Genomic DNA, 72,089 nt, shown 5'->3' with positions numbered 1-72,089 from the left:
GTAATTTTAATTAGATACACAGATTTTATTATACTACAGTTTTGTTATTCCTTTTTTTTTTTTCTTTTGCGGTACACGGGCCTCTCACCTTTGTGGCCTCTCCCATTGTGAAGCACAGGTTCCAGACGCGCAAGCTCAGCGGCCATGGCTCACGGGCCTTGCCGCTCCGCGGCATGTGGTATCTTCCCGACCGGGCCACGAACCCGTGTCCCCTGCATCGGCAGGCAGACTCTCAACCACTGCGCCACCAGGGAAGCCCTGTTGTTACTTTTTATTTCTGATTTTATTAAAGCTGTTTCATTCCTTGAGTTACTTAGGAATGTTCATTAATTTCCAAATAACTGAAATGTTGGAATGTTCCTAAATTTTGTGTGTTCTTAATTTTTAAATTAATTAATTTGTGGACAGTGATTTTTGACACTTACCTTAGAGCCTGGAATGAGATAAATTTTTATGAGTGGGCCTTGCATGCTGGGGAAATGGTATATATTTTCTTTGTTATTAACTGCAAAGTTACGTATTTGTCCAGTATATTCAGGTGTTAAGTTTTCAAAATTCTTACTGATGTTTAATGTCTGTTACTAACAGAGAGAGATGAGTTAACTTCTCCCAATAGTAGATCTGTCTCCATTTAATTGTTCAAGTTTTGCTTTATAGCTTTGAGATGATAGTATTGGGTGAGGAAAAGATTAGAATCATATTTTCCAGGTGAACTGAAATACATGTTTTTGGGTTGGTAGGTGACTCTCATTTCAAAGCTTTTATTTTCTCAATTAGTGATTCTTCTGATTTATTTTAAAATATGAATACCAGTGATCTTTTGGTATTACCCTACAGTTTTTGTTTGTTTGTTTTTGCGGTACGCGGGCCTCTCACTGTTGTGGCCTCTCCCGTTGCAGAGCACAGGCTCCGGACGCGCAGGCTCAGCGGCCATGGCTCACGGGCCTAGCCGCTCTGCCATGTGGTATCTTCCCGGACCGGGCATGAACCCGTGTCCCCTGCATCGGCAGGCGGACTCTCAACCACTGCGCCACTAGGGAAGCCCTACCTTACAGTTTTTTTAATCTGCTATTGTTGTATGATTAGTTTATATTGATACTGAAAATACCTGTAATAAGGTGCTTATTGTTTAGTGTGAAATGTAATATTTATATTATTATGTAGATATACTGTATCTGTCTTTTATTATTTTTGGAATATTTCTTTACATCAAACTACACTTGACAATAGTAGGGGAAAACAATTCACTGCTGGGATTCAGATGTGTCTCTCTTGTTCTCTGAGAATTCAGGGTCCTAATTTTGCTAGATAGAGCAAACTACCCAAAGGCATTGCCCTGTCTTTGCCAACAGGTAACAATTGTTATAAATATCGAGAAAAAGTGGGGATTGGAGAGAGAGAGATAGACGGACAGAAAGACACACACACACACACAGAAATTTAAAAGTTTGTCAAACTTCCCAGTTTGTCACTTAAACTGAATTTTCCTTACACAAACAGGGGTCCTGAGAATAATAATTGTATTACAAAACACATGTGATTAAATTTGCCACATCATGGACTTCTAACGAAGTAAATGGATAGTACTTAAACAATTATTATTCTGAGTAGTTGCATCTTATTTTGGAGGGAGAGGTTATCTAATCTGTAAGTGCTTACTAGCTTACTAGAAATTTCTCTAGAAATTTTTTACCTTTGCCAGGTTTTACCCCCAGATTCAGTGATTGCTATCTACTTTTTACATTAACAATACTTGATACCTCATGGAAATGAGATTGGATAAGTATATATCAAGTACTGATATATATTTTAAATATATATGTAATAGTATTTTTAATTTCAACATTTTTATTTTATTATTTTATTATTATTGATGTTTCTGATATGGAATGTGGACCCTAGATTTCTTAAATTTTTTCTACTATTCAGGTAATAAATAAAGGAAAAAAATGGGCTCTTCAACCAACTATATTATCATGCTTATTCACACTTTCAAAATGTGAAATGACATTTTTCAAATGTAATGATATAAACTTTTTAATGATTCACATTAAGTTCAATTTGAATATACGTAGAAGAAATATTTTGTTATTTTATCACCAACTGTAATCTTTTGACAGTTTAATACTTACTGAATAGTATAGTAATGTGAGGTATGGAATATTAAAGTTAAGACTAACAATCAAGTCTAAGTAATATCTGTTTTTTCTCTGCATGACCTAAGTCCTACCAGGAAGCACAAATAAAGTTTAATTTGTACTTGGGTGGATAGGGGGGATTCGTGCATTTATTTTTTTAGGAAATGTGATTGTATATACAATTCAAGAATGGCTGAAAGTATGAGTCAGTCCTTTTCCATTAGTGAAGGATAAATTCTGACAATTGCCTTGTAATAAAATATAGATTTAGTAATATCCTTGATGCTTCTATTTACTCTAGAATATACAGGAAGATATTTATAGGGAAAATGATGTGAATACCTCCTACTATAAATAGTTATATAAATTAATTACAATCATAATGGAAAATATATTAACATTTTCCATGTAAGTTCACTATTTTAAATTCACTTTTGTACAGCTATAATAAGGAATGTTCCTTAATCTATAAAACTGAACTTATGATCATTTAAAGAGATTTTAACTTGTTACAAAAGTAAATGCATAGTTCACAAAGATTGGATGGAGGATGTTTTGATGAGATTTGAATGCCCAGCAGACAAGCATCACATATGAGCTAAGTGATGGTCTCATATACATCATCCCACCATTAAACATTATTAAAATTCAGCAAAATTAAAATTCAGTACATACCATAGACCTTGAATAATAAAACCTTGAAAAGTCTTCATTGCCAAAGTTCTGTTGTACTTCTAGTAGGACCTTTATAAATTTCCTTTTTCTGTGTATCTTTCCTCCTTGGTTTTCTCATGCTCATCTTCTTAATTATCTCTATGCTGGTTAGCATTATCTTTTCTTAGAACATTCTGTAAATGATAAAATAGTGTAGAAACATGATTAATATTTGTGGCTGGGGCTAAACTCATAGCCAGTGTCAATGGAAGAAAAATTTACATTTCCAAAACTACACCTGTATTTCCAAGTTTAGAACTTATACCTGGGGTGTTTACTATTACTTCACTCTTCCTAAATATTGTCTCTACTTTCAAATGTTCTTGATCATAGCAGTGTTTATTTAATACAAACTTCATTTCAATTTATTGAAAAGGAAATAAATTACTGACTGTAGGACTTAAAATTCAAAACCCATTGTATTCCAATAATTATTCTCTATTAAAAAAATATGACATACATAATGAAAGTCAGTGGATTTAGGACATGGACCAGTAAACATACATTTTAAAAAAAAAAATTAATAGCCTTGTCATAGGATACCCATGAGTGGTGAATATTTTATAGATATCTGCAAAAATTCACAAAATATCTTCTTTGGTGAAATGTCTATTTAGGTCTGCTCGTTTAATGCTTTTTATTATTATTATTATTATTGATTTGTATGAGCTGTTTGTATATTTTGGATATTAACCCCTTGTTGGTAACATCATTTGCAAATATTTTCTCCCATTCAGTAGGTTGTCTTTTCATTTTGTTGATGGTTTCCTTTGCTGTGCAAAAGCTTTTGAGTTTGCTTAAGTCCCATTTGTTTATTTTTGCTTTTATTTCTTTTGCCTTGGGAGACTGATCTAAGAAAATACTGCTATGATTTATGTCAGAGAATGTTTTGCCTATGTTCTCATCTGGGAGTTTTATGGTGTCATGACTTATGTTTAGGTGTTTAAGTCATTTTGAGTTTATTTTTTTATGTGGTGTGAGGGAGTGTTCTAATTTCATTTCTTTACATATAGCCGTCCAACTTTCCTAACACCACTTTTTGAAGAGACTGTCTTTTCTTCACTGTATATTCTGCCTCCTTTGTCATAGATTAATTGACCTTAGGTGTGTGTGTTTATTTTGGGGCTCTCTCTTCTGTTCCGTTGATCTATATGTCTATTTTTGTGCCAGTACCATGTGTTTTCATTACTGTACCTTTGTTGTATGGTCTGAAGTCTGGAAGGGTTATGCTTCCATCTTTGTTCTTTTTCTTCAGGATTGCTTTGGCAATTCTGGGCTACTTGTGGCTCCATATAAATTTTATTTTATTATTTTTTTAAAATTTATTTATTTTTGGCAGTGTTGGGTCTTTGTTGCTGTGCGCGTGCTTTCTCTAGTTGCGGCAAGCAGGGGCTACTCTTCGTTGAGGTGCACAGGCTTCTCATTGCTGTGGCTTCCCTTTTTGTGGAGCATGGGCTCTAGGCACACAGGCTTCAGTAGTTGTGGCATGTGAGCTTGGTAGTTGTGGCTCACGGGCTCTAGAGCGCAGGCTCCGTAGTTGTGGTGCATGGGCTTAGTTGCTCCACAGCATGTGGAATCTTCATGGGCCAAGGATTGAACCTGGGTACCCTGCATTGGCAGGCAGATTCTTAACCATTGTGCCACCAGGGAAGTCCTGATATAAAATTCTAAATTTTAGAATTATTTGTTCTAGTTCTGTGAAGAATGTCATGGGTATTTTGATAGGGATTGCCTTAAATCTGTAGATTTCTTTGGGTAGTCTGGCCATTTTAACAATATTAATTCTTCCAATCCAGGAGCATGGGATATCTTGCCATTTCTTTGAATCATCTTCAGTTTCCTTTATCAATGTTTTATAGTTTTCAGCATATACTTCTTGCACCTCCTTGGATAAGTTTATTCCTAGGTATTTTATATTTTTTGACCTGATTTTAAATGGGATTTTTTTTCTTTATCTGATATTTCATTATTAGTATAAAGAAATGCAAAATATTTCTGCATATTAATCTTATATCCTGCTACCTTGCTGAATTCCTTTCTTAGTTCTAATAGCTTTTGTGTGGACATTTTAGGGTTCTTTATATTGAGTTTCATTTCATCAACTGATATATTGTGTCATTTAGAACCTTTGTTACTTTGTTATTATTGTTATAATTTTGTTATTATTTTGTTATTATTGGTATTACTTTGTTACTTTGTTATTATTGATTTTCTATCTGGATGATCTGTCCATTGATCTCAGTGGGATGTTGAAATTTCCTACTACTGTTGTGTTATTTTTAATTTCTCCTTTTATGTCTGTTCACATTTGTTTTCTATATTTAGGAGCTCCTATATTGTGTGCCTGTATGTTAATGTGTGTAAAATCCTCTTTTTATATTGATCCCTTTATCATTATATAGTGTCCTTCTTTGTCTCTCCTTATGGCCTTTGTTTTACAGTCCATTTTGTCTGATATGTGTTTTGCTACCCCTGCTTTTTTGTCATTTCCATTGGCATGAAATATCTTTTTCCATTCCCTTACTTTCAGTCTCTGTGTATCTTTTGCTCTGAAATGAGTCTCTTGTAGGTAGCATATTGTAGGTTCTTGTTTTCTCTGTGTCTTTTGATCAGAACATTTAGTCCATTGACATTTAAAGTAATTATTGATAGGTATGTACTTATTGCCATTTTAAACCCAGTGTTCCCGTTGTTTTTGTGGTTCTTCTTTGTTCATTTCTTCTTGTTTTTGTTTTTCCTTTTGTGGTTTGATGATTTTCTTTTGTAATATAGTTTTCAGTTTCTTTCATTTGGGTTTTTGTGAATCTATAGTATGTTTTTGATTTGTGGATAGATACTATGGCATTCAAGTACGATATGTTGACCCATAACTATATCTACTTGCTTTAAACTGATAGTCATTCAAGTTCAAACAAATTATAAAAGATTTACATTTTTATACTCCCTTTCCCCATATTTTGTTATTTTGATGTTCTATTTTATATCTTACTACTTATCCTTTTACTGTTATAGTTATAATCACTTTTACAATTTTTTATTTTTTTTAATCTATGTACTGACTTATTTAAGTGATCTTCAATCCTTTTACATGCTTGCCTTTCCTATCGTGATTTTCCCTTTCCTATAGATTCTTGCGTCGTTTCTATTTATAGAAGACCTTTCATTATTTCTTTAGGGTGGGTTTGGTATTGCTGGATTCTTTTAGTTTGCCTGTCTTAGAAATTCTTTATCTGTACTTCTATTGTAAATGATAATCTTGCTGGGTAGGGTATCCTAGGTTTCAGGTTTTTCCCTTTCAAGAATTTAACTATATCATTCCATTCCCTTCTGGTCCACAAAGTTTATGCAGAGAAATTAGCTGATAGCCTTATGGGGGTTCCCTTGTAACTGACTTTTTTTTTATCTTGCTGCCTTTAGAATCCTCTCTTTTTCTTTAGCTTTTGCCATTTTAATTATGATATGTCTTGGTGTGAGTCTGTTTAGGTTCATCTTGTTTAGGACCGTCTGTGCTTTCATGTGTCTTTCTATCTGCTGTTCTGATTGGCTGATTTCCATTATTATGTCTTCCAGATCACTTATTCATTTTTGTCTGTTATTAATCTTCTGTTCATTGTTTCTAGATTGGTTTTTATCTCATCTACTGAATTGTCTATTTTTGATTGCTTCATCTTTGTAGTTTCTAATTACTTGTTACAGTGATTTGCATTTCTATCTATAATCTTTTTTAATTTCTTAAGCCTTTTTATAATAATGGGTCTCAATAGTGTCAGGGACAGGTGTCTCTGACATAGCTACCTAAACTCTCCTCTGGGCTGAGGACCAGCTTCTCCAAGAATGGCAACAAGTCACCAAACAGCCTCCTTTAGCATTTTTATTACCTCCTTTTTGAACTCAGGGTCTAGTAGACTGGTGAAGACTGTTTCATTATTTGATATTTCAGGGAATTTTTCTTATTTTTCTTAATTTGGTGTAGTTTCTCTGCCTTTTCATTTTACTTATATTACTTATATTTCTCTTTCTCCATGAATTTAGGAGAAACAATTATCTACTGTGGTCTTGAAGGGGTGTTTTTATGTGATAGCATCCCTGTATAGACTGTGCGTGTCCAATATTTTTGATGCAGGGGCTCATTTTGGTACGGTCACCTGTGTTTCCTCAGGGTGTGCTGTCCATTATCCCCTTGACAGAGGGTGTGGTTGGCGCTGATATACCTAGAGCCTGTGCAGGATATGAGTCAGGGCTTCCTCTCTGCTCCATGTCTGTCATTGCCCTGTTGGGGACAAGGTCTTCTCCCCAGTTGTTGGATTAGAAGCTTTGAGGGTCAAGTTCAATCAGGCTTTGTTGCCCATGCGTGTATACCTTGCCCCAAAGGAGGTGATTGCTAATGTAGATGAGGCCTACGGTCACAGAGGACCTATAAGCCGCCTCTGTAGGTGTCCCTGGTTCTGCTCAGAAGCAGCCCAAGGTCGCATCCATTTCTCTCTTGTTTTCATCCCAGATCTAGTTAGTGCAAAGCTGTCCTGTGTATTAATCTGCAGCTGGGGCTGGAGGTTGGGAGTTGTGGCTGCACAGGAATTGAGGTGACTGCACTGCTGCCTGAGATCTTGGCTGCCTCTGTGGCAGTCTTCTCCCAGGACTTTTCTGCCTCAGATCCAGCACTAAGCTGCAGTGTGTAATGGGCAGAGCTTGGGCACTCTCACTGGGAGACAAACTGCTGTGTACTTCTGAGCGTGCTGACAATGGCCGTCGCCATCCCAGTGGGACCATACCCCAGATCCTCCGGGCTGTCTCTCTGTAGCTAAATGAGTCCTATCCCAGGAACTCTTTGCCCCAGATTTACTGGTTAGCCTTTGCATACTGTTGTGCCACCATCCCCCTCTTTGCACACACTGACAATGGCCAGTTTTGGTTGTATAGGAGTTCTGCCAGTTTCTAGTTAGTTTTCCATGAGAATTGTTCCACATGTATTTATACATATAGATATATGTATCTATATGTATAAATACATATATATATATATTTTTTTTTTTTTTACTGTGATTGCATTGAAATGGAAATAAGTATAGGTAGATTAGCTGTAGTGGTTTAGGCAGAACCTGATGATACTTTTGACTCATATGCATTATTGGAGATGAGAACTGAGGACTACTTAGGAATAACCACAGAACTTGAAATCAATTTGAACTGCAACAGTACAAGTTAAGATATTTAATACTGTACTTATTCTTGGAGTCTGCAGTTCAAATCATGTCCCAGGGTAAATGGTGATATTTTCCTCATTAAGATATTATGACAGATGAATTAAACTTTTTTGCCCACTTGAATTAATGATTCTTTTTTCTCTAAGGCTTTTATTTTCAGTTTTATTGAGGTATAATTGACAAATAAAATTACACATCATGGTGATTTGATGTACACATACATTGTGAAAGGATTCCTCCCATGAGTTAACATATCCACAGTTGTTAACACTGTATTGTTTAATGAAATTTACTAAGAGAACTTAAATATTATCACCACCTCCCCCAAGAAAAATTACTCTTCTCCCAACATTGGCAGTATGACTAAGCATAGTCACATTTGCGGTACGCGGGCCTCTCACTGTTGTGGCCTCTCCCGTTGCAGAGCACAGGTTTCGGACGCGCAGGCTCAGCGACCATGGCTCACGGGCCCAGCCGCTTCTTATCTTTTCAGCTCACCTGAGCTCACAGGCAACTGTGGATGTTTCCAGCAAACTGACAGTCCTGCCTTAAGCATCAGAGTCTCTTATTCTCTGCCTCAGAACTTTCTGTGTCACTACAGGTGCTTCCTAAGCAGGGACAACTCAGAACTGTGGGAGGGTTCTCAGTCTGTATTGCAATACTCAGTGAAGACCAATCCATTTCTTCCAGTGGGAGGGGAGAGTCAGCATAAATGCCCTGGCCTTGCCATTCCACAGTAGGAAGGTTCTGATGTGTGTTCTCTGTGGCTTCTCAGAAGATCCACAGATGGACTGAGTGATTATCTGCTCATTAGTGTTTTGCTCCCCTGATTCACTTTTCTCATTCTTCATTTGTGCTTCCTAGGGTCACTGAAGTCCTTACGTCAGGGTCTGCTTTTAGAACTAAAGCTAAAATGGTGTCTTTTGTCTTCATGTTATGTAAAACATTGATTCACAAACTGCAGTCAGTGAAGTTTCTCCTGATGATCCACGGACTGAGCTGTGAGCTCTGACTCGCCGCTCCACAGCAGATCCAGTAAAGAAAGCCATTTTTCCTTCCTCTATGGAAAGTCCCACAGGAGAACTACCTTAGAGCACTGTAGGTCAGAAATCCAACACGGGTCTCACTGGCTAAAATCAACATGTCAGCACAGCAGCATTCTTTTTCTGGAGCTTCTAGAGGATAATCTGTTTCCTTGCATTTTCCAGTTTCTGGAACTGGCCACTACTTGCCATCTCTATCACTATAGATGTATTTTTGATGTGTTTGTTGTGGAGAGGTGAGCTCCACGTCCTCCTACCCTGCCATATTAATCCCCCTCCTTTTTATTAATGATCTTTATTTCTGTATTAGAATTATTGATAATAGTGGTTTTATTAAAATTAGAGAAAACCAGTAGTATCTAAAATATATAATTTCAGAAAATTAGTGTATATTTTATATGGGGCCTAATGTGATGTTTGCTCTCTCTTACATAAAACATTTCTTACAAAGAATGAAAGTCCATCAGTTATTTCATCTTTAATGACACTCACTTTTAACATTTTTTTCTTACGTGTTCTGTGATGTTGACAATGCTACATTAACATAGATAGGCACACATATGCACACATTCATAGGAGAAAAAAAAACTCAAACCAAAAACATCTTGTAAATATTCATACCACTGCAGGTGCTGAAGCATATTGTGGAGTATTTATAGAATTCTATAATATCAAACATGACTAAATGATGATTTATTGTACTGCCTTACCTTTCCATTTAAGGAGGCCAGAGAACTTACATATTTCTTTCAGGACATATTCATTTCTAAAGACAAGATTTCTTTCTTTTTTTTTTTTAATGGTATTGCTTCTGTGATTTTAGTCACACTGAAAATCTTTGACCATCACTGCAAGCCATTGCAATGATTTAGTCATATATCCACTGATCAACAAGCTTACAAAAGTAGCAATTCTTTAACATCTGTATTTCAGTTTTATAGCTCTGAGCTTTACTCAGGGAAAATTAATCAGTAAAAGGGGGAAAATTAATCAGTAAATGAGGAAAAATATCTTCCACATATAAATTGTGTGATGAAAGGTCTAAATTGAGAATTGAAACATATGGCAAGATTATTGAGTAGAAGGTTGTCCTGTACATGGAGCTCTCCCTTCAAATTGATCTCCCAGACTGTTTCACCTCCTGTTTGGCCTTAGTAGGAGACCAGGCAAATAAGGGTTAGAGAAACAATTTATAGTTAAACAACCAATCATCTCTGCTGCTTATTGTTAGGAATAAAGAAAAAGTTAGCAAATAACTAAAAGTTAGAAAACTGGATATTACCTAGAGACATGTATAATTCTCATTGACTGAATTATTTTCTTAATATTTTATTATAATTTTTTAATTTTAATGACCAAAAGCCTTTTTTTCCATATGAGTTACAGCTTTAAATTTTTTCTTTAATCATTTTCATATATTTCTAACAGTCAGAACTCATAGCCCACATTTGGGTCATAAAATATAGCTTTAGAAAAAACCCAAGAGCCTCTGCCATAGGTCAAAGTCTAAACTGATAAGTAAATTCATTTTTAGGTGATACTAGTAGTCCTTATGGAAGAATTAATAAGTACATAGGTTAGAAATCAGAGCTACATGTAAAGACTGAAAAACTGTGCCTGTATTTTTTTTCCCGCCACTGTATTTGAAGGGGGTAAAATCCTTAATTGCCCTTATGTAGTTCAAACATTTTTTAAAATTCTACTTTGTTGTGCCAGGCTATAAATAGGAAGGGTATGAAGCTAGGTAACATAACTTCTAAGTTAAGCTAACCATTTGAGAGGGAGTATAGTTACATTGAGAGGAATCTTATCAAATGAGATTAAGCCATATCCTTGTGAACAAAATAGCAATTGAAGAATTAGTCTGACTTTGCTAAGATTTGTATGTTTCAGTTTAGGATTTTGGAGAAGCCTACCCCAAGTAAGTCATTTCAGTTAGGTGCTCCAAACTGACATATTCATTTACCTGACATGTGGTTTGAGTGTATACTACATGTCTGAGATAGTTTTTTACACTGAAGATACAGCAGTAAATAAGTCACATAATTTCTTTCCCTTGTGGAGTTTTTATTCTTGTTGGGGAGATAAGCAACATGCAATAAATGATTTTGACTAGAGAGATAGATAAATAGATTAAAGATAAATTAGATTAGAAAACAGATAAGATAGATTGATTGATAGATATAGACAGAAAACAGGTGGTCGTGTATGTTACATAGAAGAATATAGCATGTTAGCGGATAGAAGCAGCTGGGTGATAGGAAAGTGAATGACAAAAGGATGGGCAGAGAAACATGTTTGGATCAAAATGGATCACAGACCTAAATGTAAAATGCAGAACTCTGAAAGTCTTAGAATATAATATGAGAGAAAATCTAAATGATCTTGGGTTTGGTGGTAACTTTTTAGATACAAAACCAAAGAAATTCATGAAAGAATTGATAAGCCAGACTTCATTAAAACAAAATAAAAAATTCTGCTTTGTGTAAACATTGACTAGAGAATAAAAAGACAAGCCACAGACTGGGAGAAAATATTTGAAAAAGACGTATCTGATAAAGGACTTATCCAAAATATTCACGGAACTCTTAAAAATCAACAATAAGTAAACAAACAGTCTGGTTAAAAAATGAGTCAAAACCTTAACAGACACCTCACCAAAGAAGATAAACAGATTGCAAATAAGCATATGAAAGTGTGTGCCACCTATGTGTCTTGGAAGAAATGCAAATCAAAACAAGATACCACACTAATTAGAATGGCCAAAATCCGAAACACTGATAATGCCAAATCTGGGAAGGGTGTAGAGCAACAGGAACTCTCATTCATTGCTGGTGGGACTGCAAAATTGTACAGCCCACGATAAAAGACAGTTTTCAGGTTCCTTTTGTGTGTGTGTGTTTATGAGCAAGTGTGTGTGTAATATCTATATGTGTGTATATATATATATATATGTAATATTTAATACATATATACATATATATATACACACACCTTTTTTGACATGCAAAAAGCTGTACATATTTAATGTATACACGTTGATGACTTCATGAATTTGGAGATAAGTATACACCTGTGAAAGCATCACCACAATCTATGCCATAAACCTATTCATAACCTCCAGAAATTTCCTCCCACTTTCTTTATATATTATTACCATTTTTTATATGATAAAAAACAGATCTACCCTCTTAGCAAATTTCTAAGTATATAATATAGTATTGTTACAAAACTAAACATATTCTTATCATACAAAGCAGCAATTGTGCTCCATGGTATTTACCCGAAGGGGTTGAAAGTTTATCTCCATGAAAATATCTACGTATGAATGTTTATAGTAGCTCTATTCATAATATCCAAAGTTTAGAATCAACTAATATATTTTTCAGTAGGTAAATGGATAAATAAACAGTCTTACATCTAGGTAATGGAATATTTTTCAATGCTATAAAGAAATGAGCCATGAAAAGACATGGAGGAATCTTAAATGCATATTACTAAAGGAAAGAAGCCAGTCTGAAAAGGCTACTAACTATATTATTACAACACAATGATATTCTTGAAAAGGAAAAACTCTGGAGACAGTAAAAAGATCGGTGGTTGCTAGGGGTAGGGGGAAAGGGTGGGATGAATCAGCAGAGCACAGAGGAGTTTTAGCACAGTGAAACTACTATATATGTCATTATGCATTTTTTAAAAAACCCATAAAATGTATACCACTGAGGTGTACCCTGATGTGGGCTTTGGATGATAATGATATATAAATGTAGGTTCATCAGTAGAAACATGTACTACTCTGGTGGTGGATGTTGGCAATGGGGGAAGCTATGCATGTGTGGGTACAGGGCATATATGCGAAATCTCTGTACCTTCTGATTAATTTTTCTGTAAACCTAAAACTCTTCTAAAAAATAAAATCTTTTAAAAAATATCCAGAAAGGTAAAATTTAAGGTGAAAATTTTTAATTTGAAGATGTCAACAATGTGAAGTTCGTGGAGAATTGTACATAGAAAATTTATGCTAAATGTGACTTTGATACACTAGAAAAGAAATGTGACTTTGATACACTAGAAAGTTTAAAGTAATGGAGAAACATCATGATTTTTGTGTTGAGAATGGTTTGTGGCAAAGTGGTGAGAAATTATGTAGGGGGCTTCCCCTGCATTTAGGTAGGGTTTGGGGGGCGTTTCCAATTGAGGTATAATGGCTAACTGGACTTCTCGTGTGGAAATGGTAGAAATGCAGTGAAGTAAACCAATTCAGTTATCTTGGAGGTAGTCAGGAAGGACTTACTGACTGATAAGCAGGGTAAAGAAAAAAGAGTAATTATGCATGACCCATCAATTTTGGATTGAGTCATCAGGTTAGATGTCACTGACATTTACTGAGTTGGTGAAACTTTGGAGAACCATAGATTTTGGTGGAGGGATATCAAGAGTTCTATTTGGGACATGTTAATTTTGAGGTGCCTGGAAGACAGTCATGTAGATGCTTTAATTTAATATTTGGATATATGAATTTGGAGTTGGGTGGAGAAATCAATACTACATTTAAATGTGAGATTCAACAGCATAAGAATGTTGTATAAATCCATGGGAATGGATGGAATAACTCAGGGAAATATATAGATAGAAAAGAGAAGAGGGACCAGGATAAAAAGATACTGCTATTGGATTTGGCTACATGGAGGTTCCTGGTGACCTTGGTGCATTTCAGTAGAATAGTAAAGGCAGACACTCAGTTGTTCTTTCACTGTACATTAAATTTGAATCTAAAATTTGGCTTTTGAATACTGTGTTAGAAAATGATCTTAAAAGCATTTTTAGAGGTAAGAGCGGGATTTAAAATGATTTCCTAAACTAATAAAACATTGTTGTGTTATCAACTATACTCCAATAAAAAACGAAAAAAATAAATGATTTCCTAAATTCCCAGAGTGATGCTAACATTTTCAGAAAAGTTTGAACACCTAAACATAGAATTTTACTCTAAGCAGAGGGAGAATGAGGAGTTTCCTGGAAGGGGGAGAGGAGAACAGTGGGGCAGGATTTGATTCTCTTTGTCATTGCAGCTGATCCAGATCAGCAAGGTAGGACCATCTGGAAGACCATGAATTACAATAGCCATTAATCCTTGAGCAGTTGATGTATGGGGGACAGGGGCCAGTATTTAAAGAACAGGCAAAACAGTTATACTTCACTATTAATAGAAAGTTAGCTCTTGAGGGCATATGGAATAGGAGACTCTTCCTTTAATATCAAGGAGAAGCTTTAACTTGGATCTAGAGTTTATACTGCAAAGAATAAAGGGGAGAGAAAATCACTTGGTGAGTTCTGCAATGATGCTGAGTTTATCTGAGAGAGAATGATTTAAATCAGAAAATATTTAATTGGCACTAATTGGCAGGTCCAAGATTTTACCTTTTGCTTTATATTGCTTTTTATTTTTCTTCACATTAATAAGATTCATGGGTCAAGAGAGAGTTTAATATAGTTATAAAGATATAAATTTGTTTCCACATCAAAATAATATCATATAGGTATTTTCACTCTGTTAGATTCTGTTGAATTCTGGTTAATTTGGTTTTATATATATATTTATCAGATTATCAAGAATCAATATGTCTCATTTAAATTTACTCACATTTGTAGTTTGGACAATTTTGATTTTCATCCTTCCTTAAATGGAGAGAAGTTGGCCACCATTTTCTGTTAAAACAATCAAACGAAACTTTTGTTAAGTAATTGTTAAAATTATTAAAGTTCTATATCATAAGCCAGTCTCTTCTCCTTCACCTTAAATAATTCTACTTCCCTTAACCTTTTCATTGACACTTGTAAAATCTTCATTCATGTGGTGTTTCCCTCCATATTCTTAAATATTTCTTATTATGAAAAAGTCCAAACTTGCTGAAAGTCTAGTAAAACTTTAGTGAGCAGATTACAGAGATTTTATAAGAATGGTAAATTTCAATTCAAACCTTTAAGTCAGCTTAATTGTTTTTAAATCTTATTTGACTTAAAAGAAAACAAAACTAACTTACCAAGTATGTTTATCTTGTCTTGGAAGCAGAGTATTCAAACTCCATCAACCTGCTTGTGGCTGTTTATACTTCAGAGATGGTACAGGCTCACAAAAAAGCAGTAATTTTTTTCCTTTTTCCTTTTTTTTTTTCTTTTGAGGAATGCTACCTTTAATTTGTATTTGTACTTATTTGAAAGTAGACTTTATGAAATCTGTTTGACTTCCTCTCATGACTCCTATGGTTATTTAAATCTGTGGGTGCAATTTCAGGTTGTTTAAATCTATGGTTTCAATATCTGCATCCTTGAATTTTGTTGACGCCTTTGTTGATTTTTTTCTTCTTTGTATCCACAGATTCAACATCATTAACTTCTGAATATTCTTTATGAATCTTTCTAGGGATCTTTCATTGAATTCTTCATATCCCCAAATTTAGCATAAGTATCCTCCAAGTCCTTTTAACGTCTTTCTTATATATTTAATGAAGGTTTTCTGAGCCCATCTTTGTGTTCTTCTTTCCCCCATTTAAAAAATTATTCCATTAATTCTTTGAATCCCCCTTTTCATATATTCAGTTTCAGACTACTAAAATTGTTCCATCAAATACTCTTTTGAATTACCATCCAAGGCCTACTTGCCCTTCTTGGCATATTTCTTTGCATCCTTCTTGGCATCTTTCTTTGACTCAGCAGATTCTGTGTCAGTTTCTTTCTTGGCATCTTTCTTTTCTTTCTTGGCAGCATCTTTTGACTCACTATCTGCCTCACCGGGCTTCTTTTCATCTTTCTTATCTTTTTTACTCTCCTTCTTCTTTGAATCTTTCTTGTCCTTTGATTCATCTCCTTTCTCACCAGGTTTCTTTGAATCCTTGTTCCCTTTCTTATCCTTCTTTCCATCTTTCTTTTCACCTTCTGCTTCTGTAATGGACTCTTTGCCCTTCTTTGAACCTTTCTTATCTTTTTTTGAATCTTTCTTCGCATCTCCTTTTTCACCTTCTAATTCTGTAGCAGACTCCCTGCCCTTCTTTGAATCTTTCTTATCTTTCTTTGACTCTTTCTTTGCATCTCCCTTTTCACCTTCTGTTTCTGTATCAGACTCCTTGCCCTTCTTTGACCCTTTCTTATTTTTTTTAGAGTCTTCCTTGGCATCTCCTTTTTCACCTTCTGATTCTGTAGCTGAGTCGTTGTCCTTCTTTGAACCTTTCTTGAATTTTTTAGAACCTTTTATTGCACCTGCTTTTTCATCTTCAGATTCTGTAACTGACTCCTTGCCCTTCTTTGAACCTTTTTTCTCTATTTTGACATCTTTCTTTGCATCTGCTTTCTCTTCTTTAGCTCCTGGTTCTTTCTTTGAACCTTTCCTAAGTTTTTCCTCTGAAACTGTGGACTCTGCTTCTGAATCTGATTTGTCCTTCTTGTCTTCCTTACTTTTCTTAATTATTGATGGAGATAAAGGTTTTGCTACATCTTTAGCATCCTCCCTGGAGTGTTGAGCTGGTTTCTGTGGAGGCTGCCTCCTAGCAGCTAAATAAACAGATGGTCTCTCAGAAATTCTCATTAATGAATGGTGCATCCATAATGGTGGTTTATGAGCTCCCCTTAATTTGTCTTCATCATATCTCTGAAATATTGGTTAGAATAATAATGAACAACTTGTGTGTGAGTTACACAGCCTTTATTACCAGATATTGAATACATTTAACTTCAACCATGAAAAGATTTTAGATTTTGATAAATAGTGGGTAAATGGTAGATTGCATAGTTTATTATGCTTTTTCAACTTTGTTCCTTTTTTGTATTAAAGGACAGCCATGCCTCATTTAAGGCCTAATTTTAATTTAGAGGATCTTCATAATTCCCTCAAGATTTTATGTTAAAATCCTCACAGAACTTCACTGACTAATGACAAATCAGAACCACTCTTCACAATCATGAGAGATTTAGGTTTTGTTTTGGTTTTTGGTTTTTGGTTTTTTACTCTGTGTTCTTGAGATTTCTTGGAATGTCTTCCCCACCTTCCATTTCTGTGCTAACTCAGAAACTAATTATTCTCTAATATCTAAGAGTTTCATGTTCAGGCATATCCTGGTCTCTATTGTCACATTCAAAGTCTCTGGAATTTAGAATGCTACCTGTGGTTAAAAGTAAAAGCCTAATACTCCTCTGCCTGACAAGATATAATTTGAGTATCAGATAGGAAACTGCAATAATGAAAACTATAACATTCAGTGGACAATAGTTTGAGCAGAATGGTACATTCTGTTTTCAACTCCTAATCCAATATTTTTAAAAGCTTAATTGCAAAAAGCAAATTTTGGAAAGAATGTTAATGGCTGGAAAAATAAATTAAATAAAGAAAGAAAGGAAAATGAAAAAAGGATGAGAAAACAGAAGAAACATAGGTTACTACTGATTAAATATATTCCCTAAAATAAACAAGAGTTGATGATATGTTATTTTGTGAAAACTTTTCTTGGAACATTTTCATATTCCTTGATGATTCCAGAAACATTGGGAAATATTAATCTTCTAATACTCAAAATCTGGAATTCTATATTATAGGAAATGAGAAAGCATTGAAACTTCCTTAGTGTATAATGTAACTCCATGATTCTCCTGAGGGGGTTTCTCCAACTGGGGAATATTTTCTGAATGTTTATACTAACTGTAGCCTTAGGATCTCCAGATTTCTGTGCTTCTTGGATACATATTTTCTATAATGTGGGATTGCTGAGCAAATATTTAATATGAAATAATTTTTATACACTAAAATGCAAATTAAATATATCTACTTTCTCCAAGTAGTAGAATTGAGTTACCTTTAACTGTGCTGTACAATATGACATTTAAAAGCCACTTGTGAACTGAATCAAATTGAATGTAAAATTCAACTGCTCAGTTGCAGTAGCCTCATTTCAAGTGTTCAGTAGCCATATTGGAATTGAAATGCAAAGATATAAAATACTTCCATCATCACAGAAATCCCATTGGTCAATGATGATCTGTAACATATATAGCTATACATGATTTCACAAGATTATTACCAGTAAAATTATGTGATCTTTTCAATACTCACAGGAACTGTTTTGTCTTGTAGTTGGGAAGGTTTTGATCTCTTTCTTGTTCCTGGCCGTGGTGGTTTGGGAAATACCAGGGCAAAATGTTGCTGATTCCATGATTTTTTACTTAATTCACTGACTAAAATAAGAAAACATTAAGCATACACTTCAGAATAAATAGAATTTTATCAGACCTAAAATGGCAGTAAGTTTCTCTTGCCCGTTCTTTCCCATTGCCCAAGTACTGTCAAGAGGTTAATAATTCATAAATAAATTTGGTTTGGTTTAGAAAAAATAAAAAATAAATAAAATGGCAGTAAGTAATCATATGTAAATTAATAAATAAAGGATTCAAATTATGGCTTCATGTATTTGGTAATGTTTGAAATTCTGTACTATTAGTATGAGAAAATAAAATTTGATTTTTTTTAATTTTAACTAGTTTTGTAGTTAATTGTATAGTCATTGTGAAATTAATATAGTCTGTGATATAAATGGAAAAAAACAGTTTTACTGTTTCCTTTTAATCTTTCTGTCTCTTCCAATCTAGATTTTTGCTTTATACTCTTTTGGATAGAATACAATTCTACTGAGAACAGAAATTATGGTAGCTACTTCTGTAGCTCCCAAAGTACTAAGCACAGTTCCTATTTAAAATATTCAGTAAATATATGACTGAATATAAAGGCTAACACTTAAGATCCCCTTAGTTAGTAACCATATTCTAAGCTACAAGAGCAAACGTCATACACCCCAGAACTGCATTGTCATCAGTGGCATACTAATGAAGAAAATCGATAAATAAAGAGTACCTACAGAATTGTGATTGTGAGGGTCGAGTTACATGGAAACTATAATATAAATAGTTAAAAATATTTAGGTTACCAATAAGACCTGTGAGAGAGATATCCTCATCTACTTAAGTATGTACAAAAATGCTGTATGTAAGAGAAAATAGACTTGTCCTGTGAGTCTCCTAAAGATAGAATCAGGATCAATGAGAAAATATGCAGAATGAAAGATATATTTAAGTTTAATATATGAGAGAAAATTGATTACTTGATATAAGAAGTCCTTCACCATCAGATTGACAGGCCTTGTCAAGTAATGAATTATTTTGCCAATTATATGTCCGATATAGAATATCAGCAATGTAGCAGAAGACATTCCTGACACAGGTAAGAAGTTATTTATCCATTTTTTTTTACACTGCCTTTCAACTGTAAGATTATCTAACTGTTTGAGTTCTAACCTGTAAATATGTCCAACTTTATGTTGCTGAACATATTCATTTAATCTTCTGTGGATAGTAAGACAAAATATCTTTAGAAGGTATTCACTGAGCCCATGAGAAAGGTACTTAGGAAAATTAAAAGCTGATTTTTAGTAATACTCCATGACAGCTGTTGTTTATCACTTATCCCTAAAATTAATCATACCTGTTTTAAAAAATTGAACTTTCTTACCTGGGATGTAATTATCATATGTCCCGAAGTTTATTTTTTGGCTATTAAAATAAGAGGGGAAAGTTTTAATTAATTTATACAAAATCACTCTATTTAATGATAATTACTGTACATAAACACTTGCCATGACCAACTAGAGAAATATTTTACATTCTTAGATCTCTATTATTATGTAAGATTACTTCATCCTAGAAAAATAGAAATGAGCAAATATGTGTTTTTAGCACAATTTTCAACATAATTAAAACAAGATGGATAAAAACATTAAAAATAAAAGTCACCAAAATGCATATCTGAAATATGGACATTTATGGGCTTTTTAATGACACCATGATTGAATTTTTCCCCACTTTATGCTCCAAATTCTCTTAAAATTGAACTATAAGACATTGTAAGAATTATAAGGCATCATCTTAAAAACACTATGCCAGGTGAGATCAGATCCTCAAAATAATCTCAGAATTTAACCAAATCCAAATCACTCAATGGCATGCATGTCTGTCTGTGAATGTGTGCATGTGTGTGTGTGTGTGTGTGTGTGTGTGTGTGTCAGTGTATATCACAAGCATTGATATGCATTTTGACTTTTTTTCTTCTCTAGGAAAATATGAGAAATAAAACTATGTTGCAAAGTAGTTTCTATTTATAAATTTCCATTTGTCTTAGTACTATATGAGCATGTTTATTCTCACAAAGGGGAGTTTTATATCTAATTCTTATTTATTTGTAATGGAGGCACATATTAAGATCTGTTAAAGAAATATTACTATACATCATCCCATTATATTACAGAAATAATGTCATTGTTGATCATGCGTGAGTTTGGGGCTTACACACACATGGATACACACATAAAAACACACATGCTCATAGACTGATTTCCTTATTTTAACATTATATAGATATTAAGAATAAAGTGCAGTACAAAAATATCTTGGTACCTTCATTAAAATTTTTGTACCCAGTAAAAAACCTGGCACATTTTTGCCACTCTACAAAAATTTGAATTAATTAATTGAATAAAATTCAGAATGTGTTGACTAATATGTTACCTGGTCTAGTGATTTCTTAACTGAGGGCGTGTATTAAAATTACTCACCCTACTATATCTCTAGGTTTAAACCTAGCCAATCTACATTTATATACTGCTGAAGAAATTTTGATTTTCAACCATGGTTATGAACTTCTCTTTTCTGAATGCTCTGAAAGGGGAACTATGTCATGAAACAATATTATTAAATTTGAGATTTAAAAAGTGGTATATAGGCATGGTCCATTAATTTCTGTGTAATCTCTGAGGAATATTCTTTGATCATAAAGCAATTGAATTAAAAATCAATAACAAAATTACAGTTGACCCTTGAACAGCAAGGGTTTGAACTTCATGGGTCCACTTATATGTGGATATTTTTCAATAATACTACCATACTACAAGATCTGTGGTTGGTTGAATTCCTGAATGTAATACCGCAGATTTGGAGGGCCAACTATTAAGTTCTGTGTGGATTTTTGACTTTGTGGGGATTGGCTCCCCTAGAGCCCATGTTATTCATGGATCAACAGTATATTGAAAGTACATAAACATTTGAAACATAAACATCTCCTTCTAAATAACCAGCGGTCAAACAATTTACAATGCACACTTATGAAAAATAAGCAAATGGACAATAATTTATAACAAAAATTGTGGAATACTGCAGACAGTACATAGAGAGAACTTTATAGCTTTAATGCATTTTATTAGAAAAAAGTTTAAAATCAATGTTGTAAATTTCTGCTTTAAAATTAGGAAAATATCATACTAAAGTCAAAGTTAAAGGGAGAATATAATAAAGCTTAAGCAAGAAAAATCGGTGAAAGAGAAAACAAAATTAGAGCAAATATAACCCCACTTTTATCAGTGGAAAGATCACCCAGACTGAAAATCAATAAGGCAACACGGGCTTTAAGTGACACATTAGACCAGATGCACTTAATTGATATTTTTAGAGCATTCCATCCAAAAGCAGCAGAATATACATTCTTTTCAAATGCCTGTGGAACATTCTCTGGGATTGATCTCATGCTGGGCCCCAAAGTGAGCCTCAGTAAATTTAAGAAAATTGAAAACATATCAAGCATCTTTTCCAACCACAAGGCTATGAGATTAGAAGTCAACTAGCAAGAAAAAAAAAAAAAACTGTAAAAAACACAGATATGTGGAGACTAAATAATGTGGATCATTGAAGAAATGAAATAGGAAATAAAAAAAAAAAAATACCTAGAGACAAATGACAATGATAGCGTGATGACCCAAAACCTACGGGACACAGCAAAAGAAGTTCTAAGAGGGAAGTTGGTAGCAATACAATCTTACCTCAGGAAACAAGGAAAATCTCAAACAATCTAACATTACACCTAAAGCAACTAGAGAAAGAAGAACAAACAAAACCCAAAATGAGCAGAAGGAAAGAAATCATAAAGATCAGAGCAGAAATAAATGAAATAGAGATGAAGAAGACAATAGAAAAGATCAATGAAACTAAAAGCTGGTTCTTTGAGAAGATAAACAAAATTGATAAACCTTTAGTGAAACTCATTAAGAAAAAAAGGAAGAGGGGTCAAGTCAATAAATCTAGAAGTGAAAAATAGGAAGTTACAACTGACAGCACAGAAATACAAAGTATCATAAGAGATTACTACAGCCACTATATTCCAATAAAATGGAAGACCTAGAAGAAATGGACACATTCTTAGAAAGGTGCAGTCTCCCAAGACTAAACTAGGAATAAATAGAAAATATGAATAGACTGATCACAAGTATTGAAATTGAAACTGTGATTTAAAAACTCTCAACAAAGTACAGGACCAGATGGCTTCACAGGCAAGTCTATCAAATATTTAGAGAAGAGCTAAAACCTATCCTTCTCAACTCTTCCAAAAAACTGCAGAGGGAGGAACACACTCAAACTCATTCTATGAAGCCACCATCGCCCTGATACCAAAACCAGACAAAGATACCACACAAAAAAAGAAAAGAAAAGAAAATTACAGGCCATACACTGATGAACATAGACGCAAAAATCCTCAACAAAATACTAGCAAACAGAATCCAACAATGCATTAAAAGAATCATACACCACTACCAAGTGGGATTTATCCCAGGGATGCAAGGATTTTTCAGTATCCTCAAGTCAATCAGTGTGATACACTTCATTAACAAATTGAAGAATAAAAACCATATGATCATCTCAATAGATGCAGAAAAAGCTTTTGACAAAATTCAACACCGATTTATGATAAAAACTCTCCAGAAAGTGGGCAATGAGGGAACACACCTCAATATAATAAAGGCTATATATTACAAACCTACAGCTAACATCATACTCAATGGTGAAAAGCTGAAAGCATCTACTCTAAGATCAGGAACAGGACAAGGATGTCCACTCTTACCATTTTTACTCAACATAGATTTGGAAGTCATAGCCACAGCAATCAGAGGGAAAAAAAAGAAATAAAAGGAATCCAAATTGGAAAAGAAGTAAAACAGTCTCTCTTTGCAGATGACATGGTACTATACATAGAAAACCCTAAAGATGCTACCAGAAAACTACTAGAGCTCATCAATAAATTTGCTAAAGTAGCAGGATATAAAATTAATACACAGAAATCTGTTGCATATCTATACACTAACAATGAAATATCAGAGAAATTAAAGAAACAATCCCATTTACCATAGCATCAAAAGAATAAAATATCTAGGAATAAACCTACATAAGGAGGCCAAAGACCTACACTCTGAAAACTATAAGCTGCTGCTGAAAGAAACTGAAGATGACACAAACAGATGGAAAGATGTTCCACGTTCTTGGACTGGAATAATCAATATTGTCAAAATAACTATATTGCTCAAGGCAATCTGAAGATTTATTGCAATCCCTATCAAATTACCAAATTACCAGTGGCATTTTTCACAGAACTAGAACAAAAAATTTTTTAATTTGTATGGAGATACAAAAGACCCTGAATAGCCAAGTCAATTTTTTTTTTTTTTTTTGGCCACACCACATGGCATGTGGGGTCTTAGTTCCCCCACCAGGGATCAAACCCCTGCCCCCTGCATTGGAAGTGTGGATTATTTTCTTAACCACTGGACTGCCAGGGAAGTCCCAAAATCAATCTTGAGAAAGAAAAACATAGCTGTAGGAATCAGGCTCCCTGACTTCAGACTATACTACTAACCTATGGTAATCAAAACAATATAGTACTGGCACAAAAACAGAAATACAGATCAATGGAACAGAATAGAAAGCCCAGAAATAAACCCACACACCTATGGTCAATTACTCTGTGACAAAGGAGGGCATGACTATACAGTGTAGAAAAGACAGTCTCTTCAATAAATGGTACTGGGAAAACTAGACAGCTACATGTAAAATAATGAAATTAAAACATTCTCTAACACCATACACAATAACAAACTCAAAATGGACTAAAAACCTAAATGTAAGACTGGATACTATAAAACTCTTAAAGGAAAACATAGGCAAAACACTTTTTGACATAAATGGTAGCAATATCTTTTTCAGTGCATCTCCTAGATTAATGGAAATAAAAATAAAAAGAATCAAATGGGACCTAATTAAACTCAAAAGCTTTTGCACAGTAAAGCAAACCATAAGCAAAAAGAAAAGACAACCCACAGAATGGGAGAAATATTTGCAAACATTGTGACCAAGAAGGGATTAATCTCCAAAATTTACAAACAGCACATGCAGCTCAATATCAAAAAAAAAGAAACAACCCAATCAGAAAGTGGGCAGAAGACCTAAATAGACATTTCTCTGAAGAAGACATACAGATGGCCAAGAGGGACATGAAAATATGCTCAACATCACTAATTAGTTGAGAAATGCAAATCAAAACTACAATGGGATATCACCTCACACCAGTCAGAATGGCCATCATCAAAAAGTCTACAAACAATAAATGCTGGATAGAGTGTGGAGAAAAGGGAACCCTCCTACCATGTTGGTGGGAATATAAATTGGTATAGCCACTATGGAGAACAGTATGGAGGTTCCTGAAAAAACTAAAAATAGAGCTACCATATGATCCAGAGTCCTACTCCTGGGCATATATCTGGAGAAAAGCATGGTTCAAAAGGATACATGCACCCCAGTGTTCATTGCAGCACTGTTTATAATAGGCAAGACATGGAAGCAACCTAAATGTCTATTGACAGATGAATGGATAAAGAAGATGTGGTACACATATGCAGTGGAATATTACTCAGCCGTTAAAAAGAATGAAATTATGCCATTTGCAGCAACATGGATGGACCTAGAGATTATCATACTAAGTGAAGTAAGTCAGACAGAAAAAGACAAATGTCATATGATATCACCTATATGTGGAATCTAAAAACAAAAAATGAAAAAAATGAACTTATTTACAAAACAGAAACAGACACACAGACATAGTAAACAAACTTATGGTTACCAAAAAGGAAAGGTGAGGCATATGAATAAATTGGGAGTTTGGAATTGACTTATACACACTGCTATATTTAAAAGTAGATAACCAAGAAGGACCTACTGTATAGCACAGGGAACCATGCTCAATATTCTGTAATAACCTAAATGGGATAAGAATTTGAAAAAGAATAGATATATGTATATGTATAACTGAATCACTTTGCTGTACACCTGAAATTAACACAATGTTGTAAATCAGCTATACTCCAATATAAAATTAAAATTAAAAAAAAACAAATTAGAGCAAATATAAAAATCCAAAATTTGTTTTTGAAAAGATTATTAACGTTTATTAACTTCTAGGCTTCCCTGGTGGCGCAGTGGTTGAGAGTCCGCCTGCTGATGCAGGGGACGTGGGTTCGTGCCCCAGTGTGGGAGGATCCCGCATGCCGCAGAGCGGCTGGGCCCGTGGGCCATGGCTGCTGGGCCTGCGCGTCCGGAGCCTGTGCTCCGCAGCAGGAGAGGCTGAGGCGGTGAGAGAGGCCCGCGTACCGAAGAAAAAAAAAAATTTATTAACTTTTAGAAAAACTGATGAAGAAAAACAGAGAGAACACACAAATTATCAGTATCTGGAGAGATGAAGCCTTTGTAATTATATAGATTTTAAAGGATAATGAGGAATATCAGTAACAATTTTATTATAATAAACTGAGCAACTCAAGTGAAATAGATGAGCTCCTTGTAAAACTCAGTTTATTTACCAATACTGACACAAGATGAAACAACAAAAATGTGAAGAGCCCTATAATTATTAAATAAATTTAATTCACTATCAAAAACCTTCCCAGAAAAGAAGGCACAGGCCCATGGAGTTTTACTGATAAATCAAATTAAAAACTTAAGGGAAAATACTAACAACTCTACACAAGTTTTTCAGAAACAAGAGGAAGCAGGAAGATATTTAGTCATTTTTGAGATCAGTATAAATAACCCTGTCACCGAAATGTCTCAAGGACATTACCAGAAATGTATATTATAGACTAATACCATGCATTAACATAGATGCAAAAATTCTTTAACAATTTATTAATTATTCTTGCTGAACAATATATAAAAAGGCTAACATATCATGATCATTGAGGTTTACTCTCTGCAATGTAAACTAGTTAGTTTAATATATATATGTATAACTGACTCACTCTGTTATAAAGCAGAAACTAACACACCATTGTAAAGCAATTATACCCCAATAAAGATGTTAAAAAAATAAATAAATAAAAAATAAAAAAAAATAAAAAAATAAACTAGTTAGTTTAATATGAATTAATCATTGTAATCACTCCAAATAACATATAAGAAAATTCATCTGATTATCTCAAGATACGCAGAAGTAGTTTTGAAAAAGAGTAACATTCATTCATAATTAAAAACTCTGAGAAAACTAGGAATAGAAGGCATCTTCCTCAAATAGATAAAATGAGTCCTGACAATAGTTATTATTAAAATCAAATTAATTAATGGTGGAATATTGACTGTCTTTCCTCTATAAACTATAAATAAGGCATGGATGCTCACTTCATTCAGCATTGTAATCCAGATGCTGTTTTGTTCCATAAGGCAATAAAAGCATTAAAATGGAAAGGAAGAAATAAAATTGGACTTTATTCACAGAGGGCATTGTTTAGTAAGTAGAATATCCAATGACACCTAAAAAATAATTTAGAGATATTTATTGAACATAATAATATCATATGATACAAGGTCTAATTATATCAAATAATTATATTTCTATAACTAGAAAAGTTGGGCATATAAATTTAAGAAAACAATATAATAGTATAATTTGTAATAACAAAAATTATTTTAAAATAATTTTATTGAAATATATGTGAGATCTGTATAAGAGAACTAAAGAAAAACAAATTCCTCAGGGAAATTAAAGATGAAAGGGAAAAATATATATACACACACACACACATATATCTGATTAGAAGTAAAAGAACCCTTCAAACCCACTAGAATAGCTAAAGTTAAGGATTAATGACACCCGTCATCAGCTACAATAGAGCATCTGACATGTTCAGCATCAGTGGTGGATGTACAAATGGTACAACCACTTTGGAATACCACTTGATTTTTTTTTAAATTTTTTCTTTACATTTTTTTTTTTTTGATATGGACCATTTTTAAAGTCTTTATTGAATTTGTTACAACATTACTTCCGTTTTATTCTTTGGTTTTTTGACCGCAAGACATGTGGGATCTTAGCTCCCTGACCAGGGATGGAACCTGCACCCCCTGCATTGGAAGGTGAAGTTTTAACCACAGGACCATCAGGGAAGTCCCTTGATTTTTTAAAAATAAAGTTAAACCTATACATGTTCTGTGTATGGTTCAGCATTTCCACTAGTAGCTTACCCAAGAGAAATCTCCAAAAAACTTGGGAAAAATGTTTATAGCAACTTTATTCATAATAACCCAAAACTAAAGTAACCCATAATAATCCAAAACTAAAGTGATCAACAGGAGAATGGATAAACTAAGTATGGTATATTCATGTAATGGAATACTGCTCAGCCATGTAAAGGAATGTATTACTGATGTATGCAACATGGAAACATGGATGAATCCAAAAAGATATATTATACTGAAAGAAAAAAATCCAGAAACCCAAAAATATATATGTTATGATTTAATTTGTGTTAATTTCAAGAATAGGCAAGATTTTCTGTGGTAACTTAGCAGCCATTTGTGGGGGAGAGGCAGAGTGGACTGACTGGAAACTGGCAAAATGTAACTTAATGGTGTGGTTGAAAATTCTTATGTTTCTTAAGGTTGGTTAGGTTAGAGTTAGTGACAATTCAATACATTTAGTTTTATTTTTACTGAGAAGAATTTATAGGACCCCTAAAATAGCAATGATCCAAATACCATAGGTCTCACTCTCTATATAAATTTACATATGTCATAAGCAGTTAAATCAATTTAATCTTTTAGGACTAGAGAGAATTTTTCCATTCTTTCCCCTAAGTCTAGTTCTGCTGGTGACAGCATCTCTCCCCTTGCGTCTCTGGGATAGTCAAGAAATTTTCTAGACCAGGATGCATTCAGATTCAATTCTTGAAGTTTCTTATGAAAAGAACACAAACTCTCAGTGTATGTTTTATTGGTTTTTATTTGAAAACTATTTTTATGTGAATATAAATTTACTTCTATCCTTTTTAAAAAGTCCCTCAAAAGTGTGAAGATGGTCTAATTTAATTACTTACTCTAAAAAGAAGAAGAAACACAACAATTATGTCAAACGATTGTTATTTTGTGATATGCCTAGTTTTTGAATTAAGGTCTTGGAATATACACACACACACACACACAATAACTAATACTTCATCTTAACTAAGATTAAATGGAACACAGAAGCCACAAATCTGCCTTCACTTCAGGTCCACACATCTAAACATTCCAAAATCAGTCTCAGTGTCCGTCAGCTTTTTAATGTAAAGAAGATACACATTGTCAGCATTGTGGAATGTAATATTACAGATTATGGTAATGTACAGATGTACAATATAGTAATTCACCATTTTAAAGGTTATGCTCCATTTATAGGTATTATAAAATATTGTCTATATTCCCTGTGTTGTACAATGTATCCTTGTAGCTTAGTTTATACATAATAGTTTGTACCTTTTCATCCCCTTCCCCTTTATTGCCCCTCCCCACTTCCATCTCTGCACTGGTAATCGCAAGTTTGTTCTCTATATCTATGAATCTGTTTCTTTTTTGTTATATTCACTAGTTTGTTTTATTTTTTAGATTCTATATGTAAGTGATATCATACAGTGTTTATCTTTCTCTGTGTGACTTATTTCACTTAACATAATACTCTTCAAGTCCATCTATGTTGTTGCAAATGGCACAATTTGTAACAACAAATTGTGAATACATAACAAATTATGGCTGAGCAGTATTCTATTTCATATATATCCCAATATATCCTGACAACAGGCTCTGGATTTGGGGATTCTGTGTCAGATGCACAGTAAATAAGGCCACAAAGGACTTAGCAGAAAGTTTTCCAGGGATGGACTGGGGCCTGAGTCATTGTTGTATTGCTAGAGGGGTCTCGACGTAAAGGCAAAGGTCAAGAGCCACATGGTTATTTTCTTGCTGAGGGATGGCTCTATGTGTAGTATCCTGAGATTTCCTGTCTTTTTCTAACATTTTCTAGAGCAGTGTTTCTCAACCTGAGTGTATTTTGAATCTCCTCCCCCAGGGGATATTTTGCAATGTCTGAGATATGTTTGATTGTCACAGTTGTGTGCATGTGTGTGTGCGTACGCATGTGTGCACACATACTTACTGATACTGACATCTAGTACTTAGGGAACCACAAATGCTACTAAACATCTTATAATGCCCAGGACCCCCATTCCTCCCTGCCCCCCACCCAGTCCTCAACTCCAATAAAGAGTTATCCCCCCTAAAATGTCAATAGTGCCAAGGTTAGTAAATCCTGTTTTATATCAAGGTGAATCCCTAGGCCAAGATAGAGGACTTATTAATGCAGCACAAGGGAGAGAAAGATAAAATGTACAGTGGATATGAGATCTGGAAGCTAATGCTGGAAGTTTTTAAAGTTCAGATTTTTAGATACCTATCCGATGCCAAATCTTTGGACAAACCTCTTGCACTTCCCTCAGATGTCTTAGACCTATTCAGTATTAATAATGGAAGGATTGAGTTGACTGACACAACCTGAATTGAAGACAAAGGCAAGAAGAGGTGAAACTCTTGAGTTGGGTTGTTGCGATTTGGATGAATAAAGGTATTAAAGAAGATTAATTGGGCGGGGGGGTGTACTGAGCTCAAAGAGGAGAATTTTCTTTATCAGGTACAAAGTTGGTAGTCATGGCACAGAAATGTAAGTCTAATATTAAGTTCCTATCATTGTTAGAAGAGTTCAGAGGAAAGACAAGCAGAAAATTATTTTCTGCATCTCAAATTCTCTGTTAAGAGAATGGGAAGTTGCCACTTGAGCCTAAGGAAATATGATAGATATGATAATTAAGGATTTTTATGTGGGTTTCATTGGCTAACAATGAGGCCATTTGATTATGAATTCAACCGCACTTTTATTCTACAATAGCACAAGAGTTTGGGGATTACAGTAGAAAACAACATAAAGAAATAGTCATAAAACCAAAAATAGTTTTTTAACCATTATGATGAAGTTCTTTGAAAGCTACACAATCCTCATGATAGTACTAATGAAATCAATATTTTATTGTGCTTAAACATTTTAAAGTAAGTACAATATGATGTTATTCTGTCATGGTGTATTCCCAAGCAGAGATTACTGTGTAATAGTGAACAAGTCACTCAACATCTAAAGTAATCAGGACAAATACAGTCAAACATTTTGCTAAAGATTGTCCTTTAAAGTAGTGATTGTATTATAATGAGGTAGGCACAGGGAAGCCTGTTTTATTTTCAAGATTTGTGTTTTATCTTTTTTTAACAGTAGTGTCCAAAGAAAACCCAGTTACACTTTCCTTTATATTTCCAGAGTTACATGCCTTTGCCTTTGTTCCATGTCTTCACAGTAAAAAGGTATACATAATTGAAAGGTTTTATTTTCCTACCTCACTTTAACACAAGATAAATTAAGAATAAGGACACTATTATCATCAAACTTCCCATGTCTGCATAGTCTGCTTTTCATTGCAAAGTTCTTTTGCATGCTCAGTATTTCTCAAGGGGATACAATTAGTGTTCAGTTGTTCTTCTTTGTGTTGGGCTGCCCCACTTACTACCAAAGGTTTAACACCCTTGACCCATGCTCTCTAAAGTTCAGCAGCACTCCTTAGTCACTGTGACAAAAAAAATGTTCTTATAAATTTCCAAATGGCCTCTAAGGACATGATAGTTATCTGAATGTCAATCATGAATTCTTTCATTCTATATGATCCAAAATACAATATGATAAAAAAATGAAGAATCACATGGAAAAAGAATTATCCATAGCCATGTATATATTTTACCCAAGTGAATGAAATAGTTAAGTCTTGGATCAGAACAACTTATTGCTTGAGAACATAAGTTTCTGTTAAACACACACTCTCTTGTTTGTCGGTGACATAATAATAATAATATAACAAACATTTCTTTACATTAAAGAGAGTAAATGTAAAGTTAACTAGAGCATTTCAGTTATTTTAAAACATAAAATTTGACAAGAGGACTTACAATCTTGGTACAGACATTTCCCCCGTCTATGATTTGCCAGGACTTAAGCACTATGAGTTCAAATTAGTGATGTTGAGAGGTGACATCATAAAGAGGCCAAGAGCACTGAGAATTAAAGGGGAAAACAAGAAGAGCCACTATTACTTGTGTTTTCCACTATTACTTGTGTTTTATGTTCTCTAATATTCAGTCTAATATTGGTGTTTACTTTCATTCATTATTACTGACTAAATACAACTGGTAGTTTCAAAATAACCAATTGATTTTACATATTAATAAACAGATTGTTTCAATTTTTCATATAGTTTTAATTTATTGATGAAAAGGATGAATCTAAACATTTATTTATTAAGCTTGATTGTAATCCTAACTTCCCTGACATTCATGTATCTTTTGTTAAATCATTTGCATAACTTAACATTGCCTTTTCCCATTGTAACCTTATGGGTTGCTCATAGATACAAGGTTTTAAAGAAGGCTAGGTGATTATTAAAATTAGCAACTTACTGACAGAGTTGAGTTAGATAATTTTAATTCTACCTACCACTCCACCCCACTAATAGATGAATAAAAATACTACTAGAGTAATGTTTGAAAATGTTGCCATTATTTAGCTCCTTTTGGGGAATTTCAACTGACATTTTTTTCCCCTAAAGAGTAGTTTGTTTGTTTGTTTTTAATTTTATTGAAGTTTAGTTGATGTACAATGTTGTGTTAATTTCTGCATACAACAAAGTGATTCAGTTATACATATGTGTATCCTTTTTCACATTCTTTTCCATTATGGTTTATCACAAAATATTGAATGTAGTTTCCTGTGCTATACAGTAGAACCTTGTTTTTTATCCATCCTATATATAATAGCTTGAATCTGCTAATCCCAAACTCCCAATCCTTCCCTCCCGCATCCCCCTTGGCAACCACAAGTCTGCTGTCTATATCTTTGAGTCTGTTTCTGTTTCATAGATAAGTTCATTTGTGGCATATTTTAGATTCCACATATAAGTGATATCATATAGTATTTGTCTTTCTCTTTCTGACTTAATTTCACTTAGTATGATCATCTCTAGGTTCATCCATGTTGCTGCAAATGGCATTATTTCAATCTTTTTATGGCTGAGTAATATTCCATTGTGTATGTATATCACATCTTCTTTATACATTCATCTGTTGATGGACATTTAGGTTGTTTCCATGTCTTGACTATTATAAATAGTGCTGCTATGAACATAGGGGTGCATGTATCTTTTTGAATTATAGTTTGGTCTGGATATATGTCCAAAAGTGGAATTGCTAGATCATATGGAAACTCTGTTTTTAGTTTAGTTTAGTTTTGTTTTGTTTTTTTGTTTTGTTTTGTTTTGTTTTTGCAGTACGTGGGCCTCTCACTGATGTGGCCTCTCCCGTCATGGAGCACAGGCTCCAGACGCGTAGGCTCAGCGGCCACAGCTCACAGGCCCAGCCGCTCTGCGGCATGTGGGGTCCTCCTGGACCGGGGCACGAACCCGTGTCCCCTGCATCGGCAGGCAGACTCTCAACCACTGCACCACCAGGGAAGCCCCTATTTTTAGTTTTTTGAGGAACCTCCGTACTGTTCTCCATAGTGGCTGCACCAATTTACATTCCCACCAACGGTACGTCCCACCACATCCCCTCCAACATCACAGCCTCACACCATACACAAAAATAAACTCAAAATGGCTTAAAGACTTAAATATAAGACATGACACCATAAAACTCCTAGAAGAGAACATAGGCAAAACATTCTCTGGCATAAATTGAACCAATGTTTTCTTAGGTCAGTCTCTCAAGGCAATAGAAATTAAAGCAGTGATAAATGAATGGAACCTAATCAAACTTAGAAGATTTTGCACAGCAAAGGAAACCATAACAAAACGAAAAGACAACCTATGGACTGGGAGAAAATATTTGCAAATGATGTGACTGTTAAGGGCTTAATTTTCAAAATATACAAACAGCTCATACAACTCAATAACAACAACAACAACAACAAAAAACAGGCGAACAAACAACCCTTTCGAAAATGGGCAGAAGACCTAAATAGATATTTCTCCAAAGAAGACTTACAGATAGCCAATAGGCACATGAAAAAATGCTCATCATTGCTAATTATTACAGAAATGCAAATCAAAACTACAATGAGGTACCACCTCACAGCAGTCAGAATGGCCATCATTAAAAAGTCTACAGAGGCTTCCCTGGTGGTGCAGTGGTTGAGAGTCTGCCTGCTGATGCAGGGGATGCAGGTTAGTGCCCCGGTCCGGGAAGATCCCACGTGCCGCAGAGTGGCTGGGCCCGTGAGCCATGGCCGCTGAGCCTGCACATCCGGAGCCTGTGCTCCACAACGGGAGAGGCCACAACAGTGAGAGGCCCGTGTACTGCAAAAAAAATAATAATAATAACGCTCTAAAAATTTATAACAATCCACTTTTGATAATCTATGGTAAAGGCATCATCAAGAAAGGTAGAAGAGACGATTTTGCAAATACTATCAAAACTCACTTTCTCAGTAGTATGCCCACTTGTGTGATGTCCTGGGGTCTCATCATCCTTCATATACATCAGACAATCAACACTTGAAAGCTTCTTTAAAATCCAGTGGTCTGTTGGTACCAGGGATAAGGCCCAGGACCTCAACATTCCTCTTAAACACCAAACTCCCATAGATAAACTTGAATATCCAATATAGACTCTAGCACTGTACACATAAATATATTTGAATAACAAAGGTGATTATAAAACTGCAAAAGATAAATGTAATATGATGAGAATACTACAGTGTAGAATTTAGCTAGGAATAAAATCACATCCAGAGAAGCAAAGTGAAGAGACATTACAGATTAAAATAAGTTTGAAATATTTACTGGTTAATGATGTTTCTCACATAAACCAAAGTTCTGAGTATAAAATATAAGATCTTTCTAAAAAAATAAAACAAAAACAAAATCAGATCTAATATTGTAGTTACTTTTTTCAAAATGAGCAATATGGAACACACACACTGTTACACTTGTTTCTTTCATATATTTTTTCCTTTAATTTAATTAGTGATTCTTTTTCAATTTACCAGTCTCGAAGTATCAATACGTCTGCCTAGGTCCTGTAGGATAGAACCCCCATCAGTCCTTACGTAGCTATCTCGGCTTGGTTTCCTAACATCGGGGTTGACAAACATCGTTTTATTTTATTCTAGATTTGGTTTATTTCAACCGTAGTTCTCCACCATTGGTAATTTCAACCATAAAACTGGACGGTGGCACCATTTCAACTCCATTTCATATCTGGATAGTGTATTTCTGGCTTTGGCTTTATTTTGGTGCCAAGTTTTAAACCACTTACAATGTGTGAACTATATAGTGGCACCAACTCACATCAATGTATTTATATTTGTGGCCTTCTTTTGGTAAGATATTTATTTCTGAATTATAAATCCTTCTTTGGTGTCAACATGACTTAAGTATTTATTACATTTAAGTGTACCTAATATTTCTATGTGTTGAGAAGTTATTAGAGATTTTGTCATGTACTCAGTTCACTGCCTACCACAAGGAATCTTTTCAAAAAGTGTCACTGGATTAGAAAGTAGAACTTTATTTAACTATTGAAGCAAACTTTGAATTTCCACATCAAATATGAACATACAAATAGGGAGGGATAATCAGTAAGAAGCAACTGAAGTATCACTCTGCTTCATATAATGACTGATGCCAAAAGCAAACTTCAGAGCTCTCACTCCCCCACCTCTCTCTCTCTCTCTCTTGCTCTGTGTGTGTGTGTGTGTATATATATATATACACACACATACATACACACACACCAACAGTAGCTCTATATTTAAAAAGTGACGGTAACCAGTACTCTTTTAGAAACTACCTGCTGATAGTCCACATGGATCAAAGAAATTCAAGAAGTGGGCCTCTCTGTACTCTCAAGAATTTCCTTTTTAAAGCTGATGTTGTCTGTTTATGTAGCATCAGGAGAGATCTTCCTCTTACTTAGTGCCTGGATAAATTAAATGCTCAATAAACATTTGTTGAATAAATTAATAAATTTGAAATTGAACATGCAATTGAATAAGAAATCACATAAATAAGTGTCAGGGTTTTCACCCAGCGTCCTCCTGGAAACACAATTTAGAATTTGAAAGAGGCAGTCAATTTGGGCTTGCCACACCCTTGTCCAAATGTTTACAAAGTTAAGTGTTAAACTAGTCTCATGAAGCAGTTGTTTTAATAGTAAAGTTAGATTGTTTTCAGGCATTGCAACTTTTGACATATTGAAGAGATAAAGATGTTGCCACATAAAAAGCTATTTCCAAAATGTTGATAAACTTAAATCAGTATAGAAGATATCTAACCATTCTTGCCCTTGATTTTTTATGTGCCATAGGCAAAATTGATTATCTCTAAGAACTTTAGATGTCTAAAGCAGTGGTTTAGTGTCCCCCATTATACTCGGGTTATTACCATGTATCTACTCTCCTCCATTTAATTCTGGTATCAATATGCATCTTTTTATTTGAGACGTTTTCTTTAGTATGTGTCAGAACCACCTGGAGGACTTGTTAAATACTGATTGTTGGGACCCAACTCTAGAGTGTCTGATTTAATGGTTCTCTGGTAGGGCTTGAGAATTTACAGTTCTAACAAGTTCCCAAGTGAAAATAATACTTCTGGTAAAGAGACCACACATTGAAAATTATTGCTTTAGGCCTGTTGCTATGATTTAATAAATTTAAAAATAATTATTTAATCTTGTTATTAGAGTTAGTTGGAGGAAAGGGAGTCATCATTGCTATATATAAACATGTATCAGTAATGACAAATGACATTGTACTTTTTAAATTTAAAAAAATTTTTTATACAATTTTTAAAGGTCACACTCCAGTTACAGTTATTACAAAATATTGGCTATATTCCCATGCTGTATACTACATCCCTTTAGCTTGTCTTACACTCAATAGTTTGTACCTCCCACTCATTCACCCCTCTGTATCCCCTCCCCCACTCCCCACTGGTAACCACTAGTTTGTTCTCTGTATCTGAGAGTCTCTGTTTTGTTATATTCAGTAGTTTGTTGTATTTTTTAGATTCCATATGTAAGTGATATCATACAGTATTTGTCCTTCTACGTCTGACTTATTCCACCTAGCATAATGCCCTCCCAGTCTTTTTTTTTTTTAGAAAATTGATGTATCTTTCTTCTCCTGCATTAAAATAAAATTTTACATTCAAAATTGACTCATTATTTTGTAATGTTGTTTCATAAATAATCTAGGAAAATAAAAGTATAGATAAGAATTTTTAGTTCATCCTTAATGCAATTATACTATATTTCTGTTACAACCAAGAGAATGCAAATGCTATTAGTTAAACAGTTTGTCACAATTATGTTTATCCATAAATCATTTTTTAGCTTGGAAAATTGTCTAAACTTCATAGTTAGAAGGTTGCTTTTCTTCCTTTTCTTCCTTCCTTAGCTACAGATTTAATTAGCTGCAATATCTTTTCCCCCTTACAAAGTTGTTTGTTTTTGTTTTGTTTTTGTTTTTGTTTTTTTTGCTTACTTAAGTGACAGTAATTAAACTGTCAGTGAAAGGAACATTTAGAACTCATACAAGAACATAACACATGTGTAAATTTTGGTTATTCTGCTATGCCAAGTACAGGAAAACTGTGATATAAATGATAATGATAGAACAAAATAAATTGCTTTGAGGATAACTGATTTTAGATAGCAATTGCAAAATCTTTTTTTCCAGCTACTCCACTCAACTCTGGTGTTAATATACATCTGTCTTATTTGTTTGGGTATTATTATCCAAATATAAATATCTATCAAATCCAAGTATCTTTTGTACTACGAATGTCAAAACATTGTATTTCTGAATATGGTATTCTAAAGAACACACTGCTGGCTAGAACATTTGTTATATGATTACAGATCCTCAGTTTATTTATTCACTCATACAATAAACACTTATTAGATTTCTGTTGCACATCAGGAGTTTTACTATCTATGATATGCAAACACAAGAATTATGTTATAAAGTTCCTTGAATATATTAACATAGAGAAACTTGGAAGCAAGTAATTTCAAGCCAATTTGAGGAAAATATGAGGATAAAAAAATCATCAAAGATTTTTTCTTACTCTATTTCTATGACTTAATGTAATAGTTTCCATTGTTATCCCTGTTTTTATTTCAATATCTAAGTGTAACATCTGATTAAGTTGCAGATCAAGAAGTTGTACGTAGGCTGTTTGGTTCCAGAATCAGTCCTTTTAAGCACTGCACATATAGCTCATAATCTTTCTACTTGCAGAAGGAAGTCTGAGGGGTTATGTGATCACAAAGAAACAACCCTGCCAAGAGAATTCAAAGAGTAATGTTTTATAGAAAGATGGTACTTAATCTGGGTCTTGAGGGATGAGAAATACATGAGCATTGATAAAACATAGAAATATGAAAAATTAAGGATTAAGGAGAAAGAAAAGTAGTTTAATGTGGAACAACTGACACAGAAAGAAAAAAGTGTTGAAAGATGAGGTTGGGATTTAGGGAGGCATAAGTTTGGTGTAATATCTGTATGCAAATAAAATAGGTTTAGATGATGGTTGAAGAGGAAGCAAGTGCACAGTTAAAAATATAACAAGACAAAACAGTGACATGGGCAGTGTTGGCATGAGAATCAGGAGTTACATATAAATCCCCATCTAGTATCTCTATCACAGTGCATAAGACATAAACAAGTCACTTATTTAATTTTCAACGTTCCTGTCTGTAAAAGTATTGAGCTTGATGTTCTTTTCAGATCCTTTTCTATAGAAGGATCACTTTTATTGAGGCAAAAAAACCATGGATGTGCTTTTCTCTTTAGATGTGTATTGTGTGAATAAGAATAATTGCAACCTGTTAGTTTCTCTCTCTCTCTCTCTCTCTGTCTCTCTCTCTCTCACACACACACACATTAAAACTGCCAGCAAATGGGTTAAATTCCTTATATACTATCAATATCATTAATAATTTTAAATGATGTTTTTTGCGCTCATTGATGCTATTAGGGATGAAGAAATTATGGAAACTAATGTAACCTAAAAATAGCAGGGGATTTCATTTGCAATCCTCCAACAGCTATGTGAGAGTCGTGGGAGGATTTTAAGTGGAGGTGTGATGATTTGACTTCCAAAAGATCATTCTTTTTTTTTTTTTACATCTTTATTGGAGTATAATTGCTTTACAATGGTGTGTTAGTTTCTGCTTTATAACAAAGTAAATCAGTTATACATATACATATGTACCCATATCTCTTCCCTCTTGCGTCTCCCTCCCTCCCACCCTCTTGCTACAGTCCACTGTAGGTCTTTCAAAACTACTTTGCCTTGAAGATCGTCTAAGAGGAAAATGGAGGAAGTTACATTTAAAACATTTCTACCCATCTGAGATTATTTATGTTCAGTATTAGATTTCTTTAAGTTAATATTGAGCAATTATTTTCTTAATTCAGAGACATGATTCACAGGGTTATGGTATGGATTAAATTGAGTTAGATAAAAAGGGCATCATAATAGTGTATAATGGTAATAGTTTACCTCCTTCCTATTTTCATGTAATGTTTAGCAAAATGCCCAAAGCACAGCAATGGTTGGGTGAGAGCTCCATGAGGGTAAGAACTGACTAAAAGTAAAAGAAAATTGCATTAGTTTGAGCATAAATTTCAACATAATGTTACCTTACAAACAACAGAAGTATTCTTGTTAAATCTTTTTATCCATCCAAGAAACACTGAGGACTACTTCTTAGGGATTAACCTTCAGTAAGAAGCTGACTATAGAATTCTGGTCAAAAAATAATTAGCATTCATGCTGAATAGGAGTCTTCCTGAACTCACTTTAAAAAAAGTGTAAAACAGGTTATATCTGAAATGTTATCTATAAAGATTCAATAAGATTTTAAAATTAATATATTGTTTTAAATAAAAATAAATGATATTGCTCCTATTATAAAAGTTAAACATGCTTATTTTAGAATGTGGAATAGTAGAGGTTATAAACCTGTATTTATTGAGTTAATTAAATGTCGACAGTTACTGCCCTGAACTCAAGGGAATGGAGGTGAAGTTTTCTCGATCTTTTACTCATTCTTCAAAAATGCCACAACAACTATATATCAGTTTTAGAAGAACAGCAATGAAGATTAAACCAATAATGACTTAAAAGATTGTTTTCTGCCCTCCAGCAGGTGATAGTTTATACATGAAAATAAACGTATAACTATATTTCCAATATAAAGTGTGGGAAATAGAATCACATACTATATAAGGGTTGATATGGATATGTGTTTAATGTATCTTTATCCAAAGATGAAAAAATAAAGTGAACATAGGTAAATAATAGTTTATTTCTGCAAATTATCAATGATTCACTTATTTCATTCTCAAGTGCAATAGCTGGCATTCATTATTCTAAAACTGTCATGGAATTCAGTAAATGCTAAAATACATATGATGAATTGTGTTATATCAAATATGTAAATCTGCAGTTACCTTTTTAAAAAGCAATGTAATGAGAAGACAAACAGTGCAACAGATGTCTAATTATTCCAAATCAGATTTATAAAATGAATTCATTTTTGCTGAAAATATGAGATTTCCCATTCTATACATAAAATTTTAAATTGTATGTAAAGAGAATATACATGGCATATTTATGCAGCATGAGAATATTTTCTGGAATTTGAAAACTAATTTTTAATTTTTTCCTACTGACTAGATCATTTTGATGGTATTACTGAAAAATTCAGACAATCTTTGTTGTGACATGAGTGTCTATATGTGTGTCTGCATATCTATATATTAACAAAATATTTGAAAAGTCATACAGAGGATTAAAATCACTTATAAATGCATTTATTATTTGAAAATTGTATACTTGACAGCACACTCTTGAGGATATATGGCTTGAAGATTTGTTTTTATTGTTATTTTAGCCAATTTTCTTTCTGTTTTTCATCTAGATGTTTATATAGATATGAGGTTTTACTTTCCGTCATATGGAGAATTAATTATATCTTTTCTTCAAAGTAATAGTTAGGTTGTATTAATAGGATCCTCTTTTTTCTCCTAAATTTAAATCTTGTTGGATAAGAATGAAACTACACCCTGAGAGAAGATTTCAATATTGTGCTTAAAACAAAAATGATAGTTTGATTATTTCAAAATTTCTTCATTGTTTTCTTACCTATATGTTAGGTGTCTGCAAATAAACCCTACTCCAACATCTTTTTCTATATTTTTTGTTAAAGTTGCCAAGTTAATTTAAACAACTTCTGGTTCATAGTACTGTTCCCACAAAATCCACCTTCCTACACTTGGTACTCCTGCCTTGTCAGCCCTCAACCATGAAAACCATGTTCCACACTAGAACACAAGCTACATAAACAGAGAATTTTTTTCTTTTTTCTTCATTGTAGTATCATTAGTTCTTATTATGTTCTTGACATATAGTGTATACATAATGTATAGGTACTGAATAATTGAAGGCCCTGAATTTATATCTTTATCAGTACATGTCTCCTAGACCTCATCTATTATTCCTTCAACTCAGCTGCATTTTCATCACCTCCCAATTTAAGTCATCCTAATCCCATTTCAGCTGAAAGTCCAGGGGTTTACCTCCTTTACTCTCATTGTAATTAGTGGTTTTTATCTAATACCTATCTCCTACTTAGGGTATTTAATAAGTTCGAAAATATCATCATTAGGACATATAAAGCTGGAAAGGCAATTAAAATATATGTAGTACATTGTTCCTTGGCCTGCATTTCTTAGTTCAATATGGGATTAATCTATGTAAGACCTTTAGGGAAATTCTGATTAATTGGCATGGAAATGTTGCATAAGCCTAAATTTCTTCTGATTATCAAAAAAATCTATATCTTCACCAAAGCCAGTGATTTAGCATATAGTGATCTGGAAAATTTTGATCATGATCCACAAGAAAAATACACTCTTTTTTCATCTTGACCTAGTACACATACATATACACACATGCACATATATGTTGATTATTAAAAATTACCTGTATAACAAATGAACCATATTTTCATTTTCTATTCTATTTTAATATATTCTATCTTATCATTTGAATTAAAATACTGGTTATAGATTATTAAACAAATTCTGTAGCCCTGAGACAGTTTATATACTGCAGTTTTAAAATCACTGACCCCCTACAACCTCTGTATTTTAAAAATAAGGAAAGACACTCAGACAATTGAATTAGGTTAATAATGATGATGTCACATTCTTATTTTAGCTAAAACTGATTTGAAATTCATTTGTAAAGGAATGATACTCAGCCTTAAAAAATTGTTATTATAATATAGATACATGGATAATATTTACTTTGTAATAAGCTTATGAAAAATCATTATATCATAGTACTTCAACTTTTAAATATGTATGTGAATAATTATTTGCACTTATTTATTTCTTCCAAGAGGATGGTCATAAAGGCTCTTTCATTAGTCACATAACTGCCTACAAAGTGGAAGATTTCCTTCTTTTTGTAGCATTTTAATAACACAAAGTGAGTAATTTATAAATTAAATACAGGCTTTTGGTAGAGTACATATGGATATAGATCTCGAGAGTTGCTATTCTGAGTTTTCTTTAATTCTTGAGGAAATAAGATTCATAATTATGATGCACCCAAGGCTGACGTTTACAGTAGAATCTGTATTTTTTCTCATATATGTGTGAAATTATATGAAGCCAGAAATCTGTTTATAACTGGTTTCAAATCAGAGTTATTTATGTACAAGTATACAATTTAAAACTTTATTATAGCTGTGATCAAAACTTTGAATAGTTGTTCATTACATCTATTGCATATGGTTGTTGTGAGAATTAAGTACAATTTTATATAAAGACTACCCCTAGCTAGTGCTTGGTATATAATAAATATTCAAGAGTTATCTATTCTTTTCTCTTTTGTTTAGAAGTTTGGAAGTAAAATGTTAAGGATGGTTCTTAAGAATTGTTTTTTCAATGGGTACAAAGTTTCTTTTATGAAAGATGATTAAGCTCTAGAGATCTGCTGCACCACAAAGTACCTATAGATAACAGTATACTATTCAGAACATTTTGTGGTTAAGCAGAGAGTCAACCATTCCTAGACTGACTGGAAGGATTAATAGGAGGGCCAGTGGTGCAATGGATAACCTGTCTGACTCTAAAGATCACTACAAAAACTAATGTAAGATGGTAAAATTACAAAATAAAGTAAAATAGCATGCTTGACAGAAACTTAAAGTATGATATCAAAAGGGAAAGAAAGGGAAGATAGATTTATCACACAAATATGGATTTATTCAACCATTATTTATTGACTATACTTTAGGTATTAGTGTCTTGCCAATGTCTGCAAATTCAAGACAGAGTAAGACATTATCCCTGTCCTCCATAGCTTATAGCCCAGTGGTGTTGGGAGTGATGTATTTGTAATACTAGTGTAAAAAGTTAATTAAGGGATCAAACGAGTAAGTTACAGCTTTGGTTTGCTCTCATCATTGCCCTCAAACAAGGTATTTCAATCACCTGCTTCCAGTTTTTAGGATATCGCAGATGCAGTCACTAATTTAGAATTGTCCAATTGGGGAGGGAGGTGCCATGCTCCCCTTCTTGCAGGCATTTCAGATATCTAGAACAGTTCTTTTGGAGACATTATCTCCCCTTTGAAGATGGAGCAATTATGGACACAATTTAGGTATCAGTAATCAACAGAGTATATCAGCAAAAGTGACAAAATGAATGAAAGGTTTTTGTTACAGTTCTTGTATGTCATCCTCAAAAATACCAAAACAGTTTGGCCCTTTGCAAAGAATGAGTCTCGACAGGCCACCACACTATGCTTCATTGTCTGAGTTTGCTCCAGCAAACAGGTGGAAAGAGACAAATATTTGGTCCTTGGATATAACTGGACAAAATAAGTACATCAGGGGAGTGTCAAGTATCAGTGTTCTCTTTTCTACAGGAGGATAGAAAATCATTGTTTGGATAACTGAAATGGGTCACTGAAGAGTTTAAGAAGAATGCTAAAGGGAATGAGGTGGGTTTTTTTATTTATTTATTTTAATTTTTTATTTTTGGTTGTGTTGGGTCTTCATTGCTGCACATGGGCTTTCTCTAGTTGTGGCAAGTGGGGGCTGCTCTTTGTTGCCGTGCGCAGGCTTCTCATTGTGGTGGCTTCTCTTGTTGCAGAACATGGGCTCTAGGCATGCAGGCTTCAGCAGTTGTGGCACATGGGCTCAGTAGTTGTGGTGCATGGGCTCAGTAGTTGTGGTGCACGGGCTCTAGAGCGCAGGCTCAGTAGTTGTGGCGCCCGAGTTTTATTTTATACCCGAAATAGGTAAAGCATAGAATATAGGTTTTGTACCTTGCAAGACTAGGAAACCACAGGCAAAGGTAAAGGGCTTAGGTAACTAGAAAATATTGCATTTTTCTCTAACATGGATTAAAAGAGGGTAAACCTGGTTGGTATGTTGTGGGATAGTATTGATGACTTGGTTTTAGATTTATGAAACATGGTCCAGGATGATTGTTGAATGATGAACTGCTGACTGAGAATTTGTGTATATTTTGAGACATAGGAAAACTGGTTTGTTTAGAGCCTAGCTAACCATACTCATATAATGCTTTGACACTTCAATAATGACCAAACCCCACAATAACATGTTCATCTCTGCTTGCTTTGTGTCAGACTTAAACTTCTGAGAGCTCAGTGGATTTGCTACTTAGATCTTCCTCAGCTTGTGAATAACTAGAACTTAGCTCTGTGTAAGAATAATTTATTTATGAGTTTATATTTGTACTAAATGGAAACAGTATCATCAAGACAGATGAGTTCCTATTACTGCATACACTTGCAACAGACTTTGCTACAAAAACCTGGGAAAATCCTTGCTGCAAGCCCTGAGTCAGCTGCAAAAGGAGATAATCTTGAAAGGGTCAGAGTACATGGTACCACCCTCAAAACTGAGGTTCTATACCATTCAATTTCTCCAGAAATCATTTATAAGTTACAAAAGAGAATGGTGGAAAGCATGAAGCATCTGCCTGATATTCTTTTAACATCTTAATTTTTGTCCTGAGAAATTACCCATCTGTGTTACTTTGTAAATAGATACATACATATACACATATATGGATATATTGTATGCACACATTATAACACACACACACACACACACACACACACACACAGAGAGACAGACAGAGACAGAGTGAGAGACTGAGAGAGAGAGAGAGAGAGAAAGAAATCTCAAAATTTTAGTTACCCTAAGAAGAAAAGCTATAGTTTTCACTGTTAATCATTTCAACTATAAAAAAGAGAATTGAATCACCTTGGTCCTTAGAAGCAGAAAACAGGTCATGTCTTCAGAGCTTCACAATGGAAGAGTCACTCTTTATCAACTGTACCTAAGGCAGGGGCAAAGTCTCTACTCTTAAGACATTAAAGCAAAAGGAAAAAAATAATCTTTCATGCCTAATGGTTAGAAAAAAGTGAACAGAGTCTCTGACTTTTACTTAAATAATTTCTTAAGAGAACTTAACCCCTTTCTAAAGATGGCAGTCTCTTAAAGTTCTAAATTTTGTATTCAGGTAAAAGCTGAAACAATGAATCAATGTAGGTGTACAAAGAAATTGGTATCTCTCAGAGAAACTTAGTTAACAATTTCCTAAAATAGAAACGTGAAGAATAAAATATAACAGTAAATCTAATAGTGCTTTGGGATGGAGCAGATCTAAATTTTAAAAAAGAGGGAAAATAAAAATCTGTCAAAAGGAAAATAGATAGAACTAGAATAGTAAGAAAATATAATATTTGGTCTTACATCATCAGGCTGCAGTGGTTTAAAATGGGAAATGAATATCCCTATCACGTATTATAATGGTGGAGTGACATTAAGAGTAAAAAATATGTGCCTACCAATGATCTCAAATCAAAAATTAACTCAAAAATGTATTAAAGTCCTTATCTTAGGGATGGAAGTATAAAATTTCTAAGAGAAAATAGGGGGCAAAGTTTCATAACACCGGATTTGGCAGTGAGCTCTTGGGTATGATACCAAAAGTTCAGACAACAAAAGTGAAAATAGACATATGGGACTATATAAAACTTAAAAATTTCTGCATGGCAAAAAGAGTAAAAATGCTACCTATGGAAGGGGAGAAGATATTTGCAAACCATGTATCTGATAAGGGGCAAATATCCAAAATATAAGGAATTCCAACTCAATAACAAGAAAACAAATAACTGATTTTAAAAAAAAAATGGTCCAAGGACTTGATTAGACATTTCTCCAACGAAGATATACAGGTGACCAACAAGCATATGAAAAGTTGATCAACATCAGTAATCATCAGAGAAATGCAAATCAAAACCACAATGAGATATCTCCTCATACCTGTTAGGATGACCACTGTCAAAACAAAACAAAACAAACAAACAAAAATAACAAAATAGGGACTTCCCTTGGTGGCACAGTGGTTAAGAATCCACCTGCCAATGCAGGGGACACAGGTTTGAGCCCTGGTCCGGGGAGATCCCACATGCCGTGGAGCACCTGGGCCCGTGCGCCACAACTGCTGAAGCCTGTGCACCTAGAGCCCGTGCTCCACAACGGGAGAGACCACTGCAATGGGAAGCCTGCGCACCGCAATGAAGAGTGGCCCCCGCTCGCCGCAACTAGAGAAGGCCCGCGCAGCAACGAAGACCCAAAGCAGCCAAAAATAAATAATTTATTTTTTAAAAATAAAAAATAAAAATTGTTGGAGAGGATATTGAGAAATTAGAACCCTCATTGACTGCTGTTGGGAATGTAAAATGGTGCAGCCTCTATGGAAAACATTATACACTTTTCTCAAAACATTAAAAATACTATTACCATATAATGCAGCAATCCCTCTTCTGGGTATGTATCCAAAGGAAATGAAATCACTGTCTTCAAGAGATACCTGCTCTCTCATGTTCATTGCAGCATTATTCACAATAGCCAAGAGGTAGAAGTAACCTAATGCCCATCAACAGATGAATGGATAAAGAAAATGTATATACATGTAATGGAATATTATTCAGCCTTAAAAAGGGGGTCATTCTATCATATGCTGCAACATAGATGAACCTGGAGGACATTATGCTAAGTGAAATGAAACAGTCACAAAAAAACAAATATTGCCTGATTCCATTTATCTGTGGTATCCAAAGTAGTCAGACTCTTAGAAACCGAAAGTAGAATGGTTGTTGCCAGGGTCTGGAAAGAGGGGAAAAGGGAAGTTTTTGTTCAGTGGGTATAGAGTTTCTGTTTTCCAAGATGAAAACATTCTACAGATCTATTGTCAATCTGCATATAGATGACGCAACTGTACTGTACATTGAAAGTTGTTAAGGTGGTAAACTTCATGTTATGTGTTTTTTACCACAGTAAAAAAGAATACATATTGCCCTTCCCTTTGATATAAAATCTACTGAAAATTATTAATCAAAATGTGAAAATTCAAAAAAGAGATTTAAAAATGTATATTATATATATGTAAAACATACCATAATAGATTCTGATGACTTGAAAGGAACAAATGCATTGGTGAGAGTATACAAAATATACTATTATTGTAATGTGGAGACTGTCCATTTGATAAATAACTAGAGAAGCATTTGCTGATTTCTGTGCTTCCAATCTAATGTATTTTTTGTCCTCATAAGCCTTGTATCCTAGTATGCTTCATATATCAGTGGCATCTTTCCTTTCCCGTATACAGATTTAATTATTCAATAATCAAAACCCATTCTCAGAAATTTTTTTTACTTTATTATCTCTTGAACAACATTTATTCAAGTAGCTACATATTAAGTTGCCAAAGTCATTACAAAGTGGAATAGCTTAACGCATTCTACTTTTGGTGAATTATGTTTAGAGAGGGTGGCCAAATTAATTTCTCATATCATGCAGAGTTTTATAGTTTTTACCCATATAGTTTTACTCATAGCTCCTCTCCCTTTTCTAAAGCTAATATGGAAGTTTCAAGAATTGAGCCAGGGGAAAATTATACAAATCATTTATCTCTTATCAGTCTTCTAGATATGATGAATTTGGATTAATCTCAAGCTCCAAATGCCTGTACCACAACACCAACCCTAAATAATGGAGTAAAGCTGAATTCAACAAATATTTACTGATTACTTTATATTAACCTGCATGCTGTTCCTCTAGGAACTGGAATAGAGAACTGAGTAATGCTTGACTTCAAGGAACTTCATGTAAATTGGAGATAGCATATATATATATATATATATTTATATATATATATATATAGAGAGAGAGAGAGAGAGAGAGAGAGGGGCGGGGGAGAGAGAGAGACATACACATATATACACATACACACGTATGGGGGGGTGGGAGGGAGAGGGAGAAAAAGAGAGGTAGAGGTAGAGAGAGAGAGAGAGAGAGAGAATATATTATCACTAAGGAAGAATTCAAACAAAAGGAAGTACCTTACCCATAACAATGTGATATATGAAATATTACACAAGTATTTTATCAGATAATTATGTGGTTATATTGAGTAAGGACAATACTATACTCACATAGTAAGGTCATTCACTTACATAAATTGAAAATAAATAAATGAAGAGTCAAATAGCTATTAAACTTTTAACTAATTTATTTTAAGAATATGTGTCTTATTCCATCACTTTACTTTTATTAAAATACTTCCATCATGTTATTGAAATTGCTACATCCCAAAGGATACTCTTAAATACACTGTAAGTCAAAATATTCACAGTTGAAGGAAATGTTAGAGTTAAACTGCATTTTTTAAAAGACTGATCTTTTAAAATATTAGCACCAGAACTTCAAAAGTGGTTCAATTCACAAGATGCCATATGGCCATTAATTTCAGAAACCAGAATGAAAATATATGGGTTGAGTCAAAAAGTGAGGCAGAAATTGCATTAGAAAAATAAATAGATAAAAAATGATAAAAAAAAACACATTAATTTCTCACAGTCTCTGTATGCTACTAAATTTCTAAAGGATGTGTTTGTGCTTTCTGCAAACTGATCCATTGACTTGCCAGTTGTCGACCTAGATCGATCTATAACCAGCTATATGTTTTTATATATACAACATATTATATAGCATACTATACATATAGTCATTTTGTTAATATGTTCTTTGCCCTGAGAAAGTGTATACTCAACCCAGCAATGTTTTGAGTGAGTTTTTTGGAATCATTGAAAAACATGTGATATGAGCTTGATACTTTGCAGAGGAGAGAGCCATGTGTTTTGCACATAGTTACAGGTGAGCAATGAATGTAAGTCAACATTGTATTTTAAATACTTCACTAATTAAGAATTCATATAATTTGAAAGTTAAAAGTTTGGCAGAGAATGTAAAACAATTCTTAAATTGGCCAAAATCTCTTCAAGAAGAGTAAATCAATATTAATGTGGTGTTTGAGCTATTTGCACATAAATACACACACACACACACACACACACACACAATTTAAATAGGGAAATTTTTTTAAAAGACAATAACCTTTAAAATAAGAGGAAACCATTGTGCCTTCTCCATTTATTCAAAGTTTTTCTAGGTACTTCATTAAAGATTTGAGCTTTCTTCTTAAATTCCTTGCAGTTTTGTTCATTTTATTTTGAAGTATCTAAATTTTTTATTTTATCTCTGAAATTTTTGTTTACATTTCAAACTATTATTTGCTTAGTGTAAGATTCTCAGTATATAATTTTCAACCAACTGCATTACTAAACTATCTCAGTTTTGCTATAGATGGTTCCCTTTTTCTCAGGTGAAAATCATATGTCAAATTTTATTGGTCTTCTGTAGAATACATTTAATTTATTTTTCTTAGCTTCTTTAAACATTTTAATATAACTTTCAGAATAATGATAATATGATTTTTTAGCAACCATCCTCATACTGATCTTTATAATATTGGTTAGGGTTAGTAAACATCCCATTATTTTTAACTTACTAATTTATTTTTAAAAATCAAGAATGAAGATGACATTTTATCAAATATGTTTAAAGTATCTACAAGTATATTAGTCTGCTTAGGCTGCCATAATAAAATACCACAGACTGGATGGTTTAAGCAACAGATATTGATTTTTTTTCATGGTTCTGGAGGCTGTGATGAAGGTGGCTGCAAATTTGTATTCTGGTGAGAGCTATTTTCCCAGCTTGTGGGTAGACGGCTGCCTTCTACCTGTGTCCTCAAAAGGTCTTTTTCTACTTGGTTTGTAAGAATACAAGAAATATTAAGGAAATTAACACTTTATCCTATAGCATGAAACTGTTTCTTGGACTTTTAACATTTCTGTTAATGATTTTTTGGCATAAAGAGGTCTTAAATTCATATATTTCTTTTAATATGAAAGTCTACAAGTGGAATGAGGAAGACATCCTTATTCTAAATTCCATAATCATTTGCTGTCTTTTGGTTTAAATGAGATCCCTTTCTTTATATATAGATGATGGGTAGATGGATTTATGTGTGTATATATATATATATATATATATATATATATATATATATACAAACCAAGCATATAAGTATGCTTATTTAAATTTATTTTAACCATATGGGTATACTTAGTTAAATTAGCTCAAATTACTGCTTTATATAAAATGAGTATGTATTTTATAGTCTCATATTTCCTCAATTTTCTAATTTGTAAGACAAAGCATCTCTTTAGTTATATCTGTGTTTTGAAAACATAAACTTTCATATCACATGTTAATTTTAAGAGGCATCTTGAATTCAAATATATTGAAATGTGAAAAAATTGATTTATTAGATTTATGTAATGTGCTTTTGAACTGCATTTGAAAATAGATATGCATATAGGAATCTATATGGAATATATAGAAATGGAAATACTATAAATATAGAAGAGATAGAGATACTCAGATCATAGTATGATATTCTGATCAATTGATCAAATGACCATTTTCTGTTACCATACAACACATTTAAACAATTTACATTTTTAAAACTATCATTATTCAAGATGCAAAAATTATCTGAATAACCCTTTAATTCAAATTTTTTCTTGGCAAATTTTACTAGTTAAATTTTAGGAGCTTTTTGGGAAAAAATTATCTCTTGAGATTTCAATTAGAAAATTTTAAATTTAGATGTAAATTTCAAAAAGTACTCATCAACAATATTGAGACTTTCATATATAAACAAGATATATGTTTCCATTTTTAAATGTTTCTTATCCTGTATATGCAGAAAATTTTTATAATTTTATATTCTGTTGTTGTTCTTGTTGTCAGCTAATTCTCCATGGAGACCTTGGCTTGCTGGACATCTTTCGAGCAGATGCAACACAGATTTTTTAACAGGCTATCTTTTCAAAGTTATTTGTATATAGCTAACAGCCTTGTTAGATAGAAATAGTGCCTCCCTCTAGGGAAGAAGCTAGATTTGTTTTCTTTCCAGGAAAATAAAGATATTTTCCTATTCTGGAACAAGGATTGTGAAGAATTGCTAGAAACCTTTAAAAGACTGGGGCTTCCCAGTTTAGTTATGCAAGCAAAGCTTAATTTAGCTTATTTTGCAAAACAAAGGAGATTAACTTGACCTGGGTCACTTCTTGCTTATGTCTCTGGAAATCATAGGCAAAAACTGTTCCCCAAAATTGATATGAGGTAAACGCTAACCAATTCCCTATCATTTAAGAAAATTCTAATATTGAAACCAATCAATGTGAAGAATAAGCAGTCATTGCCTCCTCACTAATACAAGCTGCTTTATAACTCCACATCCATGGGTTCTACAATCTTGGACTCAACTAACCAAGCATGAAAAATATTCAGAAAAATAATTCCAGAAAGTTCCAAAAAGCAATTTCCTGCAAGCCAGCAACTATTTACGTGGGATTTACATTGTATTTACAGCTATTTACATAGCATTTATATTGTACTGGGTTGGCCAAAAAGTTCCTTCTGGTTTTTCCATAAGATGTTATGGAAAACCCGAAGGAACATTTTGGCCAACCCAATATTAGGTATTATAAGTAATCTAGAGATGAGTTAAAGTTTGTGGGAGGATGTAGGTAGGTTATAGGCAAAAACGACACCATTTTATATAAGGGACTTTAGCATTCAAGGATTTTGGTGTCTTAGTGGGAGTCGTGGAACCAATCCCCCACAGATATGGAGGGACAACTCTATACCCCTGAGCTTTCCTCCATGTTTTGTTTTGAGTGTACTTGGTTCATGAATTTTCTTTTTGTTGTGTGCACAATGAACTTTTACTAATTACTTAAAAAAAAAAAATCAAGATTTCCTCAACTTTGACTTCCTCAGCTGTACAATACAAACCCACTTTGTGTGCAGCATCTATCTGGGTCACTCCACATCACACTTATTGGACTTGGGAGGTAAGAGGAACGGATGCAAACATGGAGCTCATGCTGCATGCTGTTCCATGATAATAAGTCCTTTGTCTCTGACAAGGAGTATCCTGTCTTCTACCAGAATCCATGGAATTGTTGCAAGCTCATTAAAATGTCAGAGCCTTTATAGTTCTTAACATGAATCTCTAGAATAATGATATCATTTTCATAGAATGGTAATTTTGTACCTATTTCCTAACAAGTTTTTTCATAATTTGCTTCATTTATACATTCAAAACAATGTTGATTGTCAATGTTGACCATCATTCTCAGTGTTCTCTTGTTTATTTTCCTTGTCATCTTCCTTGCTTATTCATCAAGTTTATCATCCTACTTCATCTTTTCACCTCAAACCTAGAAATCCATAAGGCTTTCTAGTTATGTTTAATACAGCCATTTTTGTTGTATTCTATTAAAAGTTACTAAATATATTCACAGGTATCTTAATTTTATACTAGATCCTGTAATAGATACTTTTTAGTGGTGTGCTCTAATTTTGTTCTTTCAGTAGCGTATTATGTGGTAGCTTTCTCAGGCTATTTATGTTGAATATTAAGTTGCTCTTGATAAGTTATATATAATCAGAGTGCTTTGATATGCTGTGTTAACTTCCCTTGTCTCTGCTCTATTTGCATTTCTGAGACAATGATTCTCTTTTTCTGTTCTGCAACTGTAAGTGAAGCTTGGGGTGTATAATTATACTTTTCTTAGGGCTTCATCTAATGTGGATTTTCCATATAGAACTTTAGCTTTTCCCATTGCTTCAATTCATTCATTCATTTATTACATATATATATATTCATATACATACAATATATTGAACATTTGTCAAGCACCAGACACTGTGTTAACTGCCAAGGATAAAATGGTGAATAAAACACACAGAGTCTCTGATTTCCTGGCGTATGTGTTCAAAGAAGTACAAAAAATACAATAGTTAAATAGATATATAATTGAAAACAATGTGAGAGATGTAAGTATAGGAGGGTAGAAAAGACTGCTTTAGTTCTGGTGATCAGGGAAGTCTTCCCCAAGGAATTGCCTGCAAATGATCCAAACTCAAGGAAAGGTGAGAGGAAAAATTTCCTGAAGAGTCAATGCATATACAGTGGTATTAGACATAAGAGAGGATGTCCTGTTTAGAGAACTTAAAGAATGTGTGTGGGCTTCCCTGGTGGCGCAGTGGTTAAGAGTCCGCCTGCCGATGCAGGGGACACGGGTTTGTGCCCTGGTCCAGGAAGATCCTACATGCCGCGGAGCTGCTAGGCCCGTGAGCCATGGTCGCTGAGGCTGCGTGTCCGGAGCTTGTGCTCCGCAACGGGAGAGGCCATAACAGTAAGAGGCCCGCATACCAAAAAAAAAAAAAAAAGAATGTGTGTGACTGAGGTGCAAAGAAGGAGTAGAAAGGGGCACGAGATGAATTTTTAGTACATAGATGTGGCCATGACCTTAAGGTCATCATAAGCTAAGTTTGTTTGTTTTTATTTCTAAGACCATTGAGAAGCCATTTTAAATAAGGCTTTACTTATTAAGATATGCATTTCTAAAGACCTTCGAAGAAAAGAAGGTTAAAAGAGGAAAGGAGCTGAGGATATTAGGAACCACAGTGGTCAAGTGTTTGGAGAAAAACAGTGGAATAGAAAAGATGAAATATTTAGTAGTCAAATTTCACCAAGATTTGATGATGTGCCTTCAGATGCATTGAATTAATCTCATTCCATTAGGAAATGCTACTAGTTTCCTCTCTGTCCCTTCATATACCTATTCTCAGATAAGTATCTTTTACTTGTTTTCTTTGAAGAAATTCCTCTCTGAGTGAATGTAGAAAAACTGTGAGAAGAACAGAAAGACACAGGATTTGGATTTCTCTAACAGGAATATCTGCACGACAGAGTTAAGACTGTCCAGTTTTTTATTATGTTTATTTATTCATTTTTTTCCCAAACAATGGGACTTAGACTCAAGGGCAGAGATGGCTAGGGTATGCAATACCTTTCTATATTTTGTAAATTATTCTGTTTTATGAGGTAAAGCTGTGGATGTCATGAAAGAAAGCTTAGGTTGTCATTATCTCAGTTCAGCTTTATCTATCTGTCAGAATTCTTCAAAATTCTAACATTAGGTTTTATGTCATCTTAACATAAACAGGGCTTTGTAGATATTTTTGTGTTTATTTGGTTTTGTTATCCCTTTTGTCCTCAGAGATATTATAGAAAGAAGTTGGAAGAGGTAATGTAGGCTGCTGATAAAAACAATTCTACTTTTAATTAGAACTTCTCCTAGCATTTAATTTAATTGGGATTGGGCTAAACTTTTATTCAAAGAGCTATGAGACCTTCATAAATCATTTAGTTCTGTACCTTTGCCTTCAGACAATTGAGTACCTAAAACTAATGGGAGAATATTCAGTCTTGTTCTTTTACTACTCAAAACTAAGATAAGGAATGATCAATAGGCAGGTTCACTTAATTACAACTGTTAACTGTTTGTAAGCTTGATTGTGTTATCTCCAATGACTGCTGACTTCATGCGTATTTTCTTCACTATAGGATTGGCTGACAAACTTACTGTGATTGATTTATAGTGAATGAGTATTATCGATGCTCCCCCACCACCAACAGCACTAAAGAAACACAATAGTTTTAATAGAATTCATACATATGTTATCAGGTCTTTGCACTGTCTTGTGACTTATATATCATTTTGTAGAAAATCCATTCATCAATCAATTCATTTAACAGAACAGACTATATACTACCTTCTACTCTATGCCAGGTTTTATAATGACTGACTGTTATGTACTAGGCACTGTTCTAGAACTCAATTTACCTCCAAACAAAACAAGTATAAGCCCTGCTGTCAAGCATGTTACCATTGCAGATAACTTTGGAATCCTACTGGAGAACATGTGCCTCAGATTTATTTCACCTGTGGGGCAAGGCACTGGGGTATATATACCTGAATTCTCATTAGACATCAGTGTGTATTGTTCCCAGAGGGTGTTACATTTTCAGTGTTTCTGGCTTCTGAGGACACAAGTATAACATACTCAGCTGGCACCGGAATCTTTCAAGAAAACAGATGCATATGCTAGTAGTTAGAAATTGAACCAATGTGCCCTCACAATGCTATAGTTGGAGGGAAAATGTTGGGGAAGTAATAGCATATTCTACAATCCACCTCTGCACAGCCCAAAGCAATACATGCTTATGTTCATGCCATCCTGTCACTGAATTTTCAAGGTGGTATCTGGTCACAATTTCTTTTAAATAAATGACAGCCACAGAATTAGTGAAATGATACAGTCCCTGGTGCTGTATATGGTCTTGAGGACGGTTACTTACTGAATTTGTGTCCCCACCCCCCAAATTGATACACTAAAACTCTAACCCCCAAAGTGACAATATTAGGAGGTAGGGTAAAAGAAAATCTTAAAAATCTCCTTCATAAATATTGGTGGGAAGCTTTAGCCCTCATATTAAGCAGGTAGTGGACTAATTTTGGAGTGAGACACTGAGGAGGAACTAAGTGGGCATATGGTTGTCTCCAAAACTCTTGGAGTAGATAAAATATACAGCTGTTTCCAATTAGTCTTTTCAGCCTCAGTGATTGCCTTTGGGGTTGCTGAGTTCTTGCAGAGCCCCTGATGGGGGTAAAAGGCCAAAAGCTCAAATACTATGGAAAGCTGAGGGGCTGGAGAAAGGAAAGGTCTGGCAGGAGTGAACAGAGGGAAGGAGGAGGTAGAAGTTTTGAAGGAGGACATATTCAAGGGATCTGAAGGGAAGATGAAAAAATGTAAAAAAAAAAAAAAAAAAAGGGAAAAGGATCTGGGATGATGGGAAGGGAGAGGTCCTAGATAAACCACTTGGGGGAGAACTTAAGTTTCCCCAAAAAGGACATTCAAATTCCAACTTATTCTTAATCAAATCATGCTGACAAGGAAGGAAGCAGACAGAGCACCATAGTGACAGAGCAAGTGGTCAACAGGAGTCTTCAGAGGAGGAAAATCAGAAGAGTGAGTTTCCAGTGGGGAAGGGAGGCACCAAATTAATAGCAATAAAGAGAAAAAAAATCCTAAAAAGATATCTACAAAGAAAAATCATCCAAATAAGATTTCTACAAAGAAAGTACTCCAAATGCCAAAGAACCAAAGTTCAGTCAAAGGAGATCTCAAAATTTCCCATGATCTAAACCAATAACTTTCAAATAAAGAAGGCTGGGACTATAACCCAACTTCATGTGTTTACTCAGAATCCTAAGAAACACAAGCTATCCTATTGTACTTCACGTGGACATTCATCAAGAGCACTGGATAAGGAGTACAACTCAAAATTAATAAAGGTTTTAGTAGTTCCTAATAGGTCTTATAAGTCACATACTTAGATGGAATTGGCAAATTTTAATTAGTATATCCTTGTCTACAATGTAGATTTATTTTATTATGCTTTCTTGCATTGTCTTTAAATCATTATTATTGTCCCATTTAATACATTTGAGAGCTTTATACCAGCCAAATATTATGCCTAAAAATAATGATTGATGCACATTTAGCTCTACTTTTCTTTAGTTTTGACAGTTCTATCCTCTTAAACTTTTAAAGAAATATCTTGATTTAATGGTACACAATTTCCCAATTCTTTATATCTTTCTTACAGGTAATATTTCCCTAAAGAACTTAAACAGTGATTACTCTGATCAGCAATATATTCTTAAAAGTTTGTCTTCTCAGTTGAAGCTGAATGGTTCAGATTATCTTTGGGGATATTTGATGGGAAGAAATTTTAAACAGAATGATGTCTATATAAAGCAATAATTATATTCAGAAGAAAATATTTTTCATTGCTGCTCAGTGTTATGACTTTCTAAGGTGACTTTTTCTTTGAGATGACTCTATTTATTAAGGTCTTTTGTTAAGTGTCATAGAAATGTCTAATTTGTGTTATGGTTGACATTAAGGGAAATGACAAAAATGTCTATCTCAATAAATTTCCTGGATGTAAACTATTTAGTTATTGTTTTTTAAATATGTATAGCATATAAAAATTAATCCAAACTATGAGTTTTTTTTTTAACAATTTGAAGTTACCTCTTTTTTTCTTTGCGGTACGCGGGCCTCTCACTGTTGTGGCCTCTCCCGTTGCAGAGCACAGGTTCCGGACGCACAGGCCCAGAGGCCATGGCTCACGGGCCCAGCCGCTCTGCGGCATGTGGGATCCTCCCGGACCGGGACACGAACCCACGTCCCCTGCATCGGCAGGCGGACTCTCAACCACTGCGCCACCAAGGAAGCCCTGAAGGTACCTCTTTAAGTCATATACAGATACAGATCATTTCTGCAATTATTGAACAAGGACTTTAGTTTGTGGTATTCCAATTCTTTTTTTTTTTAATGGTGCAACAAATGATAATTCAAGGATAGCTACGATGAAACTATTAAATCTTTCTTTTTAAAGTGCCTATAGCTATTTGAGTTTATGTTCTGTTCTCTTTTTCTACTTTCTGATCCAGGGGTTCATCCACTTAACTCCTCTCTTTCATTTGATTCCACCTAGTAAGTTCTGCGCCTTTCCACTATTTTACGCTTAAACAGTCTTATAGAGTCATCACAGTGATCCCAAGATCAGCTACACAAACTGCTATAGTTAAAGAGCTTAGTTGTTCATTAGTACAATAATGTAAATAGCAAAACAGAAAAAGTTAAGTGTCTCCAGAGTGTTAAAGCAGAATTTAGAAATCTTGAAATTTTTAACAATCTGGGTCTGTATACTTGTAAACAGTATTAACTTTCTTAGTTTTAATTTATTTATTATAAGTAAAATTCTTACTTTTTAAAAAAAAATTTGGTTGTGTTGGGTCTTTGTTGCTGCACGCGGGCTTCCTCTAGTTGCAATCAGTGTGGGCTACTACTCTTCATTGTGGTGCCTGGGCTTCTCATTGCGGTGGCTTCTCTTGTTGCAGAGCACAGACTCTACGTGCGCGGGCTTCAGTAGTTGTGGCGCACAGGCTTAGTTGCTCCATGGCATGTGGGATCTTTCTGGACCAGGGCTCGAACCCAAATTCCCTGCATTGGCAGGCAGATTCTTAACTACTGTACCACCAGGGAAGCCCCAAAATTCTTACTTTTATTTTATTATTTTATTACTTATTATTGTATTGGTGATTATCACTAGTCAACCCTTTTTGCTGCAAATGTTTGCCTTTTTCTATGGCTGTTTGTCTTTTTAGTGAGACTATTGATCAGATCATTACAGAGAGTAATAGGTGCCATTTGTTTAAAGTTATTGGCAAATAAGGCACATTCCTGTGGGCCAACTCTGAACACTCTGTGGTCTTCATTCAACAGAAATGTACCATGTCTTGGATGTTCACACTATTTCTTCACTCCTATAATTTTCTTAATTATGTTTGATAGTTGAAGCAATAATTTTAACACTGTCTGATATGGTTATAAATGTATGTGGAGTAAATATTTAAGAAAATTATATGATCAGTGGGGAGTATAAAAGGATGTGAAGAGAAGTAAATGTTCTACACTTCACTCAACCTGATAAAATCACACTAGTAGACTCTGATAAGTTTTACATATATGTAGTATATAATATTACATATAATTACACATATATATATTATATTATATATACCTATATACTTTTATATAATATTATATATAATATTTATAATTATATATAATTTATAATTATATATGTCTGTAACACCTGGATCAAACACTAAAAATGCTATACAAAGAGATACACTAAATAATTGAATCAAACAAAATAAAATTCTAAGAAATGTAATCTAAAAGTAGGCAGCAAAATAAAAAAGGGAAACAGGAAAATAGAACAAATGGAAAACAAAAAATGAAAAGACAGGCTTCAGCCCTAACATATCAATAATTATATTAAATGTAATGCTCAAAAATATACCAATTAAAACACAGAGATTAAAAGTGTGGATTAAACATTGCCTGACTATATGCTATCTACTAGAAACTCATTTCAAATATAATAATATAGGTAACTGCAAGTTAACAGGGTAGAAAAATATTTATCATGCAAACAGTAATAAGAAGAAAGCTGGTGTGGCTATATTAATATCAGAAAAAGTAGACACAAGACAAATAAACTTACTAGAGACAGATAGATAGTATAAAATGAATAAAGAGTCAATCCACCAAAAAGGTATAGCAGTTATAAAAGTGTATACAGCAAACAAGAGAAGTCCTGTGGTTGCCTGTCTGCAAGCTGCAGGCCAGGAAAGATGGTGGTATAATTCAGGCCAAGTCCAAAGGCCCAAGGACCAGGGTTACTGATGGCTTAAATCCAACTCCTAGGGTCAAAGAAGATGAAATGAAATGTCTCACCTCAAGCGGGCAGGCAGGAAGCAAAAAGGAATGATTTCCCTCCTTCTTCCAACTTTTGTTCTAATCAGGCCCTTAATGGATTGGATAATGGAGAGAACAATTTTCTTTACTGAGTCCACTAAGTCAAATGCTAGTCTCATCTGGAAACACCCTCACAGTCATGCCCAGAAATAATGTTTAATAATGTTTAAGCTGACACATAAAATTAACCACCACAGCCCTTCTATCAATACTTAATAGAGGGCTTCCCTGGTGGCGCAGTGGTTGAGAGTCTGCCTGCCGATGCGGGGGACACGGATTCGTGCCCCGGTCCGGGAAGATCCCACATGCCGCGGAGCGGCTGGGCCCGTGAGCTGTGGCCGCTGAGCCTGCGCGTCCGGAGCCTGTGCTCCGCAACGGGAGAGGCCACAACAGTGAGTGGCCCGTGTACCGCAAAAAAAAAAAAAAAAAAAAAAACTTAATAGAAATAGATTATCTGAACCCCCCCTTTTTTTCAGTATTATGACTATTCAGGAAATTGGATTCACAATTTAAAATTTTTTCAAAGTAAATAATTTCCAGAGCCAGATGATTTTACTGAAGAATTTCTTCAATGATTAAAGGAGAATTAATATAAATTCTATACAGTTTCTTCCAAAAACTAGGAGTGAACAGTTCTCAATTCATTTTATGAAACTAATATTAAAGTATTACAAAAACCTGACAAATACACTACAAAAACTAAATGTAAAGAACAATACCCTTCATGAGTATAAACACAAAAATCCTTAACATTAGCAAAGAACTTTCAACAGTATGTAAAATAATTATACACCATGTAAAGCTGGGGTTGATCCCAGGGATGAAAGGCTGGTTCAGTATCCAAATATTAATTACCGTATTCTACCACATAAAAAATCTAAAGAAAAAATCATGTGATTATTTCAAATGATGCAGAAAAGCATTTAATCAAATTCAACACCGATTCATGTAAAAACTCTCAGGGGCTTCCCTGGTGGCGCAGTGCTTGAGAGTCCGCCTGCCGATGCAGGAGACGCGGGTTCGTGCCCCGTTTCGGGAAGATCCCACATGCCGCGGAGCGGCTGGGCCCGTGAGCCATGGCCACTGAGCCTGCGCGTCCGGAGCCTGTGCTCCGCAAATGGGAGAGGCCACAACAGTGAGAGGCCCGCATAACGCAAGAAAAAAAAAAAAAAAAAAAAAAAAACTCTCAGAAAAATAGGATTACAGGTAATCATCCTCTATTTGATAAAGAGCATCTTCAAAAAACCTTCTGCTAACATACTTAGTAGTGAAAGACTGACTATTCTCCTCTTAATAACAGTAACAAGGAAGTTTGTCCACTTTCACCTCTCTTTTCACCAGTGCTAGAAGTTCTAGCCAGTGCAATTAGGCAAAAAAAAAGAAGAAAAAAAAAGGAAAGAAAAGATAAATAAAATAGTTTCTATTTGCAGATAGCATTATTTTCCATATAGACAATGACACAGATCTACAACACTCCTGGAATTTATAATTGAGTTCAGCAAGGTCACATGATAAACATTAACACATATATTTATCATAGGATACGCATACAAAAATCAATTGTATTTATAATACTAGCAGTGAACATAGTGAATACATATGTTAAAAATATAAAACTATTTACAATTACCTAAGGAAATACTTAGATATAAATAGGAGAAAACAACTGTATACGGGACTTCTTTGCTAGACACTTGAGATCACATCAGAAAAAAAAAAAATGTAGAGACAGATGCTTTTTATGGACAAAATATTTTAAAAATAAAATTAAAATATTTATATTGCCATAAGATTGATCTCAAGATAATATCTCAATAAGAGTAATCATTCAGTGGGAAAAGAATAGTCTCTTCAACAAATGGTGCTAGGACAACTGGATATATGTCTATCACATAGGTAGATAGGTAGATAGGCAGATAAGTATAGATATATTCACAAAAGAACAAATAGATAAAAGTTCATTTATATTCACCACAGCATTTATATATTAATGAAAAATTATTACTGATGTTTATGGAACCATTAGAATATATAATGGTACATCCAACCAATGGAATATCATGTACAGAATTTTTTTAAAATGAAGATTATATGTGTGTGCATGTGTGTATTCTTTCACATTATATACTCACGACATCATTAAGTGAAATCAAATGTGGCAGGATAGTATTAAATTATGATCCCATTTATATAGAAAAAATTATGCTTTCAGTCTCAATGTATACCCGCATATATAAATAGACTAGGCATTGGGTTGTAAAACTATGTATAACTTGTCTCTGGAGACTAGGACTTGGTGTTGAGAAAGAGAGATAATTTGAATTTTAACTTTCTATCCTCCTGAATTAAAAAAATATTAAATTCCACATATATTTTATTTTAATAATAAAATGCTAATTAAAATAATTAAGAAAATTTCCAACAAAACTCATTAATGTAGATAATTGCTTTACATTCTCCCAAAGGAATACTTGCTTTCACAAAGACATTAATTTTTCTTGGTAGACTTTTCATATGTTTTGAGACAAATTATTTGATATTTAGTATATAGAATTCTGGTCCTATCAACAATCCTTAGGAATGTACACATGTGGTACCCATATATTCTGCAAGATAAATTGAACTACTGGAAGTTTGAAGGTTTCCTGGACAATGAAAAATGTTTATAATATCTAGACAGGGAAATTGTACATTCTTAGTACACTTATCCAGATAGTGAAAACAAAAAGTCTATACAACCCAAGTCGATTAAAGAACATTATTGAGGAATGTTGTGTAATTTCTTGTGAATTTATTAATTATTCTATTTTATAATAATATAGTTTGATCTGGTGACACTACCAGAGGAACTATCATTTTTTTATTTTATTGAAGTATAGTTGATTTACAATGTTGTTAACTTCTGCTATACAGCAAAGTGATTCAGCTACATATATATAATACATATATATATTCTTTTTCATATTCCTTTCCATTATGGTTTATCACAGGATATTGAATATGGTTCCCTGTGCTATACAGTAGGACCTTGTTGTTTATCCATTCTATATATAATAGTTTGTATCTGCTAATCTCAAACCCCCAATCCATCCCTCCCCCACCCCTCCTGCCCTTTGACAACCACAAGTCTGTTCTCTATGTCTGAGTCTGTTTCTATTTCGTAGATAAGTTAATTTGTGTCATATTTTAGATTCCACATATGTGATATCATATGATATTTGTCTTTCTCTTTCTGACTTACTTCACTTAGTATGATAATTTCTAGGTCCATCCATGTTGCTGCAAGTGGCATGATTTCATTCTTTTTTATGGCTGAGGAGTAAGGAACTATCTTTTTGAATCATATATGGAAAAATATTTATCTTAGTTATATTTTACACAAAAATAATAGTAATTCTTGGAAATAATTGTCACCTTCTGATGAAAATCTCAATGCCATTTCATTAAATGTGTAAACTCAGTATAGCATGCAGAAGCTTTGTGATTATGACCAACACTGTACTTTGAAAATATAATATGCTGTGTTTGGCAGCACCTGAAAAGGCTCTCAATTAATCCAACATTTTAGTATCTATTTGCATAATCACCTCCCCTATAGCATGTGCTTACCTAGTGACACATTTCTACAAAATAAAATATGGCCAAGGTGATGGGAGGTTACTTCCAAGATTAGGTTACTGAAAATTGTCATCTTTCTGGCTTTCTCTCACTCTCTTGCTGATGAAACCATTTGCCCTATGGAGATGCTCATCCAGCAAGGAATGAAGAAAGGCATCAGGTCAGCAGTCACCAGGCAACTGAGTTTCTCAGTCCAGAAACCTATGAGAAATTTAACCCTGCCACACAACTATGTGACAGGTCCTTACGATGACTGCAGTCCTGGCTGAGCCCCTTGATTGCAGCCTTGTGAAATATTCAGAGCCAGAAGACATGGCAGGCCATGCCTGGATCCCTGACCCACATAATTGTGATTTAATAGCTAATAAGTTTGGGGTAATTTCTGTGAAGTTACTGAAAACTGATAATATTTTGGAAAGTAATTTCAGAGGATTTAATTTAAAAAATACCTAGACATTGGAGACAAAAAACCACTAGTTTTAAAAACTTATTGGAACATAGAATATCAATAACAGAACCAATGACGGGAGTTATGAATTTCCCATTGTTCTCCATAATGATTATGCAGCCTTGAAATTATTTGGTTTACTTCTGAATAGTATGTTTTCAGAAGAATCTTGGGCCATATGAAGTGTTTCCAGAGCGTTTCCAGAATATGAAATATGTGAAAACTACACTGAAAGGGTAAATCTTGTGAGAGTTACGATTAGTGTATTTTGAAGCTAAAAGCTACAAAAGCTAAGCTAAGGTGATAATCATATTGCAGTATAAAAGCTAAGGTGGTAATCATATTGCAGTATAAAATTGTATCAAATTAATACATTGTACACCTTAAAATTATGCAATGTTATATAGCAATTACATCTCAATAAAAAAAGGACATTCAGAAATACAATTTTATTGATTATTTGTCATTTCATAGAATGAATCTTAAAACAATTAGCAGGAAAACATATTATGGCTTCATATAAGAAAGATTTTTAAAGATTGACAATACTTATTCCGCTCAAAAAATTGATTATCTTATGCATATGTGAACTCTTGACTACTAATATTCTTTTGGAAGTAGTAGGATGAACATGTCTTAGGGATAGTATAGAGATGAGTGCTATATTGAATTGGAAATTTACCAAATTTAATTTAAAGTTTCATATAATTATTATTTTCAAAGAGACCTGTCAAAGTTCCATGGTAAACAAATAATTAACATTAAAGTTTCCTAATTCTTATTTCAGGGCTTTAATATTTATTGAAAAAATGCCATGTGTAAGTGGACCTGCGCATCTCACACCCATGTTGTTCAAGGGTCAGCTGGATATCCTTTTGGTTCTGCTTCTCTGAAGAACCTAACTAATACACCTGCAGCCTATTAAACAAAGCAGTAGCCTTATAAGTCAGAAATAGAAGACTCTAGCTAGCCCCTCCTCCCCCCAGTTGAGCTTAGTCCTTCTACCGAGAGGCAGTGTAGCAGTGTTTAAGGATGTGGGGTTTGGTGCCAGAATCACTGGGTCCCAGCCTGGCTCTATTAAATAACTAGTCATTAAACCTTGGGTAAGTTATGAAACCACTCTGCTTTAGTTTCTTCATCTGTAAAATAGGAATAATGTGATATTAGTACCTGTATCATAAGGTTGATATGAAACTTATATTATTTAATTCATATAGAACACTTAGAATAGTGTTAAACTGACTAAAAGCTCACAATAGTTATTAGCTATTATTATCCCCTGGTTGCATGTTAGATCTCATAGGGATATTTTAATGGAAATTTCTGTTTTCTTTTCAAGTATTCACTATAAAAATTATTTTAAATGTTTTATATAAAAATTTCTAAATTCTAAAAGCATTATCTATAGCTCTATCTTTCTAATTCTCATTTATTACTTGTCAAGATTCTCCAGAGAAAAAGAACCAATAGAATGTGTGTGTATTGTGTGTGTATATATATATATATATATATATATATATATATATATATATATATATAAAATATCAATAACACAATAGACCAACTAATATATATATAGTCTATAAACTATAACATCATTCTTATTTAAATAGGTTGAAATCTGTTTACGGATTCCCTTTTCCCATGGAGCCCTGTACTAGAACCCTATCATCCTCAACTCCCCATCCCTTTTGATAAAATAAAAGCATCTTTAAAGAATTATCTTTCTAGTAGACCTCATTCCTTATTCCATTTTATCCTCAATATATTTATGTCAGTTGACATGTTTCACACTCTCTACACTTGCTCTTGCTTGAGGCATCAAACAGTTCTTTGTTACCTTGTTATTCAGTAGAATTTTACTTTATATATTTTGAGTTCTCTGACTTTGATACTTTAGTCTCTTTACTCATAAATATGTGATGAAAAACTGCATACAAATTAGAAATGCCTTAGCCAAAATAATTCATTATGGAATTTATAGTGGATTGAATGGTAGTCTCCAAAAATTCATGTCCACCCAGAAACTCTGAAGACAGCCTTACCTGGAAATAGGGTCTTTGCAGATGTAATTAAAGTAAAGCTTAAGGTGAGATCATACTGGACTAGAATGAGTCCTAAATCTAATGGGAGTGTCCTTGTAAGAGACAGAATAGGACATACAGAAACACAAGGGAGAAGATGATGGGAAGATACTGGCAGAGACTGGTGATGTGTCTACAAGCCAAGGAGAGCCATGCTGGAAGCCAGAGAGCTAGAAGAAAGGCATGGAATTAACTCTCTCTGAGCCTCCAGAAGGAACAAACCCTTGTGACACCTTGATTTCAGACATCTGGCTGTCAGAACTGAGAGAGGACACATTTCTGTTGTTATAAGCCACTAAATCTGTGGTAATTTTTTATGGCAACTGTAGGAAATTAATACAGAATGCATTACATAAACATTTACAGAATAATTGTTATGTTTCAGGCACTGATGTTTACACTGGTATGTTACATTCAGTAAGACCCAGGCCTAGATGTCATTTTGTTAAGTTTAATTACAATAAATTTGAGGAATGACAATATGTAATATAAATAGTTACAAATTACTAAGTAACTGAGTTCAAGCAGTGGAGTAGTAAAAAAGCTGCTTTCTTTCTTTTTAAATTTTGCTACATATTTCTTTGTTTCATTTACATTTATTGGCATTTCAATCACACTTCAGAGCTTTAAAATAGTGTCAGCTTCTCCTACAAATCACTAAAACCTACTGCTTGTGGGTATAGATTAGTGGCTTTAAAAATATAAAGTGATACTCTCTTTCATCAGAGAAGATAATAGTACATGAACAGTTATGAATAGAATAGAATAGAGTAGAATAGAATAAAGTAATCTGAGTTGGAAGGAAAATATAATGTTTCTTTCCCTGTTACTTCAATGTCAGCCAAGTAGAAAAAAAATTATATATAAACAAACAAGTTGCTGGAACTCAAATGTTTAGCAGTGCTTCACAGCCTTGTAAGCTCAAGTAACAAATGAAAAATCAAACAAGTTTTTCAGGTTCTGGGAATATCTGAATCAGACATAAAATTTATCATTTCACCTTTCATATATATAATATATATACATGTATGTGTATATATATATGTATATGTATGTAATATCTCAACTTTTTCAAGAAGACATTTTTGAAAACTGTATTAAGCATCTGTAGTATATGATTCTCTGTTTTCATACTTTCAGGCTAAAATGCAAATTTATTTAACACAATCTCTTTGGCTATTCCAGTTTAGAATTCAAGTTTTGTTTTGTTTTCATCCCTTGTGCTCTAAGCATGAAATCAAAAAATCAATATATTTCCCCCACAATGTCCTCTCACTATTTCTTTTTTTTTTTTCTGTATCTATATAAAAGACATAAAATAAACTTTGGAACTACTGTAGTCTGGATGTAAGCAGACTAGAGTAGTTCCTTATTATTGGAACAAAAAAGGTGGGATTGAGAAGAAATGTGTTTACAAGCTAAAGGGAGGTCTTAAAGCAATAATACATATTTTGAGGTATATATCTTTCTCTAAATAGAGATATTGGGCATTTTAAAGAGGTTTGCATTTTAGAAGACTCTTCTTGTAGTTTTGGAGTGAACAATTAGGACCGTGCAGCAAAAATCTGGGAGAGGGGTACTGTGGCATGGACAAAGGGATTGGTAGTGGGGTTGGATTGGATAGAACCCTTTCAAAAAGAAGGAGGCAGGGAAAAACCTAGCTGGATGCAAAGCCACCAATGAATGGCAAATGGGGAAAGGCTCCTTTGTTCTTTTCTTGTTTAGTATTGGACCATTATGGAAGAGCATTCATTTTTATAAAAGTGAACTCAGGAGAGTCATAGGAATAACTTCAATGAGTTTTTCTAAATGTTTGGGCAGTGAGAAAAGGAAATTCAGTCATCACTGAATTATTCAGGGGATGGTTATCTAAGTAATGGACTTTTTCAGAATTTTTCCCCCTGTTTTCCATCTGTTGCTTACAATTGTTCATTTCACTGCTCATTAGTCTCCTTATCTGAGGGAAGGAAATTATTTTGAAGCTCCAGTGTCTTTAAATGCTGTATCCTGTTTGCATCATAATTAAGATTGTGTTTGCTTTTGTGTCTCTGATTCCAGTAATTCATTTCCTAGAATCAAAGAATATTTTAGAGCAGGAATAGCTCTTGAAAATCATTTAATCCAATGCTACCATAAATGTTACATGAGTTGTCCTAAGTCACATAGCTGGAAGGGAGGAAAAAACTGAATCAAACCCCATTCCTTCCACTGAGCTCACTATCTGTCTTCACTACATTATGATAACATTGAAAATTATCTTTAAAAAATTGGTACAGGGCTTCCCTGGTGGCGCAGTGCTTGAGAGTCCGCCTGCCGATGCAGGAGGCGCGGGTTCGTGCCCCGTTTCGGGAAGATCCCACGTGCCGCGGAGCGGCTGGGCCCGTGAGCCATGGCCGCTGGGCCTGCGCGTCCGGAGCCTGTGCTCCGCAAATGGGAGAGGCCACAACAGTGAGAGGCCCGCATAACGCAAGAAAAAAAAAAAAAAAAAAAAAAAAAAAATTGGTACATAAGGCAATTTGTAGGTTTATCTTTTTACTGCTCAGATCCATGTCAGCTTCTCACAGAAGTTGTTTCATGTATCTTTATTTTATAATGCTGGCTTTGGCTGCCTATCAGACTTTATGTACCTTTTAAGCCTGGCTTTGTATTTGCAAGCAAACTTTCACACTTCTTTCTCTTCTTTGGTTTCATCAAAACAAGCATGCGAGTCCTTTACTTTGAAGTTTATTTTTTAATTATGGGTCATCAACAGGAAGATAAAAACTGAGAAAAAGAACAACTTATTTAGAGATAAGTCCCTTCTTGAGATGGTAACTTGAGTTTTCTAAACTGGATATTTCATTGAACTTTTACTCTCTCCATTTATTCCTACATTTGGGATTCCCATTTGCTCCCCTTCTTTCTAACCACACACTTTTCATTACTCCAGGATTTGGTTGGGAAAAATAATATGTGTCCTTTGCTTCTAGCATGACTGCCACATTGGGCGGCCTATACTTATTTGGGAAAATAAAGATTTAAATTTTAAAAAGTTGCAGTAAAGGACAAGAAGATAACAGTAGCTGTGTCCTAAGTATTATTTTTTCTTTGAAGGACATTTCTATGTGGTGTGTGTGTATATGTGTGTGCGTGTGTGTGTGTTTATTTATAACCCAGTTTCTATGTTGCAATTGAAATTAAAATCAGTCACTCCAGGGAAGTAGAGTAACCTATGTAGCATTTTATTAGACTGACATTCAGTAAGTCGCCTATGTCATTGCACTAACATAAATATTTTGCAAAGGATAGGAACCTGTTGCCATCTCATTAGTAATAACAGACACAAAGAACTGGGGTAGAAATACATATGTCAAAAGCCATTCAACATCCATTCAACAAATATTTATTGAAGTGCAACTATATTCCATTAATTAGTCTAATCACAATAATGTGGTATTTCATTATACTTTTCCATTAACCCTTTCCTTTTCATGAAACTAGCCAGCCTTATATCCTACTTCACCTTTCACAAACATGTCCAGATTGAGAAGACTGCCATGTATTCTCAAAAGCCTTGCCTCCACACTCTTTGGCTTCCAGGAATGGCCTGTTTCTGCCTGTAAAACTGTACCTATTTTAAAATTTGATTTATGTGTTTTTATTAACATTTTCTTCCTTGGAATCACTCTTTCTTCCATGCCCATAGATACATTCAAATTAGAGAAGTGAGACAATATTAATCAAAGCTAACCAAGTGCCAAACTTCTAAATGTGCCATCTTGTTTAATCTTAACTGAAAAAAGTAAGTATAATAACTTTTATTTTTTATAGATAAGAAATCAGAGGCTCAGAAAAGGCTTATCCAGTATCATAGCACAAGCAACTGTAAAAGCTATTATTTGAACTCTGATAAACTGACCCCAGCTTAAGGTCTTTTCCACACTGAGGCTCTTCACTACATTTCCTTACCTTTAACTATGTATATATACATATATATGCATCAACGACATTGCATTTTTAGCTGAGAGGAGGAACCATGTGTAATTTAAACCTGTATCCCAAAGTGACAGAGTATTTTGCTAAATGTTGGACAAAATAAATGCTTATTAAATCAAGTTAAATTGAATAGTTTCTCAGTCTTATAAAAAAAGTGAATTATATATAAAGGCATACTGAGAATCCTATTATAAAAAGGCAATAACAAGTCTCAGTCCTTAAGAGAGGTGAATGTGATTAATTTAAACATATAATAGGTACCTTGAATTGAAGAGGGGTAGAGGCCCATTAAATAGCTAAGACTCGAATTTAAGTGCTTAAATAGTTTACTGAGAAATGCTGCACTGCCTGGGAATATTTATTGGGGAACAAAGCCTGACTCTGTTTTAAAAGTACTATTGCAATGACTGATAGACTCACTTTAGTTAATCAACCTGGAAAGTTTTGCAATCAGAATCAGAGCAAGATACATGGAAAACACTACAGTGGCTTTCTAATAAAGGTAAATAGGATTCCTTCAAATCAAATGATGTGTTAGCTGTGTAAGAAGGAGCTGGATCTTTTCACATTTCCACAAGTTATTGTTGTAGGATACTTCTTTCATTTGAACCACTGATTTTTAGTGCCTGAGGTAGATCAGCTCACTTGGGTTTAAAATGATCACGCCTGGCAGCCTTCTAATATGTAAAGGTTAGTGGATGGCATCCCATGAGAAGAGTCTTACATTGCTTGGGAAAGAGCTTATATGTAGGCTGGCTTTTTAATTAATAGTAATTAATGGATCATGGGTTTCATCTGGTATTGACCAATCTGTTATTCTCTGCTCTGAGGCTATAGACTAAAGGTATAATACATATCAGCCTTCATTAGATGGATGTCATAGACCTCAAAAGGATTAGGTAAATAAACACTGCTGGATTAGTAAAATTCATATCTATCACTCAAAAATCATAGCTAAGCATATGCATAATTGAAGGTTGATTGGCGATGTAATCATTTTATAAGCAAGATAACATCAGAATTTTATAGAGAGAAAATATGTAATCCAATGATCAGTTTCTGTGTCCTCAATCAGAGGTATGTAAAATTTTTCTGTAAAGGGCCATATAAATATTTTAGGCTCTGTGGGCCATAAGGTATTTGTTGCACCTATGCAACTCTGCCATTCTAGCATGAAAGTAGCAAAAACAATATGTAAACAAATGATGTGGCTGTGTTCCAATAAAAAGTTACTTATAGAATTTATTCACAGAAACAGACAGAGGGCAGGATATGACCTGCAGGCCGCATATGGGCTGCAGGCCTTAACTTACTAATTCCTGTTCTAGACTCTGCATGTGATTTATCTTGTTTAATTCTCACAACATTTATATGAGGCATATATTATTATTATTACCATTATTATTATTATTTCTGCTTTAAAATGAGTATATTAAGGAATATAATGCTTAAATATATTAACATTCAACTTGAAAGTTGAGCTATGATTTGAAACCATATTTTCTTACCCATTTACTATACTTCTTCTTGTATGTGTTATTCTTTTGGTCAAATGTTTGTTTAGTTAAGGCAAATTTCAGCTATGAACAACCAAAAATATAAAATATTAATAGCTTAATCAGGATAAAAGTTGATTTGTAATTTAAAGTCAGATGAATGGCACAGGATTGATATGAAAGCCAATGATGTTCAGAAATCCAAAATTTTTAACTTGTTTTTGTGTGATTTTCATTTTGAACTTTATAACTTGTGATTCAAGAAGCTTGCTCTAGGCTCAGCTAACATATCCACACTCCAAACAGTAAGTAAGAGAAAAAGAAAGGGTGATACAGGAGAGCAATGTCATTTGCTTTAATGAAACTGCCCTCCTGTTACATACAATGCATCCATTTTTTCACATGACCACATTCAAGAAAGCTTGGAAATAGTCTTTAGTATAGGTAACTACATGCACAAGTAAAATCACAAATTCTATTATTCTAGAAAAAAGGAAGAATTGAAATGAGGCAACTGGCAAGCTCTCACAAGAGTTACACTTTCTCTGCTTAATGCAAGGCGAATAGAAATGTGAGGTGGTACCTGAAATTTACCAAGCTACTATAAGGAAAACACAGCATATAGGCTTTAAATAGGCACTGCCATCTAGTCTTCATCATAGTCCAATGAAAAGATTAAATAACTTTCCCAGATCCACACAGATAATAAAGAGCAGGTTCAATAAACAAACCCAGCTAAGTATAATCTCCGAGTTCCTACCTTTTCAATAGAATAGTAGTTTTTGAACAAGTTAGGGGTTTTCAAGCCAACTTGAGGATGTGTCAAAAAGCTAAGATCAATAGAAAAACACTCATACGAATAAAATATCTCTTAAATCTTCTAAAGGCAAAGACCTAGTGAAACCAAAAATGGAACATTTATAGCAATAATTCTCAATGAAGGGATGAAAAAAGGGTCACTTGATGGAATTTGAATTGAGATGAGGGAGAGGGAATTTTTTTAATATATATTTTTATTAGAAGTAGATATGATTAAAACAAACCCAATAAAAATAAAGGTGAGAGGGCTTCCCTGGTGGCGCACTGGTTGAGAGTCTGCCTGCCGATGCAGGGGACATGGGTTCGTGCCCCGGTCCGGGAAGATCCCACATGCTGCGGAGCAGCTGGGCCCATGAGCCATGGCCGCTGAGCCTGCGTGTCCGGAGCCTGTGCTCCGCA

General features: G+C 34.0%; 1 protein-coding gene across 1 annotated transcript; it reads right to left on the bottom strand.

Annotated features, from left to right (window-relative positions):
- Positions 1-15,751: 15,751 nt before the first annotated feature.
- CYLC2 (cylicin 2) lies at positions 15,752-21,031 on the bottom strand. Its single transcript, XM_007467801.1, has 4 exons — positions 20,997-21,031; positions 19,646-19,686; positions 18,197-18,318; positions 15,752-16,741 (listed from the first exon to the last, which is right to left on the bottom strand). Exons 1-4 carry the CDS (start codon positions 21,029-21,031, stop codon positions 15,752-15,754), a joined length of 1,188 nt encoding a protein of 395 aa, XP_007467863.1.
- Between the last annotated feature and the right edge of the window lie 51,058 nt (positions 21,032-72,089).

Source organism: Lipotes vexillifer, unplaced genomic scaffold (genome assembly GCF_000442215.2).
Source record: "Lipotes vexillifer unplaced genomic scaffold, Lipotes_vexillifer_v1.1 scaffold1382, whole genome shotgun sequence".
Classification (NCBI taxonomy): Eukaryota; Metazoa; Chordata; class Mammalia; order Artiodactyla; family Lipotidae; genus Lipotes; species Lipotes vexillifer.
The sequence above is the reverse complement of the archived record's forward strand: the minus strand, read 5'-3'. Positions and strand labels throughout refer to the sequence as shown.

Excerpts from the sequence above, each read along its gene's own strand:
- CYLC2 (XM_007467801.1), bottom strand. The coding sequence starts at position 21,031 with ATGAAGTTCAAACCCTTGCTGTTCAAGGGTCAACT. Across the intron at positions 18,319-19,645 it reads ATATGATAATTACATCCCAG|TCAGTGAATTAAGTAAAAAA; the intron begins GTAAGAAAGTTC and ends TTCTTATTTTAG. Across the intron at positions 16,742-18,196 it reads TACAAGACAAAACAGTTCCT|AGATATGATGAAGACAAATT; the intron begins GTGAGTATTGAA and ends CCAATATTTCAG.